This window comes from Apium graveolens, chromosome 1 (assembly GCF_009905375.1).
Source record: "Apium graveolens cultivar Ventura chromosome 1, ASM990537v1, whole genome shotgun sequence".
Classification (NCBI taxonomy): Eukaryota; Viridiplantae; Streptophyta; class Magnoliopsida; order Apiales; family Apiaceae; genus Apium; species Apium graveolens.
Window position 1 is genome coordinate 116934645 of NC_133647.1, and position 72089 is coordinate 117006733.

Consider the following 72089-nt stretch of genomic DNA (forward strand, 5'->3'; position numbering starts at 1 on the left):
CCAGTTTCCACTACTTAATAAATTATGAGTTGTTCTGCCAGAGTTAGTCCAAGTCCTGATAATCTCTCTTTCTTTTTCTAACTCAGTTTTTAGAGATTTATTCAATTTTAGCACTTCATCTCTAACATAAAAAGCATTATCTCTTTCTTTCTGAGTTTGATGGAACATAAATAACTCCTTTTCTAAATAGTCATTCCTTTTCTTATAAGCAAGATTTTCAGAAGTTAATCTTTCACATGTTAAAGTTTGATCTCTGTAACTAATAAACATGGTTTTAAGATATAATCTCAACTCAGTAATATCATCAGTATGAAAAGCATAAGTTGTTTGAGGTACTTTCAATTCGGCAGTTTCAGGGCTGCCATCAGCATTTTCCATTAAAGAATAATTCACTTCATCTTCAGAATCTGAAGTGTCTGTCCAAATTTTCTTCTTTGTGACAAGTGCCTTGCCTTTGTCACTCTTTCCTTTCTTACAGTCAGGAGATATGTGGCCTCTTTCACCATAGTTGTAGCATTTGACATTTGAATTGTCTCCTCTGTCAGACTTTGCACTTTTGCCTTCATACTTTCTGAACCCTTTCTTAGAAAACTTCTTTGCCCTTCTGAATTTCCTGTAGGCTATATTTGTGATGCCCTTCACCATAAGAGCATACAATTTCATCATCTCTTTATCAGCCTTTATTTCAGGTAAACTTTCAGTTTCTGAATCATCATCATCAGAACTTGATGATTCTGAATCAGACTTTATGATGAGAGCCTTTCCTTTGCCTTTATTTGATACAACCACTTTGGGGAATTTCTCCTCAGCTTTAAGAGCAACTGTCCTTGACTTTCTCCCATGCCTCTTGCTCCTTTGATCCATATCAAGTTCATAAGTCTTGACCATACCATAAATTTCATCAAAAGTAGTTTCATCAAGAGCATAGTTGTCTCTTATAGTAGTAGACTTCAAATCCCAACTTTCAGGAAGAGCTAAAAGGAATTTTAGATTTAAATCTTCAAGATCATATTCCTTGTCCACCAGTGACAGATCATTCAAGAGTTTGACAAACCTGTCATATAAGTCAGTTAATGACTCATCACCTTTTGAATCAAAGTGCTCATACTCTTGAGTGAGTATAGTCCTCCTTTCTTCTTGATTGCATCAGTTCCCTGGCATCTTGTCTCCAAAGCATCCCATATCTCCTTTGCAGTCTTGCAATAAATTACCCTATTTGACATGACATTATCAATGGCACTATGCAGCAAAAACCTTACCTTTGCATCCTTGGCAATGGATGAGATATCTTCAGCTATATACTCACTTTTCTCCTTTGGTATGGTCTTTGCTGGCTGATCTGCAACTACAACAGAAAGCTTGGTTGGCTTATATGGTCCTTCATTAATTCTGTCAAGGTATTCTGGATCTGTAGCTTCCAGAAACATAGCCATCTTCACTTTCCATATGGGATACTCAGAAGGTCTCAGTATGAGAACCCTAATAGTCTTATATCGACTGTGGGTTTGAGCATTTTGAGTTTCTTCAGTTTTAGGGGGCTTGGTTGGAGTTTTTGCTTCTTCAGACATGATTGTTTTGGATCTTTACTGTATGTGTGTTAACATATAAGCTCTGATACCAATTGTTAGGTCATACAACACTGTAGAAGGGGGTTGAATACATTGTTTAATATAATCAAATCGATTTCAAACACAAGTAACACTAAACAGATATATTCAATATAATAAACTCTGTTACAATGGAACTGTTCTCTCTCAGTGATGAACAAATATCACGAGAGCTGCTAGGTTACAATGTATGATCTTCTCGATAATGATAACACATATAGTGTAAACCTATGTCTGTGTTTATATAGTACAAAGTTACAAGATAACTTCTAATTGATATTGAATATAATTCTATCTCCTAAAATATATCAATCAGATATCTTATACAATTCTTTCAGTCCTCTAACTCTTTCCATGCATATCCTCTTTTGTTTTAGTCTCGATCTTCTTTCCTGTAAATCAGCTTCCTTCCTTAACTATAAGTCCTCCCGTACTTAAGTTCAGATATCTATCTTCTGATATTTATCTTCTGATAACCTAAGTTCTGATATCCTTAAGTTCTGACTTCCAGTAAGTACTGATATTTCCTGTTTGTTAAGATCTGAAAACTAAACATGAAACATATTAGACATGATATCTCAAATATATCTAACAAAATTTTAGAAGGTTAAATTCTTGTTTCATACCATAACCTGTACACGATCTGGAATAATGAGGGGTTATCCGTATATTTATTTTAATATACAGGTTTATATTATTTAAAGTTGTTTAGTGACACCCAATCCTAACCCCGGATTTGGGGCTGTTACATAGCAAATGCAAGAAAAAATCTTATTATTTCAAGTCGTGCAACTGGAGAAAAAGTTTTATTATAATCAAATTCTTCTTCTTGTGAGTAGCCTTTGACAACCAGTCTTGTTTTGTTGCTTATCACAATTCCATTTTCATCAATTTTGTTCCTGTACATCCATTTTGTTCCAATGATACTTCTGTTCTTTGGTGCAGGAACAAATTTAAAACTTTATTTCTTTCAAATTGATTTAGATTTTATTGCGTAGCAGTTATCCAGTCAGGATCAAGTAGAGCTTCATCATTTTTCTTAGGCTCAATTTGAGAAAGAAAGCATGCATGTAAGCATTCATTTGCAGTGGCACTCCTAGTTCTCACTCCAGCATTTGGATCACCAATTATTGCATCTCTAGTGTGACTCCTATCCCATTTTTTGGTGTGATCTTCTTGACTAGAATTGTCTGTATTTTCTTCATTATTGGCATGGCTTGCAGAACTATCATTTATTTCTCCCCATGAGTTTGTGCGATCAAATTCAAGTGTGTTTCTACTTTGAGATGAATTCTCATCGTCACAATTCACTGGTTCATTTGATTATTTCTTCATCATGTTATTTGTGTTGATCTCAGCTTCATCTTCTGAATCACTATCAATATTTAGATTTTCAAATTTAAAGCTTTAGCTTCATTTTCATCAAGGAATTCCAGGCCAGGACACTTGTTATCACCAAAGGTCACATCTGTGCTTTCTATAATTTTCTTTTGCTCTAACACATAAACTATGTAAGAAATTCTTTCTAATGAATATCCCAGAAAAATAGCTTCAAATACTTTAGAGTCAAATTTTCCAACATATTCAGAGTTTTCTTTTAGCACAAAACATTCGCTTCCAAACACATGCAGATGCTTTACAATAGGCTTTTTTTGACAAAATTGAGTAAGGTGACTTGCCAAGGTTTTTGTTGATTAGATATTTGTTTTGAGTGTAACATGCAGTGTTGATAGCTTTTTCCCAAAAAGTTGTTGGCAAATCGGCATCTTGCAGCATTGTTCTTGCAGCCTCAACTAAAGTTCTATTCTTCCTTTCAACCATACCATTTTGTTGAGGTGTTCTAGCAACTGAGAACTCTTGAAAAATACCCTTGTCTTTGCAAAATCTGCTTAAAGTTGTATTCCTAAATTATGTGCCATTATCACTTCTCAATAATTTAACACAATTTTGATCCTCGACCTGCTTCTCAACTTTCTTTATGTGTTCAATGATGATATGTGGAGTTTCATCCTTTGAATGCATAAATTCCACCCAAGTGTATCTTGAATAGTCATCCACTATCACCAATGCATATTTCTTTCTGGATATAGATAAGACATTAACTGGTCCAAATAGGTCCATGTGAATAAGCTGCAATCAAGCACTTCTTGAATTTACAGTCTTGCTCTTATGACCAGATCACTTTATTTTGCCTTTTGACAAGCCTCACAAACTTCATCTTGAGCAAATTCCAGAGCTGGCATGTCTACCACTGATTCCTTTTTCACCAAGGTATTGATTTCTTTATAATTCATATGAGAGAGTTTCTTGTGCCAAAGTTTGCTTTGCTCAATGGATGCCTTGGTGTAACACCCCCAAATCCGGGGCCGGGGATCCGGATTGTCACAATTTCCATTTCCATTAATAACACTTAATCCTGAATAAACAACTAACTACTGCGTACTGTGACCCCATAATACACACACACACACACACATACCATACGCTACAGTCTCATATATGAACCCGAAATAGCACAAGTCATATGATCCACAAATTATAAGTTATTACACCTCAAAAGGATTTCTAAATAAATTTACGTGTTCTTCGCCATTGTAAAAATTCATAGATATACAAGTCTGATACATCAAAAGTTGAAAGCCTAGCCTATTGGAAGCTCCTACCTCAGCTATAGCGGCATTAACGCCTACATGAAACTGCAGAATGTTTCCAATCCATTCACGAATTGGGGCTTGGTCATGTCCATCTCGCCTAGCTGTTGTTGTGTGAAAGTCTTGATAGTATTTATGAAAGTATTGGTCAAGCAAAAATGAATTAAGTTGATATCTTAACGCGATGAAGTCGTAAAATACTCAATATATATACTTTAAAAATATATATATATATAGTTTTTTCGCTAGTGTAAAGTATATTTACTGATAACTTTCTGAAAATCTTTTTATGCATAAGATAATCATTTACTAGATATAAGTTTAAAAGATGAAGTTATAAAATACTCCAATATACTTATATATTTTCCGAATACAACTTGAACTACCACTGTTCGAAGTATACTTAGTTATCAAAATTTCATTATATAGATGAGGTTACAAGATAAAGCTTGTATAAGATCAATCTTTGAAATATAATTTAAAATAAATAAAGTTATAAGATACTTCATTAGGTCCATACACACACACACACACATATATATATCTCTTACACTCCTTGAAAACCTCTATTATGAAAAGTATAAACAGAGTTGTAATATCCAATGATTTTGGAAGGAGGAAAGCTTTGGCATAAACCCGATATCTTGTTGATTAGAAAAAGATTTCAATCAAGTCAATTCTCTACTAATAGATGGATGAATTCCTCGCCAGTCATAACCTTCGCCGTATTAGGACCTCATGTTGGACTGTCGCCCAGCCACTTACGCGTTGATGGACTGTACCTTAGCCACTTACACTTTGATAGACCGTACCTCGGTCTATGTCACCTATGCCGGCGCATTTTGATGGACTTACTGTTAGTCCCTTAACAATATGACAAGAATTACAAAAGGGGGGGTTGAATGGAATTCTTGAAACTTTTTCTTGAAATAAAATGTTCTAACTCAAATATAAATATAAGTGTATTGATTAGCACAATGCGGAATAAAAGACTTAAGTAAATCAAAACACAAGTAATTAAAAACAAGAGTCTTTAAAAACTTTCCGGTGGATTTGAATGATTCCACCAGAGATATATATTATATATCGAGAGAACCCTGTGTGCAAAAATGCTCACAACTGCTTACAAATATTGAACTACTGAGAATAGAGAGAAATGCTAATAATTCTGCTTACAAATGTTTCTCTTGTTGTGTTCCTAGATGTATGTTTCTATTTGCTATTTCTTGGTTTATATATTACCAAGATTACAAAGTCAAAAGACAGGATCATTATAAAAACTATCGGGTCTAATACTTTGCTACTTTGTTCTCTATTACCCAGTTAATAGGCTTCCTCATTCCATTTGCATACACTTCGACGCATGTGACTATGCTGTCACTGTCAACTGATGTGGCGCCCCAAAACCCGGGGTCAGGAGTCTCGGAAGCCACGCTATCTATTCTCACACAACTCGCACTACAATATGTAAATACTCACGCTTCACGACCCCACACTTAACACACACACACTACAGGTTATTGTCTTGGAAATGAACCATCATTACTAGAGAAATTTTATTACAACCCAAATGTAATTAGTCTTACCGGGGGTGACCTTTAAGTAAGGTTAATCCCCCGGCCGAATATACGCTTCTTGTTCCTTATTTTACATAAACCATACTTATAAATAAGCCGAACTATAAACAATTGAAAACTAATCCAGCTTATTCCGACTACCTGAGGTACTGCACCAAACAATCTACGGAACAGCTGGCCATTTCCTACCCGTTTCCTGGCTATAGTTCTCATGGCAGGCATCTTGATTCACTGTTGTGTTGTGTCAATTTAAGAAAACAAGTGTGAGTTAAGATGCTCAGCATAATAATGTACAGTATGAAAATGACTGTATAATAACATTATATATTGTATATATGTTTTATTTAAAAGTAGATTTCTCGGTGTCCCACACCTTCTTATGAGAATAATTCTTTTAAGGGGGGTTTTTATAACCTGCGAATACCTTAATAGTAATCCCAGCACCTAGGCTTGGGTTACGGTATTGTATATCAATTCCAATTGGAAGATTTTGGACATCTCACAGGAGCCACCGCATACGATGATCAATCGTCCTACGGAAAGTAACCTTCTTTACTAGTAAAAGGACACAAAGTACCTTCGCCTGCGGTACCTTTGGTAGCCCATCCAGCACACGTAGTACCAGAGTCTACCCCTCCATTGTCCTTCAACAGAATTCTATCCATCCCGGGAACTTGAACCACATCGAAGTTCCCCAAGCGTTTTGCTTGTTGATAGAGATAATTTATCTTTTTAGAATATAAGTGTATATATATGTATATATGTACTTCCGAGAATTTCGGAGGAAGTACTAGGGATGTGAGTTGACCGTTGTCAACAGATAATTAATAAGGGGAAAGTTTCTTCTTGAAACTATATTCAATATAATAATAAGTCAGGATAATATTCACCGACGATCTGAAATTATTCGAATGATACTTCTAAATCAGAAGGTATATCAGGATCTATGATCTTTAAATCAATAACAATCCTCAAATAAATAATCAATAATTAATTAATAGTCTATAAATAATTAAATGATAATTGATATTCATCATACCTCAAACGAGTTATTCTTTTTAAAAGATTTATTTAAATAATATTCCTCAACTAGTTTGTGTTTACATAAGTAATAATCTATAATGATTAATCGGGTTTGAAATAAATAAACGTTGAAGTATACTACTCCTATAATAAAGGAATACATATATAATATTTAATATCAGAATCAATAAATTATAGTTGAGGGAATATGCTCATTGGAAAATCATTTTAAAAGTTCGAGGTGTTTTAATGTTTCGTAAGTGGATAATGAGTCCCTTTAAAACGTACTATTATGGACTTATATCCGTCCTATAATACCTCCGGAATGATTTCCGGGTTTTATCTTAAATCCCGACCGACCCTCGGTCTTCTATCATACATTACGCTTAAAGCGAAATAACATTTTACGATATATACTTATCGTACAACATCGCTATATCATGCGAAAATTCAAAACTACGTATCATGGCAAACATAGTATTTATGCGATGATAGTAAAAAAATCTTTTCATAACACAACAGTAAAATGGAGTTGGGTTTGTAAACTTGCCTGGGTATCTCGAGGTGGAGGATGCTCTAGGTTCCGCTCGAAAATCTATAACCATAAACACATTTCATTTCGTTAGGTTCCGCCCTAATTCACGGTAATTCGCACTCATGCGCTACTCATTATACACCCTCTCAACTCATACTACCCTTAACATTTCTTTTAAGTCATAAACACTTTATGGTCACTTCATTTTCCTAAGTATCTTGAGTTCATTCTCATTATCATTGTCGGCTCCGCTTAAGGATTCTTACGGTATCTACTCGCGCGGTCTCGGCTCCGACATTTTTATAAAATTTAGAAATCATTATTTTCACTTGAAATTTTTATGACAGTTAGGAAACTCCACATGTTACTCTCTGTAAAAATTTCATGATTTAAGAATACTTTTAAGTCTATCCTTTATATTTTCAAAGTTCGTGATTTGTAGCAGTTTTTGTCGCGTAAAACACTTTTACTAAAACGATCATAACTTTTGATCCGTAAATCGGAATTAAGTGATTCAAGTGCCTAAATGATCCTTATAACATTTTCTATCTCAAAAAAGGTCATTTCTCAAGAATATACAGTTTACAACTTCGAGACTTTCTACAGAAACTAAAAGTTACGGTTTGTTAGTTTTAACGAAGTTACGTTTACGATCGGGGTTTCGTTTATGCCTTAACTATCAACACAACCACCAACAATCATCATATAATCATTAACACACAAAACCCTCTCAAGAACATCATGTTCTTGAGGCAATAACAACCAACCTTAAATCTACTTAACTTATTCATCAAGATTTCATAACAACACTTAGTATGCTAGGTTTACTAACACCCACTAAATGGATCTTAAACATGAACCTTAAATAAAGTTAGGACAAAGATTTTTACCTTTCTTGAAAGCTTGAGATGTGTTCTTGAGGATGGTGGAGTCTTGGAAGTGCTTGGTATGATTTTTGGAACCTAAAACCACCATTAAAAATCAAGAATCAAAGAGAGGTTACTATTCACACTATTTACTAGTGAACTTCTTGAATTTATTCCACCCATCAAACCTTGATAAAAAGAGATGAAAGATTTTTCTTACCTTAGATTAGTTGCTAGGAGACTTGGGAAATAATTGTAGGATTTTACAAGAACTAGAGCTTGGAGTTTTGAATTGCCATTTCTTCCTTTTCCTTCAAATTGCCGAATGGAAGAGAAAAATGGGGGTGGGGGGTATTTATAGCCCTTGGTTGCTTCTCTTGGAAGAATTTTTAGGTTGCTTCTTGGAAGGTGAGTTGATATCTTGCAACTTGATTTTTATTCTTCCTAGTATAGCATTCTAGGTTTATTCCTTGTCTCCAAATCCATGGACAAATCTTTGTAGCTTGCTAGCTTACAAGCTAAACTACAAGGTTAGCTCCTTAGCACACTATTTGCTAGCTAGCTTGGTCATCCTAGGGTTAGCTCACTATTTGATGAAGTAACCATGGTTACTTCCTTACCATGGTTTAGTTAGTGCATTACGTTTAATTAATCGTTTACGCGTTCGCTCGGTTACTTAAACGTTCTCCGCGATACTTATTCGTAAATGGTTCGCAATGTAATTCTTTTCATTTCTATCCCTTATATTTTTATTTATCCTAATTGAATATAAATCCGTAGGATTTTAATCTCGTACTTACATTGTGATTCCCGTAATCCTTGATAAGTCGTAATTACAGTCATTTTTCAAAGTTCGTTTTCTTCGAAAACTAATAGCGTTTACATACACTTATTTGGTACGTAAAGTCGTAATATCTATTCCGAAACTCATTTTCTTATGCACTATATAGTGTGGGCTCAAAAGATTTCCCTTCTGACAGGGTTACTATTCATTAAACGTTTTACAGGGTCTCAAAAATTCGAGTTATTACAGTCTTCCCCTCTAACAAGGATTCCATCCCGGAATCAATTAGAAAATAAGTGGGGATATCTATTCCTCATGGTGTCTTCAAGTTCCCAAGTTGATTCCTCAACATTTTGATTTCTCCATAATATCATAACTAGCTTCACCGTCTTGTTCCTCAGCACTTGTTCTTTCTGGTCCATTATCCTAACTGGCTGTTCGATGTAGGTCAGATCTGGTTGTAAATCTACCTGCTCGTACTCTATTACATGTCGGGCATCGGCATGGTACTTTCTCAACATGGATACATGAAACACGTTGTGTACTTGTTGCAAATTAGGAGGCAAGACGAGCTCGTAAGCTAGAGGTCCTATCCTCCTCAAAATTTCAAAGGGTCCTATGAATCTGGGACTCAGCTTCCCTTTCTTTCCAAATCTCATCACTCCTTTCCACGGAGATACCTTCAATAACACCGAATCTCCTACTTCATATTCCCTATCCTTCCTGGTCTGATCGGCGTACTTCTTTTGTCTGTCCTGGGCTGCTACCAGCCTCTTCCTGATGAGTTTCACCATTTCTCTGGTCTGCTGGACTAACTCTGGTCCTAATAGCTTGTGTTCTCCAACTTCATCCCAACACAGGGGAGAGCGACATCTTCTCTATGCTAGCGTGATAGCTATTGTTGTAAGAAAATTCTATCAGGGGTAAGTGATCATCCCAATTTCCTTTGAAGTCGATGGCACATACTCGCAGCATATCTTCTAGGGTCTGTATAGTCCTTTCGCTTTGTCCATCCGTCTGGGGGTGGTAAGCGGTACTCATGTTTAGTCTAGTGCCTACACATTCCTGGAAGCTTCTCCAAAATCGGGAATTAAACCTCGGGTCTCTATCTGACACTATGGCTACAGGAACGCCGTGTCTTATTACAATTTCCTTCAAGTAAATATCTACCAACTTGTCTACGGTGTACCTTTCGTTGATTGGCAGGAAGTGCGCGGATTTGGTTAGTCTATCAATGATAACCCATATAGCATCGTGATTGGTCTTTGTCCTAGGTAAGCTTGTCACAAAATCCATGGCTATGTGTTCCCATTTCCGTTCCGGGATTTCTAGGGGTCGTAACAGTCCACTGGGTCGCTGATGTTCCGCCTTCACTCTTTGGCATGTCAAGCACTTGCTAACCCACTCCGCTACTTCTCTCTTCATGTTAGGCCACCAATAATATTCCTTAAGGTCACGGTACATTTTTGTACTTCCTGGGTGGATTGAATATCTGGAGCTGTGCCCTTCATGCAACAGCTCGTCCTTTAATTCTTGCACACGAAATCCAAATCCGGGACGCATACCTCATGATCCCTTCCTCATCCTTCTCGCATCTCACTTCCTCACCGGTCAATGTCCCTTTTTCCTCGCTCATCTTCTTTTCCTGACATACTCGTATCTTTGTAGTCAGTTCTGGTACTAGCTTAATCTCAAATAATCCTTCCGTGCCCTTACCGGCCATTCTTACATCGATTTCCATCTTCTCAAATTCCTTAACTAATTCCTCCGATGTCATTATCATTTTGAGTCTTTCCTTCCTACTAAGGGCGTCAGCCACCATATTGGCTTTACCCGGGTGATACAAAATTTCACAATCGTAGTCCTTTATCAACTCTAACCATCTCCTCTGTCTCATGTTTAGTTCCTTCTGAGTAAAAATATATTTGAGGCTTTTATGGACAGTGTAGATCTTGCATTTCTCACCGTATAGGTAATGTCTCCAAATTTTTAGGGCAAATACTATGGCTGCTAATTCTAGGTCATGCGTAGGGTATCGGCTCTCATACTCCTTCAATTGTCGAGAGGCATACGCTATAACCTTGTCATGCTGCATTAGTACACATCCTAATCCTTTAAGTGATGCGTCGCTGTATATCACAAACTCTCCCTTTCCATCGGGAAGAGTGAGCACTGGTGCTGACACCAGCCTCTTTTTCAGTTCTTGAAAACTCTCTTCACACTTTTCCGTCCATACAAACTTTTCTGCCTTCCGGGTAAGTCTAGTCAGTGGACCGGCTATCTTAGCGAAGTCTTGCACGAATCTCCGGTAATAACCTGCTAAACCTACAAAACTCCTAACCTCTGTCGGGGTTGCTGGTCTTTCCCAATTGGATACCGCCTCTATCTTGGCGGGGTCAACTAAAACTCCTTTGCTACTCACCACATGTCCTAAAAACTGAACTTCTCTCAGCCAAAATTCGCACTTCGAAAAATTGGCATACAATTTCTCATTCCTCAAGATTTCTAAGACTATCCTCAAATGTTCTGCATGTTCTTGCTTTGTCCTTGAATAGATCAGAATATCATCTATAAAAACTATCACACATATGTCCAGGTACTTTTTGAACACTCTGTTCATCAAATCCATAAAGGCTGCGGGTGCATTGGTTAATCCAAACGACATGACTAAGAACTCATAGTGTCCATACCTAGTGCGAAAAGCAGTCTTTAGTATATCTTCCGGTTTGATTTTCAACTGGTGATATCCTGTCCTTAGATATATTTTGGAAAAATGTACAGCTCCTTTGAGTTGGTCGAATAGGTCGTCAATTCTGGGAAGATGGTACCTATTCTTTATAGTCAGCTTATTCAGCTCTCGATAGTCTATACATAATCTCATGTTGCCGTCCTTTTTCTTTACGAATAGTACTGGTGCTCCCCATGGTGACACACCGGGCCTTATCATTCCGTTATCTAATAATTCTTGCAGTTGAGAAGCTAGTTCTTTCATCTCAACTGGGGCTAACCTATATGGGGCCTTGGATACTGGCGCCGTCCCTGGTGCTAACTCTATAGCGAACTCTATTTCTCTGTCAGGTGGTAATCCTGGTAAGTTTTCTGGAAATACATCCTCAAATTCGTTTACTATGGGTATGTCCTATATGTTGGGGACCTCCTTCTGGGTATCTATCACATAAGCCAAATAGGCCTCGTTACCTTTCCTCAACAATCTTTTTGCTTGAAGCATGGTCAAAAATTTCTGGTTCTGTCATTGACCTTTAAACACTACTTCTTTATCATTCCACACTCTCATCTTAACTTTCTTCTGTTCACAATCTATTTGCACTCCGTTACGAGATAACCAATCCATTCCTAAGATCACATCAAATTCTCCTAACGCAAATGGTATTAAGTCGACCTCGAAAATCTCCTCTTCTAATTTCAGCTTGCACTTAGGGTATATTTGATTTACAGGGATTATTTCTTTATTTGCTATTTCCATTCGTAATACCTCATGTAAGGGTATGGCATTAAGTTTTAACTTGCTAGCAAAATCTTGAGATATAAAAGACTTGGTTGCTCCAGAATCAAATAGGAAATTTGCATGTTCGAAATTTAACAAAAGGGTACCTGCTATCACGTCAGTGTTTCAGACAGCATCCTGAACAGTCATGTTGAAGGTCCTAGCGGCTGGAGGTCGGTTAGATGCAGCTCTACTCATTCCTGTGGCTGGGGGCTTCAATGTTGGGCAATCCTGCTTCATGTGTCCTACCTTCCTACATTGGAAACACGTTACTTTGGGCCGGGTGCAACTGTTGGCAAGGTGTCCGATTTGGTCACACAGGTAACATCTCAGAGGGGCTCTTGTCTGGTTACACACTCCAAGGTGCCTCTTCTTACATGTTTGACATTCTGGTATTGGGGCACGTGGTTGGCTATGAAATGTTGCCCTAGATTGTCCGCCGCCCTGTCCAACGCTCTCACTTGGGGCCTTTCTGAATCCGGGGCCTCTTGTAGATTGGGACACCGCTCCCCTGACGAACCTACTTGGAAGGCTCCTGTTTCCGGTTCCTATTCCTTGGCTTCCTATCTTCCTCTTCCTATTCTCCTTTTCTTTCACAGTCTACTCACTACCAGCTTCAACAATCGAGGCTTTCTGTACTAAGGTGGCATAGTCTGTCAGTTCTAACACTGCTACTCTGTTCTGTATCCATTGTTTCAGACCAAGCTGGAACCTTCGCGCTTTCTTTTCTTCAGTATTCACAAACTCAGGCACAAATCTAGACAACTCAGTAAATTTGGCCTCATATTCTGCCACAGTCATCTTATCCTGTTTTAACTCCAGAAACCTAATCTCCATATGGGTTTCCATAAACCTAGGGAAGTACTTGTCTAAGAACAATCGGATAAATCTATCCCATGGGATCACATCATCAGTTTCTAGGTTTCGTTTGGACTCCCACCAATAGTTAGCTTCTCCTTTCAATATGTAAGAAGCGAAAATGGTCTTATGTCGTTCCTCAACTCCTGGTATCTCGAAGGACTTTTCTATCTCTTTGAGCCAGGCCCGTGCTTCAACGGGGTCAGCAGATCCTAGAAACTCTGGGGGTTTGAGGGACTTGAAGGCTCTAAAGACAGTAGCTGCAGTCTGTTGGGCAACAGGGGGCTGTGGTGGAATAGGCTGTTGGTTCAGATTTGCTCTTAGCAATTCCATAAATTCATTTACGGGGTTCCCTCCCTGATGGGTATCCTCAGCCTCTTCTTCTATATATTCTTCTTCATCATATTCATTATAGTCTATGTCTTCTTCACTTCCCTCATTTACTACTGGGTCACCTCGTTGTTGGTTAACAGACTCTGCGGGCTGTGCCCTGGTTCCTCTTCTACGGGGTGGCATTATTCTGATAAGGAAAATTGGTCACATGATTATGACAGTTAGGTTATTTTATTCATATATAAGCATGTCATTTATTATTTAACAGGTTTTATAAAGTGCATTAATATAGACATCAATTCTTTAATAACTACTTCAATATATATTCATAAGATCTCCCAATTATATCTTGGGGATGAAACAACTAGCCGAGTTCATACATGCCTGATTACAATCTAACACTGCTAGTTCTAATACTGAAAGGAAAATACATAAGCCGTGTACCCTGAAAGGCTAGGAACGCTATCTACTACTAGCAATCCTATCAAAATTGGTGACAAGTCACTCAGCCTTCTTCAAGGTCTACATCTAGTCACTAATCTCTCAGTTACTATCACTGCGAGTGAGGTCACGCACCCTCCTCATCGCCCCTGCAATCATCATCTCTGCATCGACTACCAGGATGTATCCTCCCACTGATGTCATCCTCATCTGAACCCTGGTACGGAGCTCGATCCCATCGATCTCTCTACGGGCTATGGCTGGGGAAGCAGCTCTGAAGTCTCCGGGGTATCCTAGTCGGGTAGCTCTCTCAGCTGTCAGTGCCTGGCGTAACTCAGCAATGCGGGCAGACGCCGCCGTGATCTCAGCGTTAAGCTGACTCACTACCCAGTCGTGTACGGCTACATGCATAGTCGCCGGTGGTGGTAGAGGTGAGTCTGGGTCGCTAGAGGATATGTTCTGGACCTCATGGAACTGTGCGCGTATCACCTCCTCATCATCGTCATCAGTATAGGACATAGGGCTCTGGATCCCTGGGGGTGGTGTAGGAGAGCGAATAGCCTGGTGTGGGTACATCTCTACATCTCTCCATACTACGCCATTAGCTACGGGGACAGGAAGCTCAGTCTCCTTTTCTAGGACATCCTCAGTAGGGTCATCGTCTGAATCATCAATGGGTGGGCTCTCTGGCTCAGGAATAGGGTTATGCTCAGGAATCATCAAATCATCAACAGGGTCAACCTCCCTCCTAGGCTCCACTGGTACCTGGCACAATAGACAAGGTATTACTAACTTAGAGTTGGAATTCCCTTGAGGGTAAAACAGTCAAGACTACCCGTGTAGCCCGATGACGAACTCGACTTGAGCTCTAATTGATTGTTTTATTATTCTTAGGTCTACATATTTTATATCCTATCGTTTCCAAGATTTGATAACCTAAGGCTCTGATACCATTTCTGTGGCGCCCCAAAACCCGGGGTCAGGAGTCTCGGAAGCCACGTTATCTAATCTCACATAACTCACACTACAATATGTAAATACTCACGCCTCACGACCCCACACTTAACACACACACACACTACAGGTTATTGTCTTGGAAACGAACCATCATTACTAGAGAAATTTTATTACAACCCAAATGTAATTAGTCTTACCGGGGGTGACCTTTAAGTAAGGTTAATCCGCCGGCCAAGTATACGCTTCTTGTTCCTTATTTTACATAAACCATACTTATAAATAAGCCGAACTATAAACAACTGAAAACTAATCCAGCTTATTCCGACTACCTGAGGTACTGCACCAAACAATCTACGGAACAACTGGCCATTTCCTACCCGTTTCCTGGCTGTGGTTCTCATGGCAGGCATCTTGATTCACCGTTGTGTTGTGTCAATTTAAGAAAACAAGTGTGAGCTAAGATGCTCAGCATAATAATGTACAGTATAAAAATGACTGTATAATAACATTATATATTGTATATATGTTTTATTTAAAAGTAGATTTCTCGGTGTCCCACACCTTCTTATGAGAATAATTCTTTTAAGGGGGTTTTTATAACCTGCGAATACCTTAATAGTAATCCCAGCACCTAGGCTTGGGTTACGGTATTGCATATCAATTCCAATTGGAAGATTTTGGACATCTCACAGGAGCCACCGCATACGATGATCAGTCATCCTACGGAAAGTAACTTTCTTTACTAGTAAAAGGACTAATACCGTCATCTCTCGGGTATCACCCTGGCCGCATTCGGGCTACGTGTCCCATTTTCGGGTATACACATACTTCACAAGTTCCTGAGTACACAAAGTACCTTCGCCTGCGGTACCTTTGGTAGCCCATCCAGCACACGTAGTACCAGAGTCTAACCCTCCATTGTCCTTCAACAGAATTCTATCCATCCCGGGAACTTGAACCACATCGAAGTTCCCCAAGCGTTTTGCTTGTTGATAGAGATAATTTATCTTTTTAGAATATAAGTGTATATATATGTATATACGTACTTCCGAGAATTTCGGAGGAAGTACTAGGGATGTGAGTTGACCGTTGTCAACAGATAATTAATAAGGGGAAAGTTTCTTCTTGAAACTATATTCAATATAATAATAAGTCGGGATAATATTCACCGACGATCTGAAATTATTCGAATGATACTTCTAAATCAGAAGGTATATCAGGATCTATGATCTTTAAATCAATAACAATCCTCAAATAAATAATCAATAATTAATGAATAGTCTATAAATAATTAAATGATAATTGATATTCATCATACCTCGAACAAGTTATTCTTTTTAAAAGATTTATTTAAATAATATTCCTCAACTAGTTTGTGTTTACATAAGTAATAATCTATAATGATTAATCGGGTTTGAAATAAATAAACGTTGAAGTATACTACTCCTATATTAAAGGAATACGTATATAATATTTAATATCTGAATCAATAAAATATAGTTGAGGGAATATGCTCATTGGGAAATCGTTTTAAAAGTTCGAGGTGTTTTAATGTTTCGTAAGTGGATAATGAGTCCCTTTAAAACGTACTATTATGGACTTATATCCGTCCTATAATACCTCCGTAATGATTTCCGGGTTTTATCTTAAATCCCGACCGACCCTCGGTCTTCTATCATACATTACGCTTAAAGCGAAATAATATTTTACGATATATACTTATCATACAACATCGCTATATCATGCGAAAATTCAAAACTACGTATCATGGCAAACATAGTATTTATACGATGATAGTAAAACAATCTTTTCACAACACAACAGTAAAATGGAGTTGGGTTTGTAAACTTGCCTGGGTATCTCGAGGTGGAGGATGCTCCAGGTTCCGCTCGGAAATCTATAACCATAAACACATTTCATTTCGTTAGGTTCCGCCCTAATTCACGGTAATTCGCACTCATGCGCTACTCATTATACACCCTCTCAACTCATACTACCCTTAACATTTCTTTTAAGTCATAAAAACTTTATGATCACTTCATTTTCCTAAGTATCTTGAGTTCATTCTCATTATCGTTGTCGGCTCCGCTTAAGGATTCTTACTATTTCTACTCGCGCGGTCTCGGCTCCGACATTTTTATAAAATTGAGAAATCATTATTTTCACTTGAAATTTTTATGACAGTTAGGAAACTCCACATGTTACTCTCTGTAAAAATTTCATGATTTAAGAATACTTTAAGTCTATCCTTTATATTTTCAAAGTTCGTGATTTGTAGCAGTTTTTATCGCGTAAAACACTTTTACTAAAACGATCATAACTTTTGATCCGTAAATCGGAATTAAGTGATTCAAGCGCCTAAAAGATCCTTATAACATTGTCTATCTTAAAAAAAGGTCATTTCTCAAGAATCTACAGTTTACAACTTCGAGACTTTCTGCAGAAACTTAAAGTTACGGTTTGTTGGTTTTAACGAAGTTACGTTTACGATCGGGGTTTCGTTTATGCCTTAACTATCAACACAACCACCAACAATCATCATATCATCATTAACACACAAACCCCTCTCAAGAACATCATGTTCTCTAGGCAACAACAACCAACCTTAAATCTACTTAACTTATTCATCAAGATTTCATAACAACACTTAGTATGCTAGGTTTACTAACACCCACTAAATGGATCTTAAACATGAACCTTAAATAAAGTTAGGCCAAAGATTTTTACCTTTCTTGAAAGCTTGAGATGTGTTCTTGAGGATGGTGGAGGCTTGGAAGTGCTTGGTATGATTTTTGGAACCTAAAACCACCATTAAAAATCAAGAACGAAAGAGAGGTTACTATTCACACTATTCACTAGTGAACTTCTTGAATTTATTCCACCCATCAAACCTTGATAAAAAGAGATAAAAGATTTTTCTTACCTTAGTTTAGTTGCTAGGAGACTTGGGAAATAATTGTAGGATTTTACAAGAACTAGAGCTTGGAGTTTTGAATTGCCATTTCTTCCTTTTTCTTCAAATTGCCGAATGGAAGAGAAAAATGGGGGTGGGGGGGGTATTTATAGCCCTTGGTTGCTTCTCTTGGAAGAATTTTTAGGTTTCTTCTTGGAAGGTGAGTTGATATCTTGCAACTTGATTTTTATTCTTCCTAGTATAGCATTCTAGGTTTATTCCTTGTCTCCAAATCCATGGACAAATTTTTGTAGCTTGCTAGCTTACAAGCTAAACTACAAGGTTAGCTCCTTAGCACACTATTTGCTAGCTAGCTTGGTCATCCTAGGGTTAGCTCACTATTTGATGAAGTAACCATGGTTACTTCCTTACCATGGTTTAGTTAGTGCGTTACGTTTAATTAATCATTTACGCGTTCGCTCGGTTACTTAAACGTTCTCCGCGATACTTATTCGTAAATGGTTCGCAATGCAATTCTTTTCGTTTCTATCCCTTATATTTTTATTTATCCTAATTCAATATAAATCCGTAGGATTTTAATCTCATACTTACATTGTGATTCCCGTAATCCTTGATAAGTCGTAATTACAGTCATTTTTCAAAGTTCGTTTTCTTCGAAAACTAATAGCGTTTACATACACTTATTTGGTACGTAAAGTCGTAATATCTATTCCGAAACTCATTTTCTTATGCACTATATAGTGTGGGCTCAAAAGTTTTCCCGTCTGACAGGGTTACTATTCATTAAATGTTTTACAGGGTCTCAAAAATTCAAGTTATTACAACTGATATTTGAATTCTTTATCCGTTGAGTACATGATCATCCGTCGAGTTTGTGATCATCCGTTGATAGCTTTATTGATCATCCATCGACTGCTATATTGAACATCCGTTGATAGCCATTTGATCATCCGTCGATGGCTTTGTTAATCATCCGTTGGTAGCTATTTTGGCACTTGACTTAAATTCATTTATGCAGAATTACAAGACATCATCTATGTACAATTAATCAACCTATTCTGCATATCTAGTTAAAGTCAACATGACTTATATGCTACTACAGAATCTATACAAAGGTGTATGCAGAAATGTGCTACAGACTCATTATTACATAAGCTACTCACTCGATGGATAATAAGTCATCATCCGTCGGGACTATAATGAGTTATCCGTCGGGACTATAATTCTTATCCGTCGAGTGCTACATTATTTCACTAAGTAAAATCTACTTAGGTGTTTTGTTCATGTAATCATCAAGTACACAACATATGCGCAACAATCTCCCCCAATTTATGTCTACTGGAATTGTAGACATAAATTAAGAGATACTTGATGATAACAAAACACCCTAAATATACAACTTTAAAAGAAAATAGATAATACTGAAAAGTGCTTCAAATAACAAAAATTATACAAAGTTTTGCTCACAGTCATTTTCAAGATGCTCCTCTAGCCTGAGCATATTTATCTAGTTTTTTGAAGGTCTGGATCTTCTTCCAAGCTTTCTGTTGTTTTCTTCAATCTGATTTTGGAGCTGCCTGTGGAATTCTAGTTCATCAGATTCTGAGAGATTTAGCTTTCCTTGAATTTCCAAAAGAGTCTCATTGCTAGAGATGCTCAATTGGTCTTCTAATCTGAAGAATCTTCTCAAACCTTTGTCATCTATAAATTCCATCAGCCAGTAGGGCCTTAGATACACTCTTCTCCCTGTATAAGGGATGATTAGAGTCTTTGGGAGTGCATCTTTAGCTCTAACACTCCTTAGTTCTTCAATCTTCTTTAATACTAGTCTTCTTGCAGTGATATTGAAGCCAAAGTTCTTCTTGAAGGATGAATAAACTTTAATCAGTACAGCTTGGCTCTCTTGAAGAATCCTGTGAAGTGGCCACTGAATCTCTTTTCCTCCTTTGTACTTGAACACTAACCTTTCAGGTAGGTTTCTGTATGCATCAATACCTCGTACTTCATCTAGTTCATCCAGATAGAGATTTAGATCAGAAAATTCTTTGATGTCACACAAGTACAGATAGTCTCCCCTATTGACTTTGGGCTGAGCTTTGACTATAGATTTGGATTTGAGAGGAGACAGCTTCACTTTCTTGACTGCTCTTGACTTTGTCCTTTTTGGCTTGCTAAGGATTGGTAGATTGAAGTCTGGAATTGGCATGTTCTCCCATTCTATTGGCTCATCCTTGGGCATAATAGGTTCACCATGAATATTCCTGTACGGATCCACCACCTTATGTCTTCAAATACCACAGAGGGCTTTGTTGCTTGAGTTGTAGCTGGTGTGGATTCCTTAGGAAATTGATCTTCCAATTCCTTGTCAACAATATCCAGTCTCCTTTTAGTTCTTTTAGCCAATTCTTTCTTTCTTGGAGATTTCTTCTGTTCTTCAACTTGCTTCCTTGATTCAGTAGCTTCAGATGGTTGAGAGGGAATTTGTTGTGATGAATTTACAGCATGTAGCTTGGCCAAGATAACAGTCTGCTCTCTTTTCTATTTAGCCTTTTTAGCATCTAGAGCAGCCTGCTTCTTTTCTTGCTTCAATCTAGCTTTTTCTTCTCTCTTTGCTTGAGAAATTGAGGGTGTCCAGCCACCACACAAATTTCTTTCCCATTTCTGAAAATCTTAGCAATCCTCCTTTTAGAAGCTGAATCAGCTGGATCTTTATTGAAGGCAATTGATTTTGACAGAAGCTTCTTCTCATCAGGCTTGGGTGTCTCATACACAGTGTCCAAGAGGTTCTTTAAAGATGATTTTGAGTAGTTTTCCCTTGGTTTAAGAATCATTTCAGCCTTTGGAGACTTGATGCAGAAAGATTGTCCTCTTTCCAGATAGTTCATGCTCATCTCATTCACACTAATTTGTTTGACTTGAGAGTGATGGATGGTTGACTTAACTGGCTCCTTTACAAGTTCAAACTTCTTCTATATCTCCTCATCAATCTTCTCCCAGTTGACCAAACTCAACTTTTCTTTCTCAGCAACTTTCAAGTTGGCTACTGCTGCTTGAATCTGATCTATACCATCTGTGACTGGTGGCTTTGAGATAGTAATTGAAGGCACAATTACTTTACTGATTTGTATCTGAAGCTTCTCCCCCTCATTTGGTCCTTTCTCCCCCGTTTTGTTATCATCAAGTTGAGCTGTGGAGGGGGTTTGAGCTGCCACCAGTTTTTGAAGTAGATTAGTCTGTTGGGCTTGATGGAGATGAATGGCAGTCAAAGATGCTTCCATGGATGACATTCTTGTATCCAAGGCATCTATCTTGGTTGACAGATCAGAATTTTTCCTTAATTGCCTCTTGATGTCAAGCATTGTAGCTTCTGGAAGTTTAGAATCTATCCTTTCTAAAATAGCCTTCTTCATCTCCTCAATATCACCCTTCATAGAATCCACATCTCTAGCATATTGGAGGCCTTGTATTTGTTGAAGTTGCAGGGAGGCAAGATGTGCCTGAAGGAGCTTCTTCGTGCTTGCATTGGTAGTGGTTTGAAGAGCAGTATTTGTGTAATAACCCCAATTTTTGAGAAATTTTGAAACCCTTATGAATAGTGTTTTTGCTGAACGAGAAAACTTTTCATGCCACGCTATGTAGGGGTTCTGTTATTGATCTTATGGGATATTATTAGTACTCTATGAGGTATATAAGTGTATGTAAAGATCGTCAGAATCCAATTCCGAACACTTTGATTTTTCCCGGAAATCCACAAGATACGGAGAGAATTGAGTATAAGGTAACAGGATAAAAAGGATTTAAATTAAAGGATTATAAGAGAGGATCATAGAAGGAATACAATATATTGAGAAAGGTTAAGGGAACCTAAGTAATAAGATCCCGGGTATGATCCCTCAAACGATAAACGAAAACGAAAGTTAAGCGAACCGTATAACAGATCAGCGGTCATTAGGCAAACAATTAGGAAGTTAATCAAAGGGATTAGAGAGGATGATGTCACCCAACCAATGAGAAGAGGACAAGGAGGGGAGGATGACATCATGAGGATGACACAAGCATGACATAGAAGGGAAGGAAGTGTGGTTGAATTATAACCACACAAAATCAAGGTTAATTAAGTCATTAACCAAAAACAACACAAAAATCAACCAACCAAGCAAATCATTTCATTTTCATCAAACAAAACACAAAAATCTCTTTCTTCCCAAGCTAACTCTCGGCTTCTTTCTTAAAATTTGAAGATCCAAGCTCCACCACTTACTATTTAGCAAGGTAATTATCTAAGCTTCCCCATGGATAGTTACATACTTCCTATAAGTTTAAGCTTCTAATTCCAAGCCAATCTTTTTCTATAAATCATGGAAGAAGATGGTGAATAGTGTTTTTCAAGAAATAAAATTTGTGTTCTTGAATTTTTGTTTAGATTAAGCTTGGATAAGGACTTTAAGGGTGATTCCAAGCCATTCTCTTGATTCTCCACTCTCCAAGGAAGGTATAACTTCTCAAACCCTTAGTATTAAGTTTTGTTGGTTTGGATTTCATAATGTTACATGATGGGTTAGTGTAATGAGTGTGTACTCATAATAGAGCTTTGTTTAGTAAGTGGTTTTGTTGATTTTGGAGTTAGGAGTGATGCTTGTTAGATTTGAAGTTCTTGGTCACTTTTTTTGACTTGGTTTAGATGAATAAATTGGTAATATTGAGTTGATTGGGGGCTGTTGTAATGTAGTTTAGATGGAGGTTTGATTGGGTTGTGAATTGGAGTTGAAATTGTGGTTGTTTGAATTGGTTTAAATTTGGGAAATCGCGTAAACATAGCCGTCGTAACGTCTGATTTTCTGTAGACTGTTTTTGTGCATAACATTAGGACCCGAGAACCCCCTGCTAGATTATGACCACTGCCATGTTTAGATAGCTCATGTGACGAGTTTCGTTTTGATATGTAGTTCCTTCGATTCCGATGCACGGTTTAGGAGAAACGACCGTTTCAAGTAACGGCGTTTCGCGAACGAAACTTTTCCCCTCGCCTTACTTTGAAACATAGGTTAAAGACCGAAAAGGGTTAATTAATGTATGAAACATTTATGGTAAGTGTGTTAGGCAGTTGGTAAGACACTCGCGCAGGAATCGCTTTAAAACTCGTAAAGGTTAAATTATTAAAAATGGTGGAGCCGAGGGTACCCGAGTGACTTAAGCGAATCAGTGAGCGCAAAACAAGCGTTAGAATCTAAGTTAGTTAAAGTATAGATTTACAAGTGATTTTGGTTTAATTCCAACTTACTTGTTGTTTATAGGTTACCAGACTCGTTCCGAGCCTTTTATCACCCCAAGTCGCTCAGGCAAGTTTTCTACCCGTTATAACTGTTGTTGTGATGAATATATGTATTGCATTATCTTGTGATAGATGCATGTTGGTTAATTAGCAAATGTTGCAATATATTGAAGCATGCTACTATGGTATATATATATGCATGCCTGTTTCGTATTCTTTCCATATATATATATCTGTTGGTTCAGTTGATAATACCTATGCTAGAGGATAGCGGTAACTTGCATATACCCTTAGTATAGGGACCCAAAGGTGAAAATATTTTCTAAAACCGGGAGTCGAGGATCCCGAGTAGATTTTGTATATATGGATATGGATATATATATATTTATATATATATATATATGGTTATAGTTTTCCAAGCTATTAATCGAATAAGATTTATTCGATAACTTTAATTTTATTTTATTATTGAATATTATTTCGAATATTATTCGAAGGCGTATGACTCCTTTTATTTTATTAAATGAATATTATTTTGAATATTCATTCGAGGACTTATGACTCCTTTTATTTTATTATCTGAAAATTATTTTGAATATTCATTCGAGGACTTATGACTCCTTTTATTTTATTATCTGAATATTATTTGAATATTCATTCGAGGGCTTATGACTCAGTTTATATTATTTAATGAATATTATTTGAATATTCATTTGAGGATCTATGACTCCGATTATTTGCTGAGATATATTCTTTATTTTATTAAAGAATAAGGTGTTAATAAGCAAACTTATTTTTGATTATTCAAATAAAGATAATACTTTCATATAAGTATATCTTTGGTTATTTAATACTCGTTTCAAGTATAAGTTTTAATACTTCTACTTCAATTATTTTTATTAAGATTATTCTTTATGGGAATATTATCTAAATAATAATATTCAGTCATTTTCTAAATATTCTGGGGACTGATTTACTTCATTAAATCAGCTTTACTCCAAACACTCTTTAAAGTGTTTTCGAGTCTTCAAAACGATTTTTAAAAGTTAGAGCGGATCCCAAAACTCATTTTTATATTTAAGATCTTCCTTTTTAAGGGGATTTAAACACTCGCTCAAAACCTGAGGGATCCGGCTCTATGGTGTATTTTATATTCGCAACAAGGTTGCTGTTTTGATAAATGAATTGATTACTTGCCCAATGTTCGGGAAGTAAGCCCATCTAATTGAGTCGGCATAAGCGACAGGCCGGGGTACGGTCTATCAAAGTGTAAGTGGCTGGGTGGTAGTCCATCAACGCGTAAGAGGCCGGGTGGCGGTCCAGCACAAGGTCCTTATGTGGCCAGGGTGATGACCGGTGGGGGATTCATCCATCTACTAGTAGAAAAGGTTACTTATTGGTATCTTTGCCTGATCAGCAAGATATATGGTTTATGCCAAATTCTTTTCCTTTCCAAATTTATTGGATATTGCAATTCTGTTCATACTTTATATGACAGAGGTTTTCAGGAAATGTATAAAGAAGGTGTATATGTGGATATATATATATATATATATATATCAGAACTAAATGAAGTATATCATAACTTTATTTCCTTTAATAATATTTCAAAGCTTGAATCTATTCAAATCTTGTCTTATAGTCTCATCTATGTGATGAACTTTTGAAATTGATTATAACTTGAACGGTGGTAGTTCAAGTAGAATTGGGAAAGATATAAGTATATTGGGGTATTTGGTAACCTCATCTTTTAAACTTATATCTAATTAATAATTGTCTTATGAATGACAAAGATTTTCAGAAAAACGTTGAGACAAGGTTAGATATATGAGATCACCTTGCAACGATATTTTTTTTATACAGTTATACACTGGGACTTTGTGTATATTATGCATGGAAGAGGACCTCCAATATTTTGAAAAGTATATATGCATATATACTGAATATTTTGCGACTTCATCACATTAAGATATCTACTTGGTTCATTTCTTTTGACCAAGACTTTCATGAGTATTATGAGTAGGCTCATATATTGTAAATCATTATACATATTATTTTGGTGGGCTTGCTGCTCACCCTTGCTTTATTTCTTCATCACACAACAACAGTTAGGAAAGATGGCCAGACTCCAGCAGACCCAGCGCAAGCGCGTGGGAAGCGTCCCGCGTCTTTCCGTTGATGTTGTAGCTGCTATAGCTGCAGAGGTAGATCTATTGTAGATCAGACCATCTACTTTTGAGAATCAATTATGTATAATTATAACTTGTGGCAGATAATGGCAATTAACTGTAAATTTATCAAGTAATCATTTTGGGTTGTAATAACTTTTAAATTGTGGATTCAAAGACTTGTACTTATTTAAATTTCATCTCTGAGACTATAACGGGTTGTGGTGTGTGTTAGTGTGGGGTCACAGCATAAGGTTATTTATTATTAATTAAGTGAAGTGATATTATGGAAAGAAAGACCGTGACGACCCGGATCCCCGACCCCGGATCTGGGGGTGTTACAGAAATGGTATCAGAGCTAAGCGTTATAAACCTCAGAGATGATGTGACGTTAAGATAATAAGTTCACAAAGATAATAAGAACTCTTGCCAAGTTCATAGTCGGGCTACCTAACGTAGTACTGGCAGTTAAAACCCTTATGGGAACCCTTATAAATATCGTGATAGGAGCGTAGTTCGTTATCGTATATGGTAGCGGGACTCTGAACCCTGAGGTTGAGGAGCAACAGCGTGATGATATTTTATTACTAATTGGAGATCGGATTGTGGATCCGATAGAGTGCCCTAATGCAGGATCGGATGATGTTCATGTTGAGGATATTGTCCATGTTGAGGATGTTGTCCTAGAAGGGATAGTTGCTGGGGAGGATCCCATGGAGGATCCTGACAAGAATGAATAAAGGACCACTGATGAATTAATAACCATGGTTTGGTCGACTACCAGAGGTAGGATTGGCCGGTCACTACCGGAGGTTCGTTCAAGTTATAAAGATAGTAGCCCCTTTAACGCGGCTTACTCGTAAGACTGAGAAGTTCGAATGGACAGAGAAATGCGAGAACAGCTTTCAAGAACTGAAGCAGAGGTTGGTGATGGCCCCTATGCTGGCGTTGCCGGATGGAAAAGGAGATTTTGTGAAGTGTAGTGACGTTTCGCACAAGGGCTTAGGGTGCGTGCTTATGCAGCACGGTAAGGTAATCGCGTACATGTCAAGACAATTAAGGTAATATGAAATTCGATATCCCCGCTCATGAGCTTAGGCTCGTGGAAATAGTTTACCCTAAAGATTGGAGGCACTACTTGTATGGAGAGAAGTGCGAGAATTACCTAAGCCATAAGTGCTCTAGTACATTTTCACTTAGAAAGAGCTCAACATATGCCAGAGGAGGCAGTTAGAGCTAATCAAGAATAATGATTGGGAGATTCTTTATCATTCGGGGAAAGCCAATATGGTGGCTGATGCCCTTAGTAAAAAGGAGAGACTCAAGATGATAATGTCTTTTGGAGAGTTTATAAGAGATTTTGAGAAAATGGAAATAGAAGTGAAGGTAACCGGAGCCGATACCGAAAAGCTGTTCGAGATTGCAATACAGCCCGAATTATTGGAAAAGAGCATATTGTGCCAGAAAAAGTTATGAAGAAAGGCAGAGAGCCAACAATTAGATAAAAGATTAATATCGAGAAAGATGATAAGGGAATAATGAGGTATTCCTATAGAATTTGGGTTCCGAAAGTTCAAGAGCGTAAGGATGAGAACTTAGATGAGAGCCATAGTTTGAGGAATAAGATTTAGAGCAAACCCTGAACGTGATAGTCAGGGAGGTCGCCATCAAGATAGAAGGAACCCATGACATAATGGAGTGGAAAATGAGGATTTTAAATTAAAAGATGACCCCAATTATGGGGAGTAGGATGAAACATTTCATACTAAGGAAATAGAAAGTCGAGTAAGGAAAGGAGACCCGAGACGGTACTCCTATACAGCAATTCATGGACCTGTCTAAAAAGAACTTAGACTATTATCCCCAACCACCACCCTGAGGAGACAGTGCGGTGAGAAATTCTTTCAGGACCTTTAAGTCGCTAAGCTCTCAGAGTTCCATGGAACAAGCTGACCCAGCCGAGGCAAGAGCCTGGCTAAAGGAAATAGAGGAATCATTTGAGATTCTAAATGATTGACGAACCACAAAGGACTGTTTTTGTCACTTACCCTCCTAAGAGAGAGGCCACCCGCTGGTGAAAGACCAAGAAAGGCACGGAGCCAGAGGTTATGATAAACTGATTAAAGTTCAGCCAATTGTTTTCGGGAAAGTAATTCCCAAGGTTATGGAGAGAGTGTAAAAGCTTTAGAGCCAGAACAAAGGCAGACGAGTATGATGAATGGTGAATTTAAGTTGTAAAAGTTGTCAAGATTCGTTCTAAGGGCACGAATCCAGAATGACGGGATGTTTGAAATCAATGCTTATGTTGTGTTGGTTCATGAAATAACGATAAGAGAAAGGAAAATAAAAAGAAACTGAAGTGGAAAGGAATATAAAGGCAATAGAGTTTGAGGAATGATAAAGGAATTGGGTATGAGGAAACCCTAAAGACTCGTAGCAATAGAAATAGAAAAGTATGTAATCGTCAGGATGAGGGTGATTCACCATGAGTTAAAATTGCTGGGTGAAGGCATAAGAGATACATATATTTTATCCCTAGTAAGTTGAGAGGATTCGAGGAAACCTTGAGATAATTCGAAGGATAAATAATGAGACGCGGATAGACTAAGGGGATAAGGAAGTAAGAAATTAGGAAAAATTGGATGAAGGAAGTGACCTTCAAGAAGGTGAAATGTAAGACCGGTGGCTTGATACCCAGAAAGGGAGACGCCAGGTATGAAAGATATCCCAACATTGAGGTGACTGTTGAGATAAACAACAAAAGTAAACACGGAATTATTAAGAAGAAGTTCACGTTGAACACGACCAATATCTTCCAGAACATCCTTGTTATCGTTACCAAATTAGGCAAGAAAAGCGGATAACCGTTGTTATCTTTTGGGAGGCCATATTGATTGACCTCATATTGTATACAGATGTTATTGTGAAATTAGGCATACACTATCGAGGTGGGAATGATTGAATAAGACACCCTTATCAGGGATATATGACTTGATTTATCCATGGAAGGATGCAGGTACCTTTTAAAGGTGGAATTAAGGATAGAACATCGGTAACTTAAAATGAATCCTAGGGGAATGCATAAAGGTTGGCTTTTCACCCTTAATAGGGACAGTGTGAGTTTTGACAGGATGAATTGGAAAGGGTTAAGGTAACAACAACCTTTAAGGATCAGTGGAGAAATTTTTCAGAAGTATATAGACAATGGTTCTAGTAATAGTGAATGGTATTTTGATATGCCCTGTATCTAGGGAATACAGGAGGAACGATTGAAGGATAACCTTAGAGGTTTTACAAGGAGAAAGGTAATATTCAAAATTCTCAAGAATAGAAATGTTGATAAAGGAAATATGACGTAATTATAATGACGCCAAGTGGGGCACGTGTTAAACCACGAGAAAGTATGGATCGAACCAGTAAAGGTCGAAATTGTTCAGGGCAATTAGGACCTAAGACAAAAGATGTTCTAAGTATGATTGAGAGTCCGTCGTGACAGTGATTAGCCTCTAAAGACTGAGGCAATAACTTATGGAAAAAAATGGTGATATTTTTTTTCCCATCTGATTTTAAGGAAAACATCTTCACTCAAGCAGTGATCGGAAATAAGGTAGAAAATTTATTTGGAGGTGGTTAAAATGACATTGACTGTAAGGAAATTTTACTATCAGGAAAGGCCAAAGAGGTGGCCGACACTTTAAAGGTAAGTGGATAATTATAGGCGCGTGTGCAAAAAGAATACAGTGATGATGGTTAAAAATGTGAAGGTTGAATTATGGTTTGGAAGATTGACATTCCTTCTGATGACTGTGCAATACCCAACCATAATAGTAGTTGGTAAAGGTTTAATTCGTGTAATCGCCATGAACGGGCTATCTATCTTAGAAGGTCCTATCTTGAGATAAGCCAGGACCATGTTTCAAAAAGGACTAGACGAACCTTTGAGTTAAGTCTTCTATTTAAGACATATGATTAAGAATGGTATTAACCTGCTATCGTTGCTTTGATTGAAACTCTTCTGCACTTTTATCTACTTCATGTCATGAAAGTACGTCAGAGTTTGGAGTGTTCTTCATGAATTGTGATTGGTGGTTATGTTAACTCCTTAAGAGAATTAGATACGAGATGTATGGACTCCGTATGGTTAGCTATTAAGACTTCATGGAAAATGAATGACTACAGTAGGTCAGTGGTGGACCATAGTAAGGCAGCAATGATTCTGCGAGTAATGAGCTGATTACAACCGTGAGAGTTGTATTGGAATGGGTGTTGAGATTGAGTACCACTAATCGGGTCGTGGTAGTGTATAAGTTATCATTGATAGACTAATTAAGTAGAGTATCTACCTAGTGAATAATTATTCTTTCTTATCAATAGAGAGTCGTATTATTATACGAGGAAGGTTGCGGTGCAAGCATAGAATTCTAGTAACGATGATGTATAGAATGAGATCCCAGATTCGATTTTCGATGTCGAGGGAGTTTCAAAGGTGATTATGTATAAGCTCGAGGAAGAGTGTGGGTCCATAGAATGATGGACGGGATAGCGAAAATATTTAGGCATGGGAAATACGAGGCTATAATGCTTAATGTTGATTTATATACGTATATGATTTGTTCTCCTATGACAAACCTCTATAGTTCAGAGGTAGGTTCCAAGCCAGATATTTTGTGGCAGTATATTTTTTTTTCATATATACAATTCTCTTCAATTCGTTCTTTTCTCTTCTTTTCATTTCATGTAAGCTGAGAAGAACAACCCTTCCAGAAAGGGGAGGTATTGCCGAATGACTATCTATCTGTGTGATAGAAGCCTAGTAGGATACCAGCTATTGTTTAATTGCTTGTCAAGTACTAAAGGCTGGCCACCTTCTGTACTAACTAAGCGATATAACAAGTGTTCATGATCATAGTGATCTCTCAACAAATTCCTTTACTTCTATTTGATTGATCAAATTTTGGAAAATAGAAACAACTGAAAAAGGAGTAATAAAGTGGTGGTAGTATGCGGAATGGAAACACATTCGTGATACTAAGGTTGACGTGGTAATTAAAAGGTTATAGAACGCTAACGAGCAAAAGTATAACCAGTATAATATTAGGAACGGAAGGTAGTAGCGATTACGAACTGGAAAAGGATGGGTATTGAGAAGCAAAAGCTCTAATACTAAAAGCTATAATGAGAGTCTGTGCAATAGACTTGAAAGAAATTGGAATGATCACTTAACACGGATTGAGTTTTCTTACGACAATAGATCATATGTCAGTATTGAGATATCGCCTTATGAGATCCTTGAGGGAAGACAATATCGATCTCCCTTATGTTAGGATGAAGTTGTAGAGCGCAAGATGCTCGGACCAGCAGTGGTCTAAAGGACCAAGGATATGATAGATCTAATCAGAGGACGGCTGGTAGTAGCCCAAGATGGACATGATAAGTATGTTGATTTGACACGAAAGGATAAAGAGTATGAAATAGGGGACCTAGTAATGTTATAGGTATCCCTTGGAAAGGATTGATGAGGTTCGGAAAGAAAGGAAAGCTAAGTCTACAATTTGTTGGACCCTTGGATATATTAAGACGTTTGGGAAGTTAGCATATGAGCTAGCCCTAACCCCGAACATGTAGCAGGTCGTAACGTGTTTCACGTATCAATGTTAAGGAAGTGTAATTCAGATGCCAGATAAATAGAGGCATATGAGCGCATAGATATGCAACCCGACGTAACCTATATGGAGCAACCAGGAAGGGTTATAGAGTGAAAAAGAACAAGTGCTTAGGAGAAAGATTATCAAACTAGGCAGAGTTTGGTGGTAGAACCACAATGTGGGAAAATTGACTCGAGAGTTAGAAAGTGTAATGCTAAGAAAGTATCCCCATTCGTTTTCTATTTGATTCCGGGACGGAATCCTTTTAAGGAGGGGAGACTGTAATAACCCCAATTTTTGAGAAATTTTGAAACCCTTATGAATAGTGTTTTTGCTGAACGAGAAAACTTTTCATGCCACGCTATGTAGGGGTTCTGTTATTGATCTTATGGGATATTATTAGTACTCTATGAGGTATATAAGTGTATGTAAAGATCGTCAGAATCCAATTCCGAACACTTTGATTTTTCCCGGAAATCCACAAGATACGGAGAGAATTGAGTATAAGGTAACAGGATAAAAAGGATTTAAATTAAAGGATTATAAGAGAGGATCATAGAAGGAATACAATATATTGAGAAAGGTTAAGGGAACCTAAGTAATAAGATCCCGGGTATGATCCCTCAAACGATAAACGAAAACGAAAGTTAAGCGAACCGTATAACAGATCAGCGGTCATTAGGCAAACAATTAGGAAGTTAATCAAAGGGATTAGAGAGGATGATGTCACCCAACCAATGAGAAGAGGACAAGGAGGGGATGATGACATCATGAGGAAGACACAAGCATGACATAGAAGGGAAGGAAGTGTGGTTGAATTATAACCACACAAAATCAAGGTTAATTAAGTCATTAACCAAAAACAACACAAAAATCAACCAACCAAGCAAATCATTTCATTTTCATCAAACAAAACACAAAAATCTCTTTCTTCCCAAGCTAACTCTCGGCTTCTTTCTTAAAATTTGAAGATCCAAGCTCCACCACTTACTATTTAGCAAGGTAATTATCTAAGCTTCCCCATGGATAGTTACATACTTCCTATAAGTTTAAGCTTCTAATTCCAAGCCAATCTTTTTCTATAAATCATGGAAGAAGATGGTGAATAGTGTTTTTCAAGAAATAAAATTTGTGTTCTTGAAGTTTTGTTTAGATTAAGCTTGGATAAGGACTTTAAGGGTGATTCCAAGCCATTCTCTTGATTCTCCACTCTCCAAGGAAGGTATAACTTCTCAAACCCTTAGTATTAAGTTTTGTTGGTTTGGATTTCATAATGTTAGATGATGGGTTAGTGTAATGAGTGTGTACTCATAATAGAGCTTTGTTTAGTTAGTGGTTTTATTGATTTTGGAGTTAGGAGTGATGCTTGTTAGATTTGAAGTTCTTGGTCACTTTTTTTGACTTGGTTTAGATGAATAAATTGGTAATATTGAGTTGATTGGGGGCTGTTGTAATGTAGTTTAGATGGAGGTTTGATTGGGTTGTGAATTGGAGTTGAAATTGTGGTTGTTTGAATTGGTTTAAATTTGGGAAATCGCGTAAACATAGCCGTCGTAACGTCTAATTTTCTGTAGACTGTTTTTGTGCATAACATTAGGACCCGAGAACCCCCTGCTAGATTATGACCACTGCCATGTTTAGATAGCTCATGTGACGAGCTTCGTTTTGATATGTAGTTCGTTCGATTTCGATGCACGGTTTAGGAGAAACGACCGTTTCAAGTAACGGCGTTTCGCGAACGAAACTTTTCCCCTCGCCTTACTTTGAAACATAGGTTAAAGACCGAAAAGGGTTAATTAATGTATGAAACATTTATGGTAAGTGTGTTAGGCAGTTGGTAAGACACTCGCGCAGGAATCGCTTTAAAACTCGTAAAGGTTAAATTATTAAAAATGGTGGAGCCGAGGGTACCCGAGTGACTTAAGCGAATCAGTGAGCGCAAAACAAGCGTTAGAATCTAAGTTAGTTAAAGTATAGATTTACAAGTGATTTTGGTTTAATTCCAACTTACTTGTTGTTTATAGGTTACCAGACTCGTTCCGAGCCTTTTATCACCCCAAGTCGCTCATGCAAGTTTTCTACCCGTTATAACTGTTGTTGTGATGAATATATGTATTGCATTATCTTGTGATAGATGCATGTTGGTTAATTAGCAAATGTTGCAATATATTGAAGCATGCTACTATGGTATATATATATGCATCCCTGTTTCGTATTCTTTCCATATATATATCTGTTGGTTCAGTTGATAATACCTATGCTAGAGGATAGCGGTAACTTGCATATACCCTTAGTATAGGGACTCAAAGGTGAAAATATTTTCTAAAACCGGGAGTCGAGGATCCCGAGTAGATTTTGTATATATGGATATGGATATATATATATATATATTTATATATATATATTTATATATATATATGGTTATAGTTTTCCAAACTATTAATCGAATAAGATTTATTCGATAACTTTAATTTTATTTTATTATTGAATATTATTTCGAAATTTATTCGAAGGCGTATGACTCCTTTTATTTTATTAAATGAATATTATTTTGAATATTCATTCGAGGACTTATGACTCCTTTTATTTTATTATCTGAATATTATTTTGAATATTCATTCGAGGACTTATGACTCCTTTTATTTTATTATCTGAATATTATTTGAATATTCATTCGAGGGCTTATGACTCAGTTTATATTATTTAATGAATATTATTTGAATATTCATTTGAGGATCTATGACTCCGATTATTTGCTGAGATATATTCTTTATTTTATTAAAGAATAAGGTGTTAATAATCAAACTTATTTTTGATTATTCAAATAAAGATAATACTTTCATATAAGTATATCTTTGGTTATTTAATACTCGTTTCAAGTATAAGTTTTAATACTTCTACTTCAATTATTTTTATAAAGATTATTCTTTATGGGAATATTATCTAAATAATAATATTCAGTCATTTTCTAAATATTCTGGGGACTGATTTACTTCATTAAATCAGCTTTACTCCAAACACTCTTTAAAGTGTTTTCGAGTCTTCAAAACGATTTTTAAAAGTTAGAGCGGATCCCAAAACTCATTTTTATATTTAAGATCTTCCTTTTTAAGGGGATTTAAATACTCGCTCAAAACCTGAGGGATCCGGCTCTATGGTGTATTTTATATTCGCAACAAGGTTGCTGTTTTGATAAATGAATTGATTACTTGCCCAATGTTCGGGAAGTAAGCCCATCTAATTGAGTCGGCATAAGCGACAGGCCGGGGTACGGTCTATCAAAGTGTAAGTGGCTGGGTGGTAGTCCATCAACGCGTAAGAGGCCGGGTGGCGGTCCAGCACAAGGTCCTTATGTGGCCAGGGTGATGACCGGTGGGGGATTCATCCATCTACTAGTAGAAAAGGTTACTTATTGGTATCTTTGCCTGATCAGCAAGATATATGGTTTATGCCAAATTCTTTTCCTTTCCAAATTTATTGGATATTGCAATTCTGTTCATACTTTATATGACAGAGGTTTTCAGGAAATGTATAAAGAAGGTGTATATGTGGATATATATATATATATATATATATATATATATATATCAGAACTAAATGAAGTATATCATAACTTTATTTCCTTTAATAATATTTCAAAGCTTGAATCTATTCAAATCTTGTCTTATAGTCTCATCTATGTGATGAACTTTTGAAATTGATTATAACTTGAACGGTGGTAGTTCAAGTAGAATTGGGAAAGATATAAGTATATTGGGGTATTTGGTAACCTCATCTTTTAAACTTATATCTAATTAATAATTGTCTTATGAATGACAAAGATTTTCAGAAAAACGTTGAGACAAGGTTAGATATATGAGATCACCTTGCAACGATATTTTTTTTATACAGTTATACACTGGGACTTTGTGTATATTATGCATGGAAGAGGACCTCCAATATTTTGAAAAGTATATATGCATATATACTGAATATTTTGCGACTTCATCACATTAAGATATCTACTTGGTTCATTTCTTTTGACCAAGACTTTCATGAGTATTATGAGTAGGCTCATATATTGTAAATCATTATACATATTATTTTGGTGGGCTTGCTGCTCACCCTTGCTTTATTTCTTCATCACACAACAACAGTTAGGAAAGATGGCCAGACTCCAGCAGACCCAGCGCAAGCGCGTGGGAAGCGTCCCGCGTCTTTCCGTTGATGTTGTAGCTGCTATAGCTGTAGAGGTAGATCTATTGTAGATCAGACCATCTACTTTTGAGAATCAATTATGTATAATTATAACTTGTGGCAGATAATGGCAATTAACTGTAAATTTATCAAGTAATCATTTTGGGTTGTAATAACTTTTAAATTGTGGATTCAAAGACTTGTACTTATTTAAATTTCATCTCTGAGACTATAACGGGTTGTGGTGTGTGTTAGTGTGGGGTCACAGCATAAGGTTATTTATTATTAATTAAGTGAAGTGATATTGTGGAAAGAAAGACCGTGACGACCCGGATCCCCGACCCCGGATCTGGGGGTGTTACAATTTATCTGATTGATTAACTGGATCAGGGTTGTCTTGAAGTAATGCTCATCACAGTTCTTTGAGAATGCCCATGATGGCATACCTGACCTGGAGCTTGAGCCTACTTCTCCCCTATGTCCATTGCTTCATCTTCACTACCCCCACTCCCATCTCCAAAGAAATCAGCTGAACCCCCAGTCTCATAGTCTACATCACTAGGTGTAGAAGGCAAAGCTGTGATTGCATCCTTAGCCCTTTGCATAGACTGGGTGGTATGCACCAGATTGAGCATCCTTTCTGCATTGTCATTTCCCTGTTTAGCTAGAATTTGATAAGCTGGAACAGGGTGAGTAAATGCCTCAGCATCAAGGAAAGTAGAATCTATAACAGCTTTAGGATGCTGAGATAGTCCTTCCCTGTCTGCATCTTGGACATTCATTCACTCACTAGCAATGACATCCATCCTTATTGCTCCAGTACCTATATTTCTCTCATTTTCTCTCTTTTGTTGCATCAGGGTGTCACCCTGGCTCCCCACCCTCACACCCTCACCTTCACCTACTAAGGTGGGACTCCTCTCACTCGCTTTTGCCAATCCTGAAGAAATGGATTGCAGATTTTTACTTATTTCCTCTCCTTTTTCCTGGGAGCAACCCAGACTCTCACTCAAAACACTCTTCTCTCTCAATCCTAAGAGTGACTGTACAACCACTAAATCTTCTGTACTTGAAATAATTGAAGTTTGAAGTTGTGCAGAGATACTCAACGGATGAGTGATATCCATCGCGTGAGTGGTTTTTCTATCCGACGGATAACTGCTGTTAGGCTTATTCATCGGGATACAATCACTACTCGATGGATGAACAATATCCGTCGAGAGAGTAGAAATGAATGAGTTGGGAATAGAAACTATTGTTGACTCTGTGCTGATTGAAGATATTTTAGGCACAGATGACACAACAGTTCCTAAAAGAATTGGCAAGTGAACCAACAAATCATCTAAAAGATGATGCTCACTTGCACTAGATTTTGGCTTCCCCAACAGAGTTAAAGAAGGGGAATCAGGAATTGATGTGTTTATCATATCCACATCCAGAGAATTTGTTGGTGAGTATGGTGTTTGAGGTGCTTCTATAACTAGAGATTTTGGCTGTGACTCCACATTTATTGGAGCCACATCAAGCTGAATTTGTGAAGGTGCAGTGACTGTGTCTTTAGCACCAATTTACACAATGTGTGTACCCTGTGCGTCCCCAGAGGTTTTTGATTTCTTCTTTCTGGCATAAGTTTGGGGTGAGCTTGTGTCCCTAACCCTCTTGGCCTGTGCTCTTGGTTGAGAGCTTTGTTCAATAGCTACATCCTTTTTGGAGGATGCAGCTAGAAATGAGCTTTTGTCCTTTTTAAGGACTGCAGTTTATTGGGAAACTGCAGTGTGGCTAGGCTGGGATTCACTCAACTCTCCAACCTTATTCTTGGGGTTTCTTTTATGTTCACCCCTTCCCTCACCTAACTTACCCTCCTTCACACTCCTCTCTTTGGCTTTTGTGGATTTTGCAACTAGCATCTTTTGAGAGATACCAGAGGGGGCTTTCTTTGATTTGGATTTTGAAATAATAGAAGGTTTGACAGCTTTGGTAGGCAACTGTTTGGTCATTGGCACAGTTGCCATAGCTACTCTTGAACTCAAAGAAATTGTGGAAGTTGGAATAGTTGTAGGGATGAATGAACTTACCTCACTTACCTGAGGTGCTTGCATTACAGGAAAGTAGAACATTGGTACATCCTTGTGATGATTGGCCCTATTCAAATCTGCAATGAGCCTTCTCTCTTGAACCCAACAATCCAGTTTGTTGTTTGGGTTCTCAAGCACAATCTCTTCACAGAGGTGGTTATAAAATAACATAAGAAATCTAGCATAATACACATTTTTACCTCTTTTATTTAACTCCCCTAATTTAAAACCTAACTCAAACAAGACAAGGTCACTGAAACTATAAAATTTATCTGTAACTAGCATGTATAGCATATTAAGCATGGAAATATTCACTGAATCAAAATTACTGACCTTTCCTGAGAAAACCTTTGTAACTATATCACACAAAAAACTCCACCCTTTCCTAAGACCCATTCTTCTAATATCACTCAGTTTAGAAGTAGGAAGTGCATAGTGCATGGAATTGAGCATATTGATTATGTCAGTGTCAGTGTGTGGTGAAGTCACTTTGTTATCAGGAATTTTGAAACATGCTTTTATCACATCGCTATTTATACAGAATTCTTTACCTTTAATGGTTAGAGTGATGGTCTTATCTATAGAGTTGTAGGTAGCAGTGGTCCACATCTCTTCAACAACTTCACAGAAGATTGTGGGTGATTCCAGCATGGCAAAATTGAGCTTGCAATTCTTCACAAAGTCCATCATCTTGTGATAGTCATCTGATTGCTGAATACCCTTGTTCACTAATGCAGTGAAATTGTTCTTCTCATAAATGAACCCAGTTTGAGACATAATCTTTACAACAGGTGCCATTGGTAGAGAGTAAGAGCTTGGAGAGAAAGAGAGTAAGTGCTTTGAGAAAGAATGAAATTAGAGCAGTTGAATTGAGAATGATAAAGGAAAAGCAATTGCAATGATATAAGCTTTTATACTATCTCAAAAATAACTGATAAAAATAATAAAGTAAAATAAAGTAACCAATAGAAATTGCCTAAAATAGCCGTTTAAAAATAAACTGTAAAAATTCCTCCCATTATCCGTCGTGTCATGCTTACAAACTGTAAGTGTACTCGATGGATAATGTTCAGGGAATTAACAGCTGAGATTAAGACAATTCGACGGATGAGGATAAACTGTTATCCATCGAGACATAAAATATTCCAGAAAAGTAATTGATTTTTATTAGCAAATTGTATTTCGACGGATGACCAAACTCGATGGATAAGGGTCATCCGTCGAGATGTAAATTTTGACTTAGCCAAAATTTCATCCTAGACTGAAAAATCAATTAAATTTCTAGCTGCATTTCAACTTGCAAATTAACTCAGATAGATTTAAGAGTAATTAAGCATACCTAACTCACTTACCAACCTTGAAAATGTGGATTCATCCAGTGGTTTGGTAAAGATATCTGCAAGCTGCTTCTCACTGGGAACAAAATGTAGTTCCACAGTACCATTCATTACATGTTCCCTTATGAAATGGTACTTGACATCTATGTGCTTTGTCCTTGAATGTTTTACTGGATTTTCAGTGATGGAAATTGCACTTGTGTTATCACAGAAAATAGGAATCCTCTCAACTTGCAAACCATAGTCTAGCAATTGATTTCTCATCCATAAAATCTGTGCACAGCAACTGCCAGCAGCAATATATTCAGCTTCAGCTGTAGAAGTAGAAACTGAATTTTGCTTTTTACTGAACTAGGACACAAGCTTGTTTCCTAGAAATTGACAGGTTCCTGTTGTACTCTTTCTATCAATTCTACAACCTGCATAATCTGCATCTGAATAACCAGTTAGATCAAAACCAGAATCTCTAGGGTACCAAATGCCAAGGTTTGGTGTTCCCTTAAGATATCTGAAAATTCTCTTAATAGCTATTAAATGAGATTCTCTAGGATCAGCCTGAAATCTAGCATATAAACATGTAGCAAACATTATATCTGGCCTACTAGCTGTTAAGTACAGAAGTGAGCCAACCATGCCTCTTTAACTTAAAATATCCACAGACTTTTCAGTAGTGTTTAATTCAAGCTTAGTTGCAGTGGTCATGGGAGTTTTTGCAGATGTGCAATCCATTAGATCAAACTTCTTTAAAAGATCAAAAATATTTTTAGTTTGACTAATGAATATTCCATCACTAACTTGCTTGACTTGTAAGCCAAGAAAGTAAGTTAGTTCTCCCATCATACTCATTTCATACTTACTTTGCATCAATTTGGCAAACTTTTTACAAAGTTTCTCATCTGTAGAGCCAAAAATAATATCATCTACATAAATTTGAACAAGTATACTAGCGCCATTAACATTTCTGAAAAATAAAGTTTTATCTACAGTACCTCTTGTGAAGTGATTTTCCAAAAGGAACTTTGATAAAGTGTCATACCAGGCTCTAGGTGCTTGCTTCAGTCCATAAAGTGCTTTCAAAAGATAATAGACAAATTCTGGAAAATTTTGATCTTCAAAACCAGGAGGTTGACTGACATAAACTTCTTCCTCCAAATCTCCATTCAGAAAGGCACTTTTGACATCCATTTGATAGACTTTGAAATTGGCATGGGCTGCATAGGCTAAGAAGATTCTGATGGCTTCAAGTCTTGCAACAGGAGCAAATGTTTCATCAAAATCTATTCCTTCTTGCTGACAATAGCCCTTAGCAACCAATCTAGCTTTGTTCCTGACAACTATGCCATTTTCATCCATCTTATTTCTGAATACCCACTTGGTGTCTATTGGATTCTTTCCTTTAGGCTTGGGCACCAGCTTCCATACATTATTCCTTTCAAATTGGTTTAGCTCCTCCTGCATAGCTAAAATCCAATCAGGATCCAACAAAGCTTCTTCTACCTTCTTTGGTTCTTCCTTGGAAAGAAAGCTGATGTATAGACATTCTTCCTGAGTTGCTCTTCTTGTTTGAATTCTAGAAGAGACATCACCAATAATAAGCTCAAAGGGGTGATCTTTTGTCCATTTCCTTTGTTGAGGTAGATTAGCTCTAGATGAAGAAACCTCATTGTTGTCTTGATGTGTGATTGAGTTTTGATTGTTAGAAACTCCCCCTGAGTTTGTGGATCTTTGATTTGAGAAAGGGGAACTTTCTATAGGTGATCTATCTTGACTTCCTGTTCCTTTTGATAACCCGACATATGGTGAATTTTGAGTACCGACGGATGAAGCTGGTTGTCTCCCGACGGATAACACAGATTGCCTTCCGACGGATGAAGCATTATGCAACTCGACAGATGCTGAGTTTTGTGCTTCATTGGTGGTAGATTTATCTGCATTATCCTTAGATACATTCTCTTGATCACTTTCATCATCACTGTCATCACTAACCATCTCCACATTGTCAAATTTGAGGCTCTCATGGTAATCTCCATCTTTCAGTCCTTCAATCTTTTTATCATCAAACACAACATGTATTGATTCCACAACAATGTTGGTTCTTAGATTGTAGACTCTATATGCTTTACCAATAGCATATCCAACAAAAATTCCTTCATCTGGTTTAGCATCAAACTTCCCATTTTGATCAGTTTGATTTCTCAGAATATTGCATTTGCAGCCAAAGACATGAAGAAAGTTTAGAGTTGGCTTCTTGTTCTTGAACAATTGATAGGGAGTTATGCATCTTGCTTGATTAACCAGAGAAACATTCTGAGTGTAACATGCAGTATTTACAGCTTTATCCCAAAAATATGTTGGTAACTTAGATTCTTCAAGCATTGTCCTTGCAACTTCAATAAGTGATATGTTCTTCCTTTCCACTACTCCATTCTGTTGTGGAGTCCTTGCTGCTGAAAACTCATGCAGAATCCCATTTTCCTCACAAAATGCTCTCATGACAGAATTCTTGAACTCAGTTCCATTGTCACTCCTGATTCTTCTAACCTTGAAATCAGGATGATTATTGACTTGCCTTATGTGATTGATAATGATTTCACTAGCCTCATCTTTAGACTTTAGGTAATATATCCAAGAGAACTTTGAGAAATCATCTACAATTACTAGGCAAAATCTTTTCCTTGAGATTGATAATACATTGACTGGTCCAAACAAATCCATGTGAAGCAGTTGCAAAGGCTCTTCAATTGTTGAATCAAGTTTCTTCCTGAATGATGCTTTAATCTGCTTCCCCTTTTGGCAGGCATCATACAGTCCATCCTTAGAAAACTCGACTAGAGGAATGCCTCTGACCAGTTCTTTCTTTGCTAGCTCATTCATGGTCTTGAAGTTTAAATGGGATAGCTTCTTGTGCCATAGCCAACTTTCATCCTGACTTGCTTTACTGAGAAGACAAGTTACAGATTCTGCATTAGATGAGTTAAAGTCAGCTAGGTACACATTTCCTTTTCTCATACCAGTGAGAACCACTTTGTTGCTTCTTTTATTAGTCACAACACAGGCTTCTGAGCTGAAGGCTACTGAATTGCCTTTATCACAAAAATGGCTGATACTCAACAGATTGTGTTTGAGACCTTCCACTAAAGCAACCTCCTCAATGATGACATTGTCCTTTGAAATTAAGCCATATCCCACAATATAACCCTTGCTGTCATCTCCAAAAGTGATACTTGGGCCAGCTCTCTCCTTAAACTCTGTGAGCAGGGCAGAATCACCAGTCATGTGTCTTGAACAACCACTATCCAAGTACTAAAGATTCTTTATGTTTCCCTGCACACATCAAAATCAAATCAAGTTGATTTTGGTACCCAAGTTTCCTTAGGTCCTGCCTTGTTAGCTTTCTTTTTCTGTTTCTTAGGCTTTGTCTCGTTTGGCTTAGGAATTTCAGATTCATCCTTAGTCATTTGAGTTGAGCCTTTGAAACCATTCATTGCAACAGAATTATCATGCATATTGTGACTAACAGGAAATGGCATGCTATGTGTAAACATGTTATTCCAGTAAGGCATGCTAAATAACATTTCTAGCATACTATATGCAACATAATAAGGATTATGTGCAAATGGCATATTAGCAAACTGTGCATTCATGTTCTGTGTAGACATAGCATTAACAGGCATAGGAGGCATGACATTCATGTTAGGAAATTGAGGTTGCACAGATATGAAAGTAGGCATGGCAGATTTATAATTAACAGACAGATGATTTACACTACCACACTTGACACAGATTTTTCTAGGAGCATATTTATCAGGTGTGTAGTTATTGTGTTTGTTAATCCCTACTTTACCATTCCTGTTGTTTTTCCTTTTAGTCTTTGTTTTTTACCTCAATCTTTTCAAGTCTGTCACTTAACTGTTTGATAGTCATGTGACCAACATTAGCCTTTTTCCATTTCTTAACTTGACTCGACTCTCTTGAAACAAAGTTCTTGGAAATAGACCCATACTTCTCATTCAGCTTAACTAGTTTGGCTTTACTGATGGGCTTGCTCACAGCCGACGGATGATGATTTTCATCAATCGATGGATAACACTTTTTTTTATCCGACGGATGATCCTCATCATCCGTCGAGTCTACATCTGTTAGCAGTCTATCTACCAAATTAGGTTCTAGTTTCTCTTTGTTCTTTTTTCAGGCTTCATCACAGAAGGACTCAATTCCTTGAACTTTGGTGATTTGAGCATGGACATCCCTGGATGTTTTCCATGCCTCAATCACCTCTTGTTCACGCTCGAGCTGCTTCTTCAAAATTTCTTCCTTTTTCAAGGACTCAGTTAATTCCTCCTTGGTAATCTTACACTCAATTCTTAATTTCTCAAAATCAATAAACTGAGACTCAAGCACATTATTCCTCTCACTTAAAAACAAATTGTTTTCTTTGATTTTAGCATTTTCTTTAGTAAGAGACTTAAGTGTAACACGTAAATGATATAACTCTGTAGACATGTCATTAGTGGCATCATTACACTCAGCTTTAGATAAATGTGCAAGGTTTGTAGTAATTACCTGATTGTTTGAGGAACTTGTTTCTGTCTCATCAGACTTGGCCATTAGGGCTAGATTGACATAGCTGACATCTTCATCTTCATCCAGACCATCTGCTGCCCAGTCATTTTCTTGTGTAATAAAAGCCCTTTCCTTTTGCTTGAGTAGTTCAAAGTATTTTTGCTTATAATCCACAGACTCAAACTTTTTCTTAATGGAATCTGACTTCCTACACTCACTGGAAAAATGCCCTGCCAAGCCACATTTGAAACATTTGAATTTTGATTTATCCACCATGTTTCTATTTGGCTTGGCTGCTCCAAAGTTCTTCTTGAACTTGAGCTTGGAAAATCTCCTGGAAAAAAAAGCTAGGTGCTCATCAATGTCCTCCATGTCATCTTGGCTCAATGAATCTTCACTTTCTACTGCAAGCCCCTTGCCCTTGTTCTCACAGACCCTTGAAGTTGATTCAACAGCTTCCATCTTCACTTTCTTCTCCTTTTCCAACTCAACACTAGTGCAATGGATCCTCCTTTCTTCTTTCCTCTCTCCATCCTTTCATCCTGCTCTATTTTAAGCTCATAGGTTTTCAGGATGCCATACAGTCTCTCCAAAGTAAACTTCTTATAATCTTGTGAGTTTCTTAATGAGACTGTCATTAGTTTCCATTCCTTTGGAAGAGATCTAAGGAATTTCAGATTGGAATCTTTAGTCTGATAGACCCTTCCATGCAACTTTAGAGCATTTAGTAGTTTCTGAAACCTACTAAAGATGTCAGTGAGAGACTCACTTTCTTCATTATGGAAATGCTCATATTGCTGAATCAGGAGCTGCATCTTGTTTTCTCTAACTTGCTCAGTGCCATCACAGATGATCTGTATTGTATCCCAAACTTCCTTGGCAGTTTTGCAGTTGATAATGTTGTCAAACATATCTCCATCAACTCCATTAAACAGGATATTCATGGCCTTTTTATCCTTCCTAACTTGTTCAATGTCAGGATCAGACCATTCATGCCTTGGCTTGGGGACTGATGGCTCGTTTCCTGTTACAGCTCTCATTGGAACATGAGGGCCTCTTTCTATGCAGTCCACATAGGCCTCATCTTGAGAAAATATGTGAATATGAATCTTTACCTTCCAATGATGGTAATTATCTTTATCCAGAAAAGGAATCTTGACTCCAACATCCTTCTTGTTCATCTTGCTGTATTGTTTTGATCTTTAAACTCTTTGTAAGTTAAGAGCTTGCTCTGATACCAATTGTTAGTCCCTTAACAATATGACAAGAATTATAGAAGGGGGTTGAATGGAATTCTTGAAACTTATTCTTGAAATAAAATGTTCTAACTCAAATATAAATATAATTGTATTGATTAGCACAATGCGGAATAAAAAACTTAAGTGAATCAAAACACAAGTAATTAAAAACAATAGTCTTTAAAAACTTTCTGGTGGATTTGAATGATTCCACCAGAGATATATATTATATATCGAGAGAACCCTGTGTGCAAAAATGCTCACAGCTGCTTACAAATATTGAACTACTGAGAATACAGAGAAATGCTAATAATTTTGCTTACAAATGTTTCTCTTGTTGTGTTCCCAGATGTATGTTTCTATTTGCTACTTCTTGGTTTATATATTACCAAAATTACAAAGTCAAAAGACAGAATCATTATAAAAACTATTGGGTCTAATACTTTGCTACTTTGTTCTCTATTACCCAGTTAATAGGCTTCCTCATTCCATTTGCATACACTTCGACGCATGTGACTATGCTGTCACTGTCAACTGATATTTGAATTCTTTATCCGTTGAGTACATGATCATCCGTCGAGTTTATGATCATCCGTTGATAGCTTTATTGATCATCCGTCGACTGCTATATTGAACATCCGTTGATAGCCATTTGATCATCCGTCGATGGCTTTGTTAATCATCCGTTGGTAGCTATTTTGGCACTTGACTTAAATTTATTTATGCAGAATTACAAGACATCATCTATGTACAATTAATCAACCTATTCTGCATATCTAGTTAAAGTCAACATGACTTATATGCTACTACAGAATCTATACAAAGGTGTATGCAGAAATGTGCTACAGACTCATTATTACATAAGCTACTCACTCGATGGATAATAAGTCATCATCCGTCGGGACTATAATGAGTTATCCGTCGGGACTATAATTCTTATCCGTCGAGTGCTACATTATTTCACTATGTAAAATCTACTTAGGTGTTTTGTTCATGTAATCATCAAGTACACAACATATGCACAACACTTACTTTTTGAATTTTGGGCAAGTAATCAAAAACTCTTTTATCAAATCAGTAACTTTGTTGTGACAAAAATACACCATGGAGTCGGATCCCTCGTATTTTGAGCGAGTATTAAATCCCCCCCCCCACGAAAGGAAATATTTAAATTAAAAACGTGTTTTGGGATCCACTCTAACTTTTAAAATCATTTTGAAGATTTGAAAACATTTTTGAAAATGTTTGAGGTAAAGATGATTTAATAAAATAAATCAGTTTCAAAATATTAGAAGATATCTGAATATTATTCTTTCAATAATATTTCAATAAAGAAATAGATTTTATAAAAAAATGAAGTAAAGGTTTTGAAATTAATACTTGAAACGAATAATAATTAAAGAAAGATATACTTATACAAAAGTAAAATCTTTATTTAAATAATAAAAAATAATGTTTGATTATTATTCAAAATTATCGAATATAACTTATTCGATTAATAGTTATAAAAAACTATCTATAATATACTCGGGAACCTCGCCTCCCGATTTTAGGAAAAATGTCAACTTTGGGTCCCCTATACCAAGGATATACAAAAATACTGCTTATCTCTAACATAGGTATTATGCAGTTCATAAGCTCTAGTTGCAAGATTTGCTAACAATACTTATGCAATTATCTCAAGATAACGTATATATATATATCATCACAACAACAGTAATATGGGTAGAAAACTTGTCTGAGTGTTCCGAGGTAGACTTAAGCTTAGAGTGGGTCCGATAACCTATGAACAACAACATAAGCCGGAATTAATCCTCGTTCGCTTAAGAAACTAAACTTTACTCATGTATACCCTAACGCTCGCTTCTACGCTAAAGGATTTACATTAGTCACTCGAGTACCCTCGGCTCCATTTTTATAAAATTAACCTTTAAATATTTTAAGGAGACTCTTTCGTGAGGACTTTACCAACTTCCTAATCCACTTTACATAAATGTTTCGTGTTTCGATAAGTCTTTTAGGGGCCTTAAACATGGTCTCAAAGTTACTCGAGGGGTAAGGGTTCGTTCACGTAATGTTGTTACTTAAAATGGTCGTTTATCCTAAACTGTAAATTGGATCAAAGCGAACCACATATCAAAACGAAGCTTAAAACATAATCTAGTTTATCATGGCAGTGGTGAGTTTTAACAGTAAAGGATTCGAGCCCAAAATTTACACACAAAAATAGTTATTGGAAAATCGGACATTATGACGGCTATAACTTATCGATTTCCAAAATTTACACTACACCAAATCAACACCAATTCAACAACAATCCAACATCCATCAACACCAAACAAAACCCATTAATCTAAACACCCTTATCATCCAAACAAACCAAACTTAAAACTAAGGGTTCAAGAGTTTATACCTACCTTAGACTGTGGGTGGTCATTAACAAGCCTCTAGGAACCTTGATATATGCTTCATCAACCTTAAGCTTTCATTAAAATCAAGAAAATCAAAGTAAGTTAGTATTAATTACTATTCATCATCATCTTTGATGAATTAATTAGCTAAGAGAACCATGGAATCTTGATCTTAAACTCATGATATAACTAAGTTATGAAATATAGGATCCAAAGAAATAAACCTTGTAATTTTTCATGGCCTAGAGCTTGAGTCTTGAATTTATAATTCTTCATTTCTTGAAAAAGTCAAATGGAAGAAGAAGGAAATGGGGGAGAGCTTTTGCTTGCTCGGCTTGTCTTGATCTTTGTGCAAAGAATGCTTGGTTGTGGTTAATTATTGGCTAGATATCTTACTAAAGTGATGACATCACTCCGATGACCTCACTTCCAAGCCACATGTCTCATTCTTGTGGTGTGAGGGTTTCTTCACTTCTAACCATTTGTTTTAGCTTCTTTTGAAAGATTCCTTCCCATTCTACTTGAATGTGCTTCCCCCTTGGTCGTTTATTTGTTTTACAGTTCGCTTAACTCTCGTTCTCATTGATCGTTTGAGGGATCATATCCGAGATCTTATTACTTGGGTTTCCCTAAGCCTTTCTTAATATCTTATATTCCTGTAATGATCCTCTATTATAATCTATGAATTGAATTTATTTTAACCATGTTTTCTTACACTTAATTCCTTCGGTATCTGGTGGATTTTCGGAAAAAATCAAAGTGTTCGAATTCAAATTCTGACGACCTTTACATATACTCATTTACTTTATGAAATACTAATACGATCTCAGAATTTCCATATCAGTACTCCTATATAGTGTGGTTTAATAATTTTCCTTAATCAGCACAATCAGCAAAAAGTTACTATTCATCAGGGTTTCAAAAATTCCAAAAATTGGGGTTATTACAGTCTCCCCTCCTTAAAAGGATTCTATCCCGGAATCAAATAGAAAACAATTGGGGATACCTTTCCAGCCTTGCACTTTATAGTTCCCAAGTCGATTTTCCACATTGTGGTTCTGTCACAAAACCCTGACTAGCTTGATTTCCTTGTTCCGAAGCGCTTGCTCCTTTTGATCCATAATCCTTACTGGTTGTTCCACATAGGTCGAGTCTGGTCGCATGTCTACATGTTCGTATTCCATTATATGCATGGCATCCAGATTATACTTCCTTAACATTGATACGTGGAACACGTTATGAACTTGATGCAGGTTCAGGGGTAGGGCTAGCTCATATGTTAACTTACCAATACGTCTTAATATCTCCAAGGGTCTAATGAATCGTGGACTTAGCTTTTCTTTTTTGCCGAACCTCATCAATTCTTTCCAAGGGGATACCTTTAACAACATTAGGTCCCCTACTTCATACTCTTTGTCCTTTCAAGTCAAATCATCATACTTCTTCAATCCATCTTGGGCTACTACCAGTCGTCCTCTGATTAGATCTACTATGTCCTTGATTTTTTGGACCACTACTGGTCCGAGCATCTTGCGCTCTCCAACTTCATCCTGATACAAGGGAGATCAACATTGTCTTCCCTTAAGGTCCTCATAAGGCGCCATCCTGATACTGACATAAAACCTATTATCATAAGAAAGCTCGATACGTGCGAAGTGATCATTCCAAATTCCTTTCAAGTCTATCGCATAGCCCCCAACATATCTCCTAGCGCTACAGTTTTCGCTTCTCAATACTCATTTTTTCCAGTTTGTAAGCGTTACTATCTTCCGTTAAAAATATTATTCTGGCTATACTTTTACTCGCTGGCATTTTATAACCTTTGAATAATTGCGCCAACCTTAGTATCACGAACGCATTTCGATTTCGGAGACAAACACATTTATACTACTTCTTTCCCATCCGCTTCTATTTGTTGAAACCTTGATCAATCATATAGAAGTAAAAGAATTTATTGAGAGATCACTATGATCATGAACACTTGTTATATCGCATAGTTAGTACAGAAGGGGCCAGCCTTTAGTACTTGACAAACAATTAAACAATATGTGGTATCCTACTAGGCTTCTATCACACAGATAGATTGTTATTCGGCAATACCTCCCCTTCTGGAAGGGTTGTTCTTCTCAGTTTACACGAAGTTGAAAGAAGAGAAAAAAGAAAGAATTTAAGAGAATTATATAAAAATATTGCCACAAAACACCTGGATTGGAGTCTACCTCTGAAGTATAGAGGTTTATCAAAGGAGAACGAACTATCACGTATATATATCAGTAGTAAGGATTACCGCATTGCATTTATACGTGCCTGAATATTTACGATGTTTCATCCATCATTCTATGGACCCATGCTCTTGCTCACTCTTATTAACAATCACCTTTGAAACTCCCTCAACATCAAGAATCGAATCAGGGATTTCATTCTCGACATCATCGTTACTGGAATCCTACGCTTGCACCAAAACCTTCCTCATATATTCAATAGGTAAATAATTGACTTAGTTAGTCTATCAATGATAATTTATACGTTTCCATGACCCGATTATTGGTACTCAATCTCAACATCCATTACAATACAACTTTCACGGTTATTATCGTCTCATTATTCAAAGAATCATTGCTGCCTTACTATAGTCCACCGCTGACCTACTGTATTCATTCATTTTCCTTGGAATCGTAATAGCTAATCTTATGGAGTCCATACATGTCGTATCGAAATCTTCTAAGGAGGTAACATAATCACCATTTGTGATCCATAGAGGACATTTTCCGAACTTGACGTTTATACGACATAAAGCAGATAAAATTGCAAAAGAGCTTCATTCAATGCAATAATAGCATGTTAATACCATTATTAATCATATGTCCTCAATAGGAGACTGGAAACTTAAGGATTCATTTAGTTCTTTTTGGAACATGGTCCTGGATTTTCTCAAGGTAGGACCTTCTAAGATGGGTAGCCCGCTCTCAGCGATTAACATGAATTAAATCTCCACCAACCTACTATTATGGTTGATTATTGCACAGTCATCAGAAAGGAATATAAATCTTCCACACCATAATACAACCTTCACATCACGGATTTAATCAGCATCATTGTATTCCTTTGGCACGAGCGCCTATAATTTCTCTCTTACACTTAAAGTGCCGGTCACCTCATTGGCCTTTCCTGATAGTAATAGTTCCTTATAATCAATGACTTTTGAACCATCTTCAACTAAATTTTCTACCTCATTTCCAATCACTGCTTATGTGAAAATGCTCTACTTAAGTTCCGGTGAGCAAAAAAAATATCACCATTTTTCCATAAGCTATTACCTTAGTCTTTAAATGTGAACATCATCATGGCCGACTCTTGATCATACTTAGAACGTCTCTTATCTTGGGTCCATCTTGTTTTCACCAATCTCGACCTTCATTGAGTCGATCTATACTTTCTTATGATTCAACACGTGCCCCACTTGGCATTATTATATTTATGTCATATTATCCTTTATCAAAATTTATATTCTTAAGAACTTTGAATATTACCTTTCTCCTTGTAAAACCTCTAAGGTTATCCTTAAAACCTTTATCATGTACTCCCTAGGTACATGGAATATCAAGATACCATTTACTAACACTAGAACCATTATCTATATAGTTCTGAAAACTTTCTGCCCTGATCTTTAAAGGTTGTCGCTACCTTAATCCTTCCAATTCATACTGTCAAAACTCATAATTTCCCTTTTAAGGGTGAAAGGCCAACCTCTATGCATTCCCTCATGGTTGATCTCAAGTTATTGAGGTTTTATTCTTAATTCCACCTTTAAAAAGTTACTTACACTCTTTCATAGATAAATCAAGTCAACTATCCCTGATAAGGGTATCTCATTCAATCATTCCCAACTCGATAGTCTATACTTAGTTTCATGGTAACATCATTTTCTAAACTGAGGTCAATCTATATAGCCTCCAGAAGATAACAACGGTTATCCACTTTTCTTGCCTGATTTTTGTAATGATAGCAGGGATGTTCTGAAAGATATTGGTCGTGTTCAATCATGGAATTCTTCTTACTAAATTCTCATTTACTTTTGTTGTTTATCTCAAAAATCATCTCAATATTGGGATGTCTTTTATACCTGGCATCTCCCCTTTGGGTATCAAGTCACAGGTGTTACATACACTTCACATTCTTGAAGGTCACTTAATCCAATTTCCTAATTTCTTGTTTTCCTGTCTCCACGGTCCATCCGTGTTTCCTTATTAATCCATCGATCTATCTCGAAGTTTCATCGAATACTCCCAACCTAAATGGGATTAATTATATGTATCGCTTACGCCTTCAAACCTCTATTTTATCTCATGATTAGTCAGCATCACCCTGATGATGACAAACTTCTCTATCTTCTCAAAATCTCTTATCAGCTCTTTCGAACTCATTATCATCTTGAGCGCCTCTTTCCTACTAAGGGCATCATCCACCACATTGGCCTTCCCTGGATGATAAAGAATCTCACAATCATAATCTTTGATTAGCTCTAGCCATCCCCTTTGGCGCATGTTAAGCTCCTTCTGCGTGGAAATGTACTTGAGGCTCCTATGGTCTGCGTAATTCTCATACTTCTCTCCATACGAGTAGTGCCTCCAAATCCTTAAGGCAAAAACTATTTCTGTGAGCTCAAGATCATGGGTAGGATATCAAATTTTTTATTCCTTTAATTGTTGGACGCATATGTGATTACCTAGTTGTTCTGCATAAACACACACCCTAATCCCTTGTGCGAGGCATCACTATAAATCACATAATTTCCTTTTCCGCCCGGCAACGCCAACACAGGGGCCGTCACCAATCTTTTCTTCAGTTCTTGGAAGCTGTTCTCACATTTCTCTCTCATATCTTGGGAAGTACTTTCCCCGAAACAATTGACTGGACCTTAACCAGTTTATTAAAACATCTTTCTCTATATCTTTCTTGGCCTCCCACCAGTGGTTGGCCTCTCCCTTTTTGGAAGGTAAGTGGCAAAACAGTCTTTTGTACTTCATCAATCATGTAGAATCTAAAATAATTACTCTATTTCTTTTAGCCAGGCTCTTGCATTAGCTGGGCCAGCTATTTCATTGAACTCTGAGAGATTAAGCAACAAAAGGGTCCTGAAAAAATTTTCCACCGCATTGATTCCTCAGAGTGGTGGTTGGGGATAATAGTCTAAGTACCGTCCTGGGTCCCTTTTATCTTGATTGTGACCTCCCTGATTATCAAACTCAGGGTTCACCCTAATCTTATTCCATGTGGGGGCATAATGCTTGGAAAAATTTGATAATCTCTTTATATTGGTTTCACTTACTTTGTTTAAGTCTTTCTTTTGTACAGTCCTTACATGGTCGGAAAATATGAATTCCTCAGTTTCTATACACTTCACGACACTCTTAAGTATTAACAGTACAATTAACAATCTGAATAAACTTGCGATCTTATCATGAAAGAACTGATCTGGACTAAAAGAAACGAATATATACATAACCATTTGTTCGAGAGTACAACAACTAAACACAAGGAAGAGAATTACATCATCAGATCTGATCTATCCCAAAAGTACTACTATAGATAATCATCCTATCAATCCAGACTAATAATTCATAACTAGGCTAATCCTCCAAAACTGGTGATGAATGAAAATCCTTGTCTGATCGCTTTGACTCAGCACACTACTCTGGATCAAGGAATGTGGGCACGACCGACATTCCTAACCTGCTCCATCTAAGAAGTGATGAGGTCTAGGATAGTCACAAGTAGAGCTGGATCAATCTGACCCTCAAGATGGCCTCTAGCTGAAATTCGGGTGGTAGCCTCAATCCTATCCATGCTATAGACTAGGCCTACCGGAAGTACCCCGCCCTCACTCCTCGGTGTAGTAAGTCGATCCAACAACTCACTTCTAACATTATGTGCCTCAGATAGGTCGCCCAAATTCATGTGATAATTGATAATAAGAGAATCCTGAACGGTTGCATCTAGATGTCCATGGGGTGCAGGTGGTGCAGACCCGAGTCATTCAACCGGATAACCGAGCACAATATCAGGTGTCAGTGGTGCAGGAGATAAAGGTGGCATCTCCTCAGTAGGTGTTGGGCTCTGTACATGGGATGTTAACAGGAACCTCCTGGAATGGGTCTGATACTGGTATAACCGGTGTCATGGAAGGCCCCACTCCATCTTCCCTCACTATCCGATGTGCCCTTGGTAACTCTCCATCCTCTAGTGCCGCCCTTACGGCCATCCTAGCTCTGGTAGTCGCCCTGACTATGTTCATCAATTCCTCAGCGATCATCTTTTCAGTCTTATCAGGATCCTCCACGGGATCCTTCCCCGTAATAATCCCTTCTGGGAAAACATCCTCAACTGCTATATTCTCAATATGAATCTCATCTGATCCCTCATTAGGGTACTCCATCGAATCCATAATATGATCTCCAATATGTAATAAATTATCATCGTGCTGATGCTCCTGAACCTTAGGGTTCGGTGCCCCGCTAACCTATTCGATAATGAACTATGTTACTATCATGATATTTATAAGGGTTCTCGTAAGGGTTTTAAGTATCAGTACTATGTTAGGTAGTCCGACTATGAACTTGGAAAAAGTTATTATTATCTAAGTGAACTTATTATTTTAACGACGCATCATCTCTGAGGTTTATAACGCTTGGCTCTGATACCTTTTCATTAACACCCCTAAATTCGGGGTCGGGGATCTGGATTGTCACGAGTTCCATTTCTATTAATAACACTTAATCTTGAATAAACAACTAACTACTGCGTACTGTGACCCCACAATACACATACACACACCACACGTTATAGTCTCAAAGATGAACCCGAAATAGCACAAGTCATATGATCCACAAATTATATGTTATTACACCTCAAAAGAATTTTGAAATAAATTTACATGTTCTTTGCCATTGTAACAATTCATAGATATACATAAGTCTGGTACATCAAAAGTTGAAAGCCTAGCCTATTGGTAGCTCCTACCTCTCCCATGACGGCATTAACGCCTACAGGAAACTGCGGAATGTTTCCAATCCGTTTGTGAACTGGAAGATTGGTCATGTCCATCTCTCCTAGCTGTTGTTGTGTGATGAATGAATAAATCATGGATGCATAATAAATCATGGATGCACAACACAGCCCACCAAAATAACATGTAAATTAATTAACAATATATGAGCATTCTCATAGTATTTATGAAAGTCTTGGTCAAGCAAAAATGAACCAAGTTAATATCTTAACGTGACGAAGTTGCAAAATACTCGATATATATACTTTCAATATATATTTATGGTTTGTTCTCTAGTGTAAATTATATTTATTGATAACTTTCTGGAAATATTTTTATGCATAAGATAATCATTTACTAGATATAAGTTTAAAAGATGAAGTTACAAAATACTCCAATATACTTATATGTTTTCCGAATACTACTTGAATTACCACTATTCGAAGTATACTTAGTTTTAAAAAGTTCAACATATAGATGATGTTACAAGATAAAGCTTGTATAAGATCAATCTTTGAAATATCATTTAAAAGAAATGACGTTACGAGATACTTCATTAAGTCCATATATATACATATATATATATCATACACTCCTTGAAAACCTCTATTATGAAAAGTATAACCAGAGTTGTAATACCCAATGATTTTGGAAGGAGAAAAGCTTTGGCATAAACCCGATACCTTGCTGATCAGGCAAAGATATCAATCAAGTCACTTCTCTACTAGTAGATGGATGAATTCCTCGCCGGTCATCACCCTGGCCGCATTAGGACCTCATGTTGGACTGTCGCGCAGCCACTTACGCTTTGATGGACTGTACCCCAACCACTTACACTTTTGTAGACCGTACCCTGGTCTATGTCGCCTATGGCAATGCTTTTTAATGGACTTACTTCCTGAATGTTGGGAAAGTAATCAAAAACTCTTTTATTAAATCAGCAACTTCGTTTGACAAAAATACACCACGGAGCCAGATTCCTCAGATTTTGAGCGAGTATTTAAATCCCCCCCCCACGAAAGGAAAGATTTAAATTAAAAACAAGTTTTGAGATACGCTCTAACTTTTAAAATCATTTTAAAGATTTGAGAACATTTTTAGAAGTAAAATATTTATTTAAATAATCGAAAATAATGTTTGATTATTATTCAAAACTATCGAATATACCTTATTGGCTTATTCGATTATAACTACTATATGTAATATACTGAGGAACCTGGCCTCCTGGTTTTAAAAAAAATGTTTAACTTTGGTTCCCCTATACCAAGGGTATACACAAATACTGTTTATCTCTAGCATAGGTATTATGCAGTTCATAAGCTCTACTTTAAAGCAATTTTATTTGACAAAGAAATATCACGATTTCAAAATATACATATATATATATATCATATCAACATGCTTCCCAAAATATAATGCAACAATATATCGCAAGATTTGTTATCAATACTTATGCAATTATCTCAAGATAATACACACACACACACACACATATATATATATATATATATATATATATATATCATCACAACAACAGTATTACGGGTAGAAAACTTGCCTGAGTGTTCCGGGGTAGACTTAAGCTTAGAGTGGGTCCGATAACCTATGAACAACAACATAAGCTAGAATTAATCCTCAGTCGCTTAAGAAACAAAACTTTACTCATGCATACCCTAACATTTGCTTCTACGCTAAAGGATCTATATTAGTCGCTCGAGTATCCTCGGCTCCACCATTTTTATAAAATTAACCGTTAAACATTTTAAGGCAACTATTTCATGAGGACTTTACCAACTGCCTAATCCACTATACATAAATGTTTCGTGTTTCGATAAGTCTTTTAGGGGCCTTAAACATGGTCTCAAAGTTACTCGAGGGGTAAGGGTTTCGCGAAACGCCGTTACTTAAAATGGTCGTTTCTCCTAAACCATAAATTAGATCAAAGCGAATTACATATCAAAACAAAGATTAAAACATAATCTAGCTAATCATGGCAGTGGTGTTTTAATAGTAAAGGCTTCGAGCCCAAAAGTTATACACAAAAATAGTTATTTAAAAATCAAATATTATGATGGCTATAACTTAACGATTTCCAAAATTTAATCAACACCAATTCAACAACAATCCAACATCCATCGACACCAAACAAAACCCATTCATCTAAACACCCTTATCATCCAAACAAACCAAACTTAAAACTAAGGGTTCAAGAGTTTATACCTTCCTTGGAGTGTGGGTAATCACCAAAAAGCCTCTAGGATCCTTGATCTATGCTTAATCAACCTTAAGCTTTCATGCAAATCAAGAAAATCAAAGTAAGTTACTATTCACTACTATTCATCATCATCTTTGATGAATTAATTAGCTAAGTAAACCATGGAATCTTGATCTGAAACTCATGATATAACTAAGTTATGAAATACAGGATCCAAAGAAATAAACCTGGTAATTTTTCATGACCTAGAGCTTGAGTTTTGAATTTCTAATTCTTCATTTCTTGAAAAGGTCGAATGGAAGAAGAAGGAAATGGGGGAGATCTTTTACTTGCTTGGCTTGTCTTGATCTTTGTTTAAAGAATGCTTGGTTGTGGTTAATTGTTGGCTAAATATCTTACTAAAGTGATGGCATCACTTGGATGACCTCACTTCCAAGCCATATGTCTCATTCTTGTGGTGTGAGGGTGTCTTCACTTCTAACCACATATTTTAGCTTCTCTTGGAAGCTTCCTTCTCATGCTACTTGCATGTGCTTTCCCCTTGGTCGTTTATTTATTCTAAGGTTCGTTTAACTCTCGTTCTCGTTGATCGTTTGAGGGATCATATCCGGGATCTTATTACTTGGTTTCCCTAAGTTTTTTTTAATATCTTATATTCATTTAATGATCCTCTGTTATAATCCTTGAATTGAATTCATTTTAATCATCTTACCTTATACTTAATTCCTTCACTATCTGGTGGATTTTCAGGAAAAATTAAAGTGTTTGAATTCGAATTCTAACGACCTTTACATACACACATTTACTTTATGAAATACTAATACAACCCTAGAATTTCCATAACAGTACTTCTATATAATATGGTCTGATAATTTTCCTTAATCAGCATAATCAGCAAAAAGTTATTATTCATCAGGGTTTCAAAAATTCTAAAAATTGGGGTTATTACACTTGGTATAGAAGCAACATATTACATCCTTGTTTGTTGAATTTAAATCTACAATAAATAGGCTACATTTTCTTGCTCCTTTCAGAGCAACTTCACCATTTTTCTTGCTAGTTATTGAATAATCTTCTTTGTCAAATATTACTTTGAAACCTTTGCCTGTAAATTGGCTAACAACAAGAAGATTCACTTCAAGATCAGTAACTAGTGATACATCATCAATGATAACATTGCCAGAAATCAACTTGTCATATCCCATTGTGAATCATTTGCTGTTGTCTCCAAAAGTCACCAATGGGTCAGCCATCTCCTCAAACTGTGATAGCACGTCTTTATCACCTGTCATATGCTTGGAACATCCATTGTCAATGATCCATATGACTTTATTCTTTTTGCCCTGTACACAATAAGGATTAAGCATGTTTAGCTACCCAAGTAGTGTTGGATACTTTCTTCTTTTTCACAGAAGTTGCAGAAGTAAATTTGAACATTCAAAAAGAATGCATAGTTTGATCATCATTATCCTTTTTAATTGCAGATCCAAGATTGACTTCCTTAAGATCTTTCCTCAATTTATGACAACTTGTCATAACCTTCATATTGCAAGGAATGCAGTCAAAATTATCACAGAAAGAATAGGGATCTTTAGCCAGTGTCTCATTGTACTTGCATGCTCCAACTTTTGGCTCACTAACAACCTTTCTATAAAGGTGAGTTAGGTGATTTGTTGAGCTACATTTCTGATATTGCTTTCTTGGAGCATCTGCAACATAGGCATAATTCTTGCTCTTGTTTACACCTATTTTTCTATTTCTGACCTTTTTCTTTTTCACAATGTTTTTAGTCTTGATCTCCTTAGTTGGTGTCTTAATAGCTTGACTCACTATGGGCTTCTTCTCATATTTGGTGATATGAGTGGTTTCTGCATTTTTCTTCTTTTTGTCTTCATCTGCAATTTCTTGCTTGATGACCAGCTCCTCTTCACTAAAATTTACCTCACAAGCTTTGAACACAGGTGCATTTACATTCTTTGGCATCACAGGAACATCATTGTTCACAGTGTCTTTTTCTTTGTCAGCTTCAACTTTCTTGTAAGAATTAAGGCCTCATAGTCCAAACCAATAGCTATGTTAGCACATGGTTTATTTTTCTCATGATACTGACCAACCAACTGAGATGCATTCTTAAATAATTTGAGCTTCAAATCATTTTTTCTCAATTCTTTCTTTCAACATTGCCTCTACTTCTCCAGTATACTTAAGCTTGTTCTTGAGGTACTCATTTTCTTGTTTGACTGTTTCAAGACCAACAAGCTGCAGTTCTAGCTCCTGTTTCTCAATCTCAAGATTCTCATTTATTTTTGACATCCTACTCACTTCCTTAGTAGCTTCCATCATGTTTGTGTGGATATGAAACATCTCTACACTCATTTTCTCAACAGTTTCTTAATATTGAGTGGCATTTAATTCAATTGTAGTTAAATTAGGTACCTTTGATTTGGATGCAGATGATTCTTGTTATTCTCTAACAATACAATAAGAATTAAAGAAGGGGGGAGGGTTGAACGTAATTCTGGCTTCTTTTTGAGATTTAAGAAAAATGGTTCTAACTCAATAATATATATGTGTTTGATTTGCAAAGTGCGGAATGAAAGAATTATATAAATCAAAACACAGGTAATAAAAACACAAGTCTTTAAAACTTTCTGGTGGATTTGAATATATCCACTATATATATATATATATCGAGAGAACCCTGTGAAGCTTGAATAGCTCACAGCTGCTTTACAAGTGAACAACTAAACTTACAGAGAAATGCTACAGGATACATCTTACAAATGTTTCTCTGAAAAATGTGTTTTTCTTAGTCTATTGTTATTGTTGTTCTACTTGCTACACTTGGTTTATATATCACCAAGTTTACATAGAGTAAGACAAGATAATAAAACAAAACCTATCAAGTCTAACTCCATGCTGCTTCACTACTCTATTCCAGCATCTTTGAAAATCTTCATAACTTGCATGGAAATGGTAATGCTTCTTTGTTCTCAAAATCCTGCTAAACAGGTTGCCACATTCCTTTTGAAAACACTCGACGCATGTGACTGTGTTGTCACTATCAACAACTATTTGAATTGATCATCCGTCGGGTATATGCTTGTCATCCGTCGGGTAGCCTTGTTGATCATCCGTCGGGTAGCTTTGTTGATCATCCATCGGGTGGCCATTTATCACTTGGCTCTATTTCATTTGTGCAGAATTACAAGACATTTTATATTTACATTTAATCAACCTATTCTGCACATCTACTAGCAGTCTACATGATTCATGGGTTACTACGGTATCTATACAAAGTTATTTGCAGAAATGTGCTACATGACTTATTGTTACATAAGCTACTCACCCTATGGATATCAATTAGTCATCCGTCAGGACTATATTGAATCATCCGTCGGGACTATAATTGATCATCCATCGGGGGCTAGAAAATTCACCAAGTTAAATCTACTAAGGTGTTTTGTTTAGCTTATCATCAAGTACACAACATATTCCTAACAATCTCCCCCAATTTATGTCTACTAGAATTGTAGCCATAAATTAAGAGAAACTTGATGATAACAAAACATCCTAAACATACAAATTGAAAAATAGTAGATAAAACTGATAAGTGCTACAAAATTGTTGAAAGTTGAACAATGCAAAGTACACAAAGAAATTGCTCACAATTGTTATCAAGGTGCTCCTCTAGTCTGAGCAGATAGATCTATTTCCTTGATTGTCTGGATTTCTTCCCAAGCCTTCTGTTGCTTTCTTTAATTTGATTCTGAAGTTGTCTATGGAATTCAAGTTCATCAGCTTTTGAGAGATCTAGCATTTCCTGCATTTCCAAAAGAGTCTCATTGCTAGAGATACTCAATTGGTCCTCCAATATGAAAAATCTTCTAACCCCTTTTTCATCCTTGAATTCCATCAGCCAATAGGGCCTCAGATGCACTCTCTTTCCTGTGAAGGGAATAGATAGAGTTCTTGGTAGTGCATCTTTGGCTCTAATACTCCTCAGCTCCAAAATCTTCTTTGGAACTTGTCTTCTTGCAGTCACATTGTAACCAAAATTATTTTTGAATGATGAGTAGACCTTTATCAGCACATATTGGCTTTCTAGGATAATCTTGTGGAGTAGCCATGTGAACTCTCTTCCTCCCTTGTATTTGAATACTAGTCTTTCAGAAAGACGTATGTAAGCATCAATTCCTCTAACTTCTTCCAATTCATCTAAGTACAAGTTGATGTCAGAAAACTCCTTGATGTCACAGATGTACAACATGTCTCCCTTATTTACTGTGGGTTGGGATTTGGTTAGAGCTTTGGATCTGAGAGATACAGGCTTCACTTTCTTGCTTGCTCTTGTCTTTGTCTTTTTTGTCTTGAAGATGGGTAAATTTAGCTCAGGAATTGGAAAACTATTCCAGTCTACTGGTTCATCCTTAGGAACAATTGGTTCACCATAAATATTCCTTGTTGGATTAACCACTTTGAATTCTTCAAATACCAATGAGGGTTTTGATGTCTGAGTTGTAGTTGTAGACTTCTTGGGAAATTGGTCTTCCAATTCCTCATCATTAAAGTTCACTTTCCTCTTGGAATGGGGTTTGTATCTAAATCTCCTTTTCTTATGTGATTCTTCTTGCATATTCAGATTATTAGATTCAGCGATTATTGTAAGTCATATGTCATAGACCTATTTGTATATTCGAGGATTCAACTAAACTCAAATAAGAATGTAATAAGTAAATAGTGGATCGACCGTCAGAGAGATCTCGCAAAGTAATATCTGTCAAAGGATTCAGAAACAAGGTTCATCTACAGACTTGAGGAGTTAATTCACTGGAAGAAGTTCAAGAAGTTGATCATGCCTCAGTGATATAAATCAAGATCGTGGATTTAATCAAGTGACAGAGATCTCGTCAGAGTATCATTAATTACAAGGATTTAATCTGAAGAAAATCAAAGTGTCAAAGTCAAGACATGAAGAAACGTCACGGAAGTTAGTCACTCATGAACCAGACAGTACATCGAGTGTCAGCATTGAAGTGGCTGAATTGATTCATAAGTCTCAGTGATTTTCAGAAGATTGTCAGAAGAATGGATGTTGCTCAGGGTTAGTATTATTTCTCTATTAATTAATTAAGTCATATAATTTAATTAAGAAAATAAATTATATCTGCAAAGATTAATTTATTGATTAATTGAACTAATTGATTAATTAATTCAGAATTAATATTAAGGTTTTCAGAATTTTTATTTGGTTAAAATCTGTTTTAATTCTAAAAAGACAACTGATTGTACTAGTATGACAATCGGTATGACAATTGATAGTCATACCGAAAGTCATGCTAATTCAGTTGAGTGTCTTGATAGAATTATTATTTAGATTAAAATCACTTATTAATTCAGCAAGACAATTCATTTGAATTAATATGACAATCGGTATGACAATCAATAGTCATACCGAAAGTCTTGCTAGTTCATTTTGATTGTCTTACTAGCTCTAAAGATTGTCACACCGAAAGTCTTACTGAGCAAAGAATTGTCATACCAGATCAATTTTCCATTCGGCTGTTTGATAAAAGAAGCAGAAGACCAAGTCATTCAAAACACACAGAAAACATCCAAGAACAAAAAGAAAGCAGCCGCCTTGAAACATTTTATTCTTCATCTGCAAATCATCAAGATTAAATTCTAGTTTGTTAATGTTAAATCCAAACCACTAGAATTATTTATCTTGTTCTTGTGTAACAATCTAGCGGATCAAAATCCCTAGAACTTAATCTCAAATCGCGTTTAGCATTTGATTCTAATTATTGCAAAAATAGAAAAAGTTCATGTCGAATTTATTCTAGATTTGTGATAATTGATTTGAGATTAATACCTTGTAATCGATACAGTTGTTGTAACACCTTTCAAGTTTAATAATATTTTTATTTAACTTGAATTTTGTTTCACATTTTTTTATTCCGCATTTATTCGATTATTTGGTAATGTTTGTATTCAACCCCCCCTTCTACAAACACATTGGGACCTAACAATTGGTATCAGAGCCTTCTGATTAACGAACAAATCAAGATCCTAGACTTTTGTGATTTTTCAACTCCTTGAATTTTTATTTATTCAAAAATTCATAATGACTTCACATAAAGTTGGAACCGTTAAAATTCCACAATTTGATAAAGAGAATTATATCATGTGGAAGAAGAAAATGCTATTATTTTTACAAGTTGCAAATCCCAAATATTCAAACTTGTTAAAGAAGGGTATAAAAACTCCGATGGTTATTGAACCGGAGGTAATAATAGATGGTGTGGTGACTACTGAAGCTAGAACCTATCCAAAAGAGCCTGAAGATTTTACTCCTGCTGAGAAGGAAGAAGCCTTCTTGGATGCCAGCCTTCAATTAATATTAATTGATTCCCTTGATCCCTTGATGAACAGACATGTGATGAACTGTAAAAATTCCAAACACATGTGGGAAACTATTGAGGTGATTAATGAAGGCACAGAGGAAGTTAGGGAGAACAAGTTAGAAATCCTAACCTCTGAATATGAACATTTCAAATCAAATCCAGGAGAAGGAATTACTGAAGTGTTTGAGAGGTACAATGCGTTGATCAACAACCTGAACATCAATGGAAAGTATTATTCAATCAGGGAGGTCAACAAAAAGTTCCTTCTAACACTGCCAGCTCATCTTGAACATAGAATCACTGCCATTAGAGAAGCTAGAGATCTGAGTGAGATTTCTTTGGACATGCTCTATGGAGTGTTAAAAACCTATGAGTTGGAGCAGATTCAACAGAAGGAAGTCTACGGGAAGGATAGAATGGTCAACATATCTACTGCACTTGTAGCTGAAGGTCAACAACAACAACAATCTCAACAGTTAGAAAGAATGGTACAGTTGTCCAAGGGTGAGGAAAATGAGTTAGTAGCAGAATATGATCCTCCTACTACAAATCAATCAAGTGATGATTTTTATTCCTTGGAAGAGCTGGAGCAATTGGAAGATGAATCAATGGCCCAAATTGTCAAGAGATTCTCCCATGTCAGATTCAGGAGGAATCCCAAGCTTAAGTACAAGTCCAACTACAACAAATTCCAGAAAGGTGGATCTTCATCCTCTAACACTAGCAGTGGTGGGTACAAAACAGGGATGGTTGATCGAAGCACCATTAGATGCTATAACTGCAATGAGTTGGGACACTTTGCCACAGAATGTAGGAAGCCAAAGCAAGTAAGAAAGAACTCTGAAAGGGCTTATCTGGCAAAGGGAAGAAGCTGGGATGATACTGACAGTGAAGATGAAGATGAAGGAAATCTTGCTCTTATGGCTATTGATGGAAAAGCTTCATCGTCAAGAATAGAGGTAAAACTTTCTGATGCTGAAATGGTTTATCATCTAAGAGGTAACTTAGATTGTGCACGTCGTGATAATGAACTGTTAAGTTTACAGATCACAGACCTTGAGAAAGAGGTCAATGAATTAAGACTTGTGCACATTAATCAAGACAAATTAAAAGAACATGTATCTTTTCTAGAGAATAGAGTTGACTGTTATAGAAAACTCGAAACTATTCTCAAAGACAAGATCACCGGTCTTGAGACTAAGGTTAGAGCCTACTTCAATTCTTGTTCGAAGGCTAAAGAGTTCTACAGTAAGCAAGCTGTTAATCAAACATCTGGAATAGGATATGATTACAATGCTGCTATTGGAGAATTAGGCATAAACTCCCCTCCTCATGTCTGTGCTAAAGGGAGGGAAGTACCACATGTGCTTAAGGGTGTTGATGAACCCCTCTATAAAGCATCAATTGCTGAACCATTTGATGCGACCTCTTCTGTTATTCAAGAGGAAATACGTGCTGAGGATCATGCTAATGAGAAGATTGTTTCCAAGTCAAGTGAGTCGAAAGTTCCAGTCAAAGTTGTGAAAGCAACTGAGACTAACTCAGACACACATGAGTTGGATAACAATAATGCCATATCTACCATGCATAAATTGCCTGCTGTTAATCACTCTCATAAAGCATGTGGTGTTGCTAATTGTATGTCTTGTGCTTTTAATATGATGTATGCTTATTTTAATGGTAAGCATGTGTCTAATGATAAGACTACTCCTCGTCAGCATGTGAATAACAAGAAGCATGATAGGTCTAAGACTGCTAGTCCTTCTAAGGCTAGAAAGGAGACATTTGTGCCTAAGCTTAAACAGAAATTTGTTAACGCTGTTTACAAGGTCAAATGTTCAGTCATTGAGAAAGTTGAGGCAATTAAAATTAAAAATGTTGTTTTGCCTGACAAAGGACAGTTCTACAAGTATGCCGGGCCCAACCAAGTTTGGGTTCCGAAGAAGGTCTAATCCATTTGTAGTGCAGGGCATTAAACAAGTATAACCGGTAGTATGGATTCTTGACAGTGGATCATCAAGACATATGACCGGAGATAGAGCCCTGCTATCAAATGTGGTTGAGAAAGCTGGCCCCATGGTTACCTTTGGAGATAACAACAAAGGTGTATCCGAGGGATATGGCTGTTTGCAAGCTGGGAATGTTATCATTGTAATTTTGTATATTGTGCTAGGTTATTATCAGGAAGCAGTATCTAACATATAGCACCAGTGACGAGACTTGAGAATATTACGACATATCAGACACCTGCTGCACATTACACTTGGAATTGTACTCTAGTAAGATGTGTACAAGTGTACTCCTGGTTGGTAAGTCAAAAGAGGAAGTCAATGCACCACAGTTCATGGACTTTGCAGCTGCAGATCTATTGGACTATGCAATTTCTTCTTCACAATCTCACTTCAGGTTGGTATGAACTAGTATACTGCTCAAGCAATCGTCAAGGACATGGTATGGCACTCTAACAGAAGTTATAATTTTATATGAATAAGTAGAGTTGTCATATTAATAACTATCTTATCACTAAGCACAATCATATTGTTTTATATGTGCAGTGGTATATTGATTATGCAACATAATAATTAGTATCTAAAGTACTTGACAAGTATCGGTCAATGATATTTTGTTAACATTATGTTGCAGATATTTGTAAGCTTTTGATATGAATGAGAATTACTTAGACTTTACCCTAAGTGATCAATATTTTATCAAAAACTCATTCATATTGAAAAACAAAATCAAACTTCTTTCTACATTAGTGATTTCTTATTTCATGTAAAATCTTTTGAAATCACTATTGTAAATCATTTTCTCTCTATTACCATATGTTCTGTGTTACAGGTTCAGTCTCCAATGACTTTCTTTCATTGACAGTCATGAGGTTGAAAACCCACAACGTCTATCCCAGACTGTAAAGACAAACACAAAAACATAACCAACCAACACTCTCTTACCACTAAATGTAGTATGAATGAGCGTGAGGGAGATAGTGCCTCAGTACACCACATAAGGAAGGTTATGTAGTCAACCTAGTAGCTCTGTCTCCTACATAGATGAGTAGTATTTAAACCGAGACAACTGCTAGCCCCCATACATCTTCTCAAAAAGATGTAATGGCTGAAAAGGCACTAAAACATTTACTAGATTCATTCTCTCAATAGGGTGCGTCTATTGAATTTTGCCTGTCGGCCAAGGTATCCGATGTAGTGTCACCACTTCAAACATAAACAATTCTTGATACACAAGGAGAGGTTACACACACAAAGGATGAGTTGACGGAAACAAGAGTTTCGACCATTTTAAGGTCAGATTCGATTGTTCAAGGTTCGTTAGTGGACCAATTGCCTTTACAGGTGTTAGGAGAGGATACTGATCCAAAAGCCATATGTCAGTGGTCAGTGTCTACCTCCCCAGGCTTAAATCCCCTGGATGCATCTGCGGATAGTGGATCTGACATAGGCGCAGATCGGCAACTTGTTGACAATGATTCAGATATTACCTGATGAGTCACAAGGAAATGTCTTCACAGACATTAGAAGGGAACTTTGATCTTTATGCTAAATTCGTTGGATCATTGTTTACCTTCCCAGAATTCAAATCTGGAACCCTAAAAGGGAAACTAGCAACTTGTAAATTATGACTCAGATTCATCTGACGAGTTTAACAAGGATGGGGATTTGTGAACTCCCATTGCACCACCTGTGACCTCCTTAAGGATGGCTAAGGTGATTTTCCTTGCAGGTACAGCTGGATTATGGAGCCATGAGAGAAGAGTGATACACTTGTGAGAATGAGTGTAAACACGAGTGGAGAGAAGAGTGAAACACATGTGAGGTACACTAAAACACAATCACACACTCACAGTGAGGAAGAAAAAGAAACTACTTGTTATTTCTTTTCCAACCAAGTGAAATATGAGAACTCCTTCAGACGACGGCATACATTCCTTCTTTAAGGGGGAGATAGAAGCTTAAGTAATAGTTTGGAGGATTCCTCAACTAAGGGGGAGAAATAGCAGGGAGGAGGAAGAAAAAGATCCTAAAAATGTACACTACACCACACCATTGTTGTCTCTAACTACGGATCCTATTGTACGGGAGAGGTGGTAAACACAAGGTGATTTCCTAGTAAGGGAAGAAGCTGTTAGGGGAGTACCATTGGTTTTTATCTGCGGATCCTATTGTACGGGAGAGGTGGTAAAACGAAGGTGATCTTCTTTAATCAGTTAATTCTCATAGGGGGAGAAGCAAGAGAGATATGTGCTTCTCAACAGGAAATGTGGTTGTACAAAAGAAGATGAAACTACTTGAAGATATGTTCAGTCTAGAGGAACATCTACTTGGAATCTGGAAAATGTTAAATCTAGTCCAGAACTTTTCTACTATTTACTTTGCATGTATATTTATATCTTTTTCTTATTTGTTAGTTGAGTTATCCTCTAGGTATTTGTGTGTTATTGTCTAACAAACAAATAGGGGGAGATTGTAAGTCATATGTCATAGACCTATTTGTATATTCGAGGATTCAACTCAACTCAAATAAGAATGTAAGAAGTAAATAGTGGATCGACCGTCAGAGAGATCTCGCAAAGTAATATTTGTCAAAGGATTCAGAAACAAGGTTCATCTACAGACTTGAGGAGTTAATTCACTGGAAGAAGTTCAAGAAGTTGATCATGCCTCAGTGATATAAATCAAGATCATGGATTTAATCAAGTGACAGAGATCTCGTCAGAGTATCATTAATTACAAGGATTTAATCTGAAGAAAATCAAAGTGTCAAAGTCAAGACATGAAGGAACGTCACGGAAGTTAGTCACTCATGAACCAGACAGTACATCGAGTGTCAGCATTGAAGTGGCTGAATTGATTCATAAGTCTCAGTGATTTTCAGAAGATTGTCAGAAGAATGGATGTTGCTCAGGGTTAGTATTAATTCTCTATTAATTAATTAAGTCATATAATTTAATTAAGAAAATAAATTATATCTGCAAAGATTAATTTATTGATTAATTGAACTAATTGATTAATTAATTCAGAATTAATATTAAGGTTTTCAGAATTTTTATTTGGTTAAAATCTGTTTTAATTCTAAAAAGACAACTGATTGTACTAGTATGACAATCGGTATGACAATTGATAGTCATACCGAAAGTCATGCTAATTCAGTTGAGTGTCTTGATAGAATTATTATTTAGATTAAAATCACTTATTAATTCAGCAAGACAATTAATTTGAATTAATATGACAATCGGTATGACAATCAATAGTCATACCGAAAGTCTTGCTAGTTCATTTTGATTGTCTTGCTAGCTCTAAAGATTGTCACACCGAAAGTCTTACTGAGCAAAGGATTGTCATACCAGATCAATTTTCCATTCGGCTGTTTGATAAAAGAAGCAGAAGACCAAGTCATTCAAAACACACAGAAAACATCCAAGAACAAAAAGAAAGCAGCCACCTTGAAACATTTTATTCTTCATCTGCAAATCATCAAGATTAAATTCTAGTTTGTTAATGTTAAATCCAAACCACTAGAATTATTTATCTTGTTCTTGTGTAACAATCTAGCGGATCAAAATCCCTAGAACTTAATCTCAAATCGCGTTTAGCATTTGATTCTAATTATTGCAAAAATAGAAAAAGTTCATGTCGAATTTATTCTAGATTTGTGATAATTGATTTGAGATTAATACCTTGTAATCGATACAGTTGTTGTAACACCTTTTAAGTTTAATAATATTTTTATTTAACTTGAATTTTGTTTCACATTTTTTTATTCCGCATTTATTCGATTATTTGGTAACGTTTGTATTCAACCCCCCCTTCTACAAACACATTGGGACCTAACAATTATAGTTGGTTGTACAGGAGGTTCTGTTGTGGTTTTTACAGCTTGAAGCTTGTCCAAGATAGTAGCTTGTTCTTTCTTTTATTTTTGCTTCTTAGTATCCAAAGCAGCTTGCTTCTTTTATAGCCTGATTCTTTCTTTCTCTTCCTTCTTAGCTTCCCAAATAGTGGATGTCCAACCACCACACAAATCTCCTTACCATTTCTGTATAATTTGGAATTTTTTTTTAATGTTGAACCAACTGGATCCTTGTAGAATGCAACAGATCTTGATAACAGTTTCTTTTCATCTGGCTTTGGTGTTTCAAACACTGTATCCATAGGATTCTTGTCTGAAAACTTAGGATAGTTCCATTTGGCCTTCATGATGAGATCTTTCTTTGGAGATTTGACATAGGAAGTTTGACCCTTTTCCAGATAGTACATACTTATATCATTCACAGAGATTTTCATGACTTTAGAGTGATGATTAAACACTTTGTCTGGCTTCTGTGTTGGGCCAAATATCTTCTGGATGTTCTCATCAATTTTCTTCCAATAGATTGGACTCAATTGCTTCTTCTCAGCCACTCTCAAGTTGGCTGCTGCTTCTTTGATTAGATCTAAGCTATCTTTATAATGACCCGTATATTTTATTATTATTTAAATGTGTAATTATGGAATAAATAATTAAATAAAATATTTGTGTGGGTTCAGTCAGTGGGTTATTACTCTGTCACTATGTGAATGTGATTACTAGTGCATGGAATTGAATTGTATGGCTAATTGATGGATTGTATGATTTTGGATCATTGTTAAAAAAGGGTATTATTGCAGTTTTATTTCCATAAATACTTGGATTGTCTCTAAAATTGTTTTTATGACTTTATAATTTCAATAATTATTTTTAGGACTTTATAAAATTGAGAAATCAATATTTCATTAATTATTTATCTTTAAATGATTTTCTGAGTGTGTTTAATGGTAAAATCCATATTTAATTATGGAAATCTTCAAAAACTATGAAAATTATATTTTATTAAGTTCGTATTATTCTAAAAAATTTAAAATTATTTTGGGAATTTTCGGAGTTAGTTTCACCCGCGCGTCGATTAGTTTAATTGATAAAAGCGGGTATAAAGTGCGTTTTAGAAATTGTTTTAAAATTTCAAAAGTTACATTTTTATTTGCTTCGGGATATTTCTAACATTTTAAGACTATTTTCATGATTTTCTGAATTTGTTTTAAGGGCAACTCGGTTCGTTAATTGTGAATTACAGGTACGAGTTGCGTTTCAAAAGTGCTTTAAAAATTATGAAAATTTTATTTTATTAGTTTCGGGGTTTTTAGAAAAATTTTAAAACTGTTTCCGTGATTTTTTGAATTTGATTTAAATACGACTCAGTTCGCTAAAATCGGATTTTGGATTAAAATTCGGGCTTATAAGCAATAGAAGGACACGTGTTGGATTTTCAGAATGCATACTGCCTCGTGTCATTTGCTGATTGCTGAGGAATAATTAGATAAAAAAAACAATAGAAACTACCCATGTTTTCCCCTTCGCAGCAGTCTCTCTCTCTCACTCTTTATTCTCTCTTGTTTAACCTCTCCTCTCCCTTCCCTGTCACTTTCGATTACTCCCCTCCCTCATTTTCTTTTATCTCTTTCTTTTCTTCCACTTTTCCCTCCATTTTTCCCCTGCTCCTTCCGTGTTTCTGCCAGCGTGTGATTCTGGTGAGCCGCCTTATATTTTACGGCTTGTTTCTGTTTACAGTTTGGTGTGTGTGGGTTTGTGCGTGTGTGTTGTGTATGCCTCTGTGTGTGTGTGTGCGTTTTATGTTGGATATGTACTGTATCTCCTGTGCTTCTCTGTGTGCTTCCTGTTCTTCTGATTTCCGGTTGCCGCCGGAGTTTTTCCGGCCTGGCGGCCCTGTTATGCGAGTCCTGTGCGTGGCGCGTGTGTTGCTTTTGGCTGTGATGTTTTGGATCAATTATTTTGCGGGAAAATTTCCATTCTTCCTGTTAAACTAATTAGCTGATTGATGTTGTGAAATTGATGAAATTAATTTGATAATTATTGTATTATTTATTCGAGTTATTTTGGGAAAATTCGAAGGAATATTGTGGTGATTATTCAAATTATTAAATTGTAATTATTCAAAAAAATTATCGGTGAAATCTGTGATTCGAAACCCAACTCGGGTACCTCCGGATTTTACCGCAGTCCGCGATGAATTTCGATAAGCGGACGGTGGACCGTGATGATCGTTATCTGAGTCCTAATATTTTAAAATAAATAAATATAAAAATACGAATAAAAATAAAAGATATAATAATAATTAGTTGATTTAAAACGGTGGTTGGGAAATTGTGAAATGTGGATTGCGTAATTGGTTTGGACTGAGTTAATTGGTTGTGTTTGTGATTTGACGTCGAATTGGTTCGACGGGTAGTCCGATAAACAAAGGAGACGCTGCCCGATTTCCGGAAAATTGAACTACGGAAATACGAGAGCGTATTCAATGATTATCAAGGATGTCGAGTGGCTATATATATGTGTGTGTGTTTTATACGAAACTTGATTATGCAATATGATGAAATATTTTTCCAAATCGATAACACTGATTTCGTAAAATTACGAGTATACGTATTTTCTGAAAACGAACATCGAACTGATTTTTGAGACTGTGAACCCTAATTGTTGCGTGTGTTATTATAATATATACATAATACATAATTACGAGTCGGTTTTGAATATCGTTGGGTAGAATTGGTATTGAGGATATGTCAAGCATACCTAGACGTCTAACGCAGGATATTTCGGCTCTGTAGGTTCTAGTCGAAGGACTCAAGAATTGAAGTCGAATTAAAGATAACTTAGTGATCAGTCGACAAGTGCAGTGAGGTTCCTAAGCGAAGGACCTGAGCGTTGAGGACGGATCCAGAATAGTCAAATAGTAAAGCGATAAAGCCTGAGCGTCCGAGTCGGCTCAGAGTCAATTAATATCAGTTGTAAAGCTCTGCAAGGCAAGTACCCCTGACCATTCTTTTTTGGTTCAGTATATATGAATAGATGTTGTTTTATTCTCGTAATGGAACAAAAATGTTTTAAGTTACGTATCCCCTTTGTTTGAAAATGTTGTTAAATATGTGTTTTTGGGGAAAAGTAACTTTTGAAAATACCTATCTCTAAAGTGTGATTAAAAATTTAAAAGAAGTTTTGAATACTGTGCTGTGACAGAATTGATTTTAACAAGAGATAGGTAAAAGTGATTTTGAGACTGGATAAAATGAATCAGATATTGGATAACGTTGCGTAAGTGGTTAATTTGGTTGCGCGCAATACATAACCGATTAGTCCAACATAGATAATCAGAGACCTAGCTAGTCTCTGCGGATTCGGTGATTTTGTGTGAAAGCCCGATCAGCTTTCCTAGACATTTTGTGTGATAGCCCGGCCAACTATCCTAGATAATTTGTGTGGAGGCCTGATCATCCGTCCCTAGATAACATCCAATATATATATCTGATTATGATTTTATGGTTCCCGTAACGGAACAAATGATTTTGGGTCCCCGTAACGGGACAGATAGTTTTATGGGTCCTGCGATGGGACAGAAGATTTGAAAATGAAAGTAGCATGCTAAAATTTAACTCT